At 40.2% G+C, this 72,089-nt stretch overlaps 1 protein-coding gene, 1 long non-coding RNA gene and 2 other non-coding genes across 4 annotated transcripts; 3 read left to right on the top strand and 1 right to left on the bottom strand.

Annotated features, from left to right (window-relative positions):
* Nucleotides 1–4,562: 4,562 nt before the first annotated feature.
* LOC112768730 (small nucleolar RNA R71) lies at nucleotides 4,563–4,666 on the bottom strand. Its single transcript, XR_003186125.1, has one exon. It is a non-coding gene; the product is annotated as a small nucleolar RNA R71 (small nucleolar RNA).
* Nucleotides 4,667–23,287: 18,621 nt separating this feature from the next.
* On the top strand, nucleotides 23,288–28,686 carry LOC112766713 (uncharacterized). Its single transcript, XR_003184521.3, has 3 exons — nucleotides 23,288–23,913; nucleotides 24,019–24,180; nucleotides 26,925–28,686. It is a non-coding gene; the product is annotated as an uncharacterized lncRNA (long non-coding RNA).
* Nucleotides 28,687–33,570: 4,884 nt separating this feature from the next.
* Nucleotides 33,571–36,804, top strand: LOC140180975 (uncharacterized). The gene is made up of 2 exons (XM_072222988.1): nucleotides 33,571–34,507; nucleotides 36,148–36,804. Exon 1 carries the CDS (start codon nucleotides 33,873–33,875, stop codon nucleotides 34,470–34,472), a length of 600 nt encoding a protein of 199 aa, XP_072079089.1. The 5' UTR covers nucleotides 33,571–33,872; the 3' UTR covers nucleotides 34,473–34,507; nucleotides 36,148–36,804.
* Nucleotides 36,805–44,361: 7,557 nt separating this feature from the next.
* On the top strand, nucleotides 44,362–44,468 carry LOC112768119 (small nucleolar RNA R71). The gene has a single exon (XR_003185557.1). It is a non-coding gene; the product is annotated as a small nucleolar RNA R71 (small nucleolar RNA).
* The last annotated feature ends 27,621 nt before the right edge of the window (nucleotides 44,469–72,089 follow it).

Here is a 72,089-nt window from a genome sequence, read left to right on the forward strand (position 1 = left end):
AATTATAGAATATAGGCATACAAAAGTCATGAGGTCTTTAATTAAGGTTGTAATGGGCCAAGGTAAAGGTAAGGGTATATGTATAAGGCTAAGTGAGCTAATTGAGCGAATCCTTGATTAGTCTAAGATCTCACCTAACATACATACTTTGTAAAGTAAAGCTTCTTTACCTATTTTACCCATATTTTCCCACTTTTGATGTTACATGCTAATGCATTAGTTTTAATTTTGTCCCATGTGCATTGCTTTATTTTGCATTTGGGGAATTCTTTTGTATCCCCTTTATTCAAATACTGAATATATATATATATATATATATATATATATATATATATATTTTGATCCACATGGTAACTCAAAAAATTTTTATTTTGAATTATTTTGTTCTTTTCAACTTTCTACCCTTTGTTTTTATCATCCATGTTCCCAATAGGTTTTCCACACTTGAACAATTACACAATTTCTATCTTAAGCTAACCAAGGATTTAATGTGGGATTTTTATTTTATTTTTCTTCTTAAGGCTAGTAATGTGGTTTGTAGAATAAGAGGGGATTTAAAGGCTCAAGGGGGCTAACAAGGGTGATGTAAAAGGTAGGCTAATTTGGGATAAGTGAGCTAAAATCAACAATGGCCTCAATCACTCTCTTGGTATGTATTTCTATTCTATAATCGGACATATAGATTAAAACAAAGTAAAGAACACCAGAATAAATAAGAAGGGTGGAACACACAGGAATAAAAATTATGGTTTGAATGTAACCATACAATTAAGCGCAAAACTCACAGGCTATATGTTCTCTAACTCAGAAATCATATATCAGTTATATATGTCATGCAAGTAAAAATCAAGAGTTCCCATTATTCTCAATGTAAAATTTATTTTGAATGGCTTTAAAGTTTGTGTTTCTCCTTAATAAAATGTTGTTAACTAACTAACATGGAATGCTATATATACAAGGTGTGGGTTGTTTCTATTATGTTCAAGTCTCTAGTTTACTTCCTTTTTATATTTTCAAATTAAACTAAGTTATCTTATGCTAAAAAAAAAGGGTAAACTATACTAATCAATCCACAATTTCTATAACTAATAAGTTAGAATTGCAACTAACTAAATAGCTAAAATATAAACTAAGGTGCAACATAAAGAAATAAAGTCAAAATACATGAAAATAGCAATGTATAAGTACTGAGAAAATAAAAATAAAAATAAAAGAGAAAAATACAGAAAAAGTAACAAAATAAAGTAAAAAGAGTCTGTAGTGGTTCACCAAAAAAAATATGCCAAAGATGGCGACCTCCCCACACTTAAAATGAAGCATCATCCCTGATGCTCAATCAAGCAGGGTGTGAAGGCGTATCATCACTGGAAGGGTGGGTAGCTGGAGTCTCTGTGGTGGTGGTCTAAGGGTCTGCCTGCTGCAGAGGTGGTGCAGACTGAATGGGAACTGATGCCAGGGCATCTTGGCCAGTTTCACTGACCTTTTCTTTACTGTTTTTAGGTTAGTTTCATGCATTTCCTTAGGAAATAAGCTAGTTTTGGGTAGATATTCACTTACACCTTGACTCAAGCATACATTGTGCATTTTACATTATTTCATGAGAATTTTGCATAAGTTTAGTGACAAATTGTATGTTGCATTGCCCATGACTTGGACTAGAACTTTGATGCACTCTATTGCTTGATTTCAGGACCAAAGGAAGCAAGGAAAGGGAGTAAACTTGCAAGGTTAACGAGAAAAGTGATTGCCAATGACACTCTCATAGCCATCATTGCCCACGTTAAGAGTCACGTTAACTAAGTTAACGTGAACTCTAACGTGGAAAAGGGAAGTTGAGCCAACGTTAGTGACACTTAACATTGTCACTAACGTTGGCAAACACTCATGAGTGGCCATGTTAGAGCCCACATTAACCTAGTTAACGTGGCCTCTAACGTTAAAGGGGGAAGAAAAGCCAACGTTAGTGACATTCAACAGTGTCACTAACATTGGCCTAAGGATGCAACACACAACATTAACTCCCACGTTAACTTGGTTAACGTGGGAGCTAACGTAAGAAGTGAGAGTTGTCGCCAATGTTAGTGACACTCAACATTGTCACTAACGTTGGAAGCAACCACACAACCCCCAAGGAGTCACGTTAACTTCCACGTTAACTTAGTTAACGTGGAAGCTAACAATGAGGAATGAATGATGAGCCAACGTTAGTGACACTCAACATTGTCACTAACGTTGGGATGGCTAAGAATGGCCACGTTAGAAGCCACGTTAACCTAGTCAACGTGGACTCTAACGTGAGATCTAGGGGCACATTGGAACGTTAGTGACAATATTGAGTGTCACTAACGTTCTCGAAGGTTGGCAAGGCCATGTTAGAAGCCACGTTAACCTAGTTAACGTGGAGCTTTAACGTGAAGCAAAAAGGGGCACACTGGAACGTTAGTGACAATGTTGAGTGTCACTAATATTCTCGAAGGTTGGCAAGGCCACGTTAGAAGCCACGTTAACATAGTTAACGTGGGCTCTAACGTGAGGCAAAGGGGTACATTAGAACGTTAGTGAAAATGTTAAGTGTCACTAACATTCTCGAACTTATACTTTCACTAAATGCTAACACCCCTAACGCCCTAAGCTGAAGTCTCTGCCCACTTAGCACTTTCTCTCTGCAAGTAAAGCCAAGCCCAAATAAAGAAAAGAACTGCTTCAAACTCAAGATCCAAAGGCCCAAGACTTGAAGAGCAAACTAGAAGCTGAGAAGAGTAGTATATATAGGAGTATCTTTGAATTATAAAAGGAGTTCTGGAGGCTGGAAAAAGAGAACTACTCTCTGTATTTTACTTTCTCTGCATTTTCTAGTTTTATGATGTATTTTCCATCTTTGTTTTCATTTTCAAGAGCTATGAACAACTAAACCCCTTTCATTGGGTTAGGGAGCTCTGTTGTAATTTGATGGATCAATACTAATTTTCATTATTCTTCTTCTATCTTTTCTCTTGATTTTACTTGAAAGCTTTCCATCTTCATCCAATTGAGTAGTTATCTTGGAAGAGAAGCTATTCAAACTTGGATCTCTTTTGAACCTTGAAAGAGGAATGAAGAGATCAAGCTAGAAATACTTTCTCATGCTGGACCAAATTGGATTTGGATGGGTATGTGACTATAACCCTCTCAATACTTGATTTGGGAAATGCATGTGGTATAATCAGTGACCATACTTCATCTCTTCTCATGAGTAATTGACCAAGGAATTGGCTATTGATCAAGATTTGGGAGATTGAATTGCAAGAAATTGTAATTCAATCACTTAAGATTGCCAAGGAGATCAACGAGTGCATTGATTGAGGAAGAGATGAAAATGAACTTGATCCGGAGAATTGCAACATCTCCTAAGCCCAATGAACTCCCCATTTCTGATCTTACCCATTCTCTTTAATTTCTGCCATTTACTTTTATGAGCAAATCCCCCATTCCCATTTACAATTCTGCAATTTATTTTCAGTCATTTACTTCCAGTCCTTTAATTCTAGCATTTACTTTTCTGTTATTTACATTCCCGCCATTTTATTTTCTGCAACTCTCAACCTAAATTCTGGATTCGCTCAACTAGAACATTCTTCTAATTAAAGTTGCTTGATCAATCAATCCCTGTGGGATTCGACCTCACTCTATTGTGAGTTTTTACTTGACGACAAATTCGGTACACTTGCCGAAGGGAGATTTGTTGTGAGACAAGTTTTCCGTGCATCAAGTTTATGGCGCCGTTGCCGGGGATTGATTGTGCATCAACAATGATTAAATTGGAAGATCACTAGATTGAGCAATTTTATTTTGTGAATTTCATTTTCTGTTTGAGTGATTTACTTTTTGTTTTAGTTAAACTTCTTCCCTTCCCCGTCTACTCTTTTATTCTTCTTTGTTATTTTCAATTCTGTTTGCTAACCCACTAACTGTTTGATATATTGTATCACCCACAACTAACAGTAATTCTGACACAAATACTTTCTGCACCTATCTTTTCTTGCTTGCACTTGATGGTTGTATGACAGGGAGAAGAAGCGGGGCTTCAACTTCCTTCGATTCTGAACCTGAGAGGACCTTCCTTAGATTAAGAAGGGAGGCAAGAGGAAAGAAAGTGGTTGATGCTGAGGAAGAAGAGGAATTCTTTGAAACAAACATAGAAGACAACATGGAAAACCATCATGAAGAAGAAGATCACAACCATGGGGGAGGAGGTAGAGCAAATCATGCTGGGGAGGATAGAAGAGTTTTGGGCTCTTACATCAATCCAAACCCAGGCAATTGTGGAAGTAGCATCCAAAAGCCAACAATCCATGCCAACAACTTTGAACTTAAATCAACATTTAACCACCTTCCTAAGAATATGTGACACAGTGAAGTCTAATGGTGTTCATCCTGACGCCTATAGACTGCTCTTATTTCCGTTCTCACTCAGGGACAAGGCAGCCAAATGACTGGAATCTTTCCCAAGGGAAAGCTTGACAACTTGGGAAGACGTGGTGAACAAATTCTTAGCAAGATTTTACCCTCCTCAATGAATCAATAGGCTGAGAGCTGAGGTCCAAACTTTCAGGCAACAAGATGGTGAGACTCTATATGAAGCATGGAAGAGGTTCAAGGACTTAACAAGGAGGTGTCCACCTGACATGTTCAACGAATGGGTGCAGCTGCACATTTTCTATGAAGGGCTCTCTTATGAGTCAAAGAAGGCCGTAGACCATTCATCTGGAGGATCTTTGAACAAGAAGAAGACCATTGAGGAAGCCATAGATGTTATTGAAACAGTAACAGAGAACGACTACTTCTATGCTTCCGAAAGAGGGAACACAAGAGGAGTAATGGAGCTAAACAATGTAGATGCTCTGTTGGCCCAAACAAGCTCATTACCCAGCAGCTGGCTGACCTCACCAAGAAGATGGAGATGAACCAAGTAGCAGCAATCTCCACTTCATCAACAATCCAAGAAGGAGTGAATGAAGAAGCAGAGGGGAGTCAGGAGCAAGCCAACTACATTGGGAATTCACCAAGGAAAAACTATGATCCATACTCCAAAACCTACAACCCTGGATGGAGAAACCACCAAAACTTTGGGTGGGGAAGTGAGCAAGATCAAAACCAAGACCAGAGACGTAACAACTCCAACAACAATGTAGCTCACCAGCAATTCACACAGAGGACGTCTCAACACCCCCACAACAACACTTCTTCATATGCTTATCAAAACCAAAATAGCACATCTGCTCCGAATCACCCATCAATTGATGACAAGCTCTCTAAGATCGAAACCTTAATTGAAGGAGTATGCAGAGACATTCGAGACAGTAAAGCATTCAGAGAAGAAGTGTAGTCCAACATGCAGAATCAAAATGCTGCCATCACGAAACTGGAGACACAAATCAGCTATCTGTTTAAGCAGCTCCCTAACCACAACTTTTGCTTTGATGCCCATTCAAGCAAAAGGGAGGAGTGTCAAGCTATCACACTTAGGAGTGGGAAGAAACTGAAGGAACGTCCCCAAAAACCACAAGAAGAAGGCTCAAATGAAAAGGGAGAAGAGCAAGATAGAGTTCAACCTCCCACGCCAAGTCTGCAGAAAGAAAAAGGGATGCCCCAACTGAACATCTCAAGAGCTCCATATCCCCAGCTATTGAAGAAAAAGGAATATGACAACCAGTTCTTGAGATTTTTGGAAATCTTCAAGAAGCTACAAATCAACATACCCTTTGCTGAAGCCATAGAACAAATGCCACTCTATGCCAAGTTTTTGAAGGAGCTAATGACTAAGAAGAGAAGCTGGAAGAATAATGAGACGGTGATACTAACTGAAGAGTGCAGTGCTATCATTCAGCATAAACTACCTCAGAAACTGAAGGATCCTGGGAGTTTTCAGATCCCTTGTATTATAGGAGAAATCACAGTAGAGAAGGCTCTTTGTGACTTAGGGGCCAGCATCAATTTGATGTCAATAGCTATGATGAGAAAGATGAAAATTGAGGAGGCTAAACCAACAAAAATGGCCCTACAACTGGCAGACCGATCGTTCAAATTTCCTCACGGGATAGTAGAGGATTTGCTAGTAAAAGTGGGAGATTTTATATTTCCAGCATATTTTGTGGTGCTGGACATGCAGGAGGACGCCAAGACCTCCATCATCCTGGGAAGGCCATTCTTGGCCACTACTGGAGCTGTCATTGATGTTCAGAAGGGTGACCTCACACTGAGATTACACAATGAAAAGATGACATTCAATGTGTTCAAGGCCATGAGTTATCCACCAGAACAATTGGGGGAATGCATGAGGTTAGATGCACTTGAGGACGAAGTGCAGGAGAATTTTGAAGAAGAAGAACCTGAAGAGGACGAGAGATTGGTGGAGGAAGAATCTGAATCAAGTGAAGAGGTAGCCGCAGCAGAAATGCATATACCAGATGCACCAAAGGGAGGGAACGAAAAGTCAGAAGCACCCAAACTTGAACTCAAAGCACTGCCACCCACTCTCAAATATGCATATCTAGGAGAAAATGAAAACTACCCAGTGATCATAAATTCATCCCTCAGTCAAGATCAAGAGGACGAGCTACTCAAGGTGTTGTGGGAGCATAAGGATGCCATTGGATGGACCCTTGCTGACTTGAAGGGAATCAGTTCAGCCATATGCATGCATAAAATACTGTTGGAAGATGATGCCAAGCCATCCAATTCAATCCCAAAGAAGGCTGAACCCAATCATGAAGGAAGTAGTACAGAAAGAGGTTATGAAGCTTTGGCAAGGAGGGGTCATATACCCAATTTCGGACAGCCCTTGGGTTAGCCCCATACATGTTGTGCCCAAGAAGGGAGGAATCATTGTGGTCACCAATGAGAAAAACGAGCTCATACCCACAAGGACTGTCACAGGATGGCGGATGTGCATAGACTACAGAAAACTCAATGAGGCTACACGAAAAGACCACTTTCCCCTTCCATTCATGGATCAGATGTTGGAAAGACTTGCAGGGCACGCATATTATTATTTTCTTGACGGTTATCCAGGATATAACCAAATAGCAGTTGATCCGAGAGACCAAGAGAAAACCTCATTTACTTGTCCGTATGGAGTGTTTGCCTATAGGCGCATGCCATTTGGATTGTGTAATGCCCCTGCAACTTTCCAACGCTGCATGCTTTCTATCTTTTCAGATATGATAGAAAAATTCATTGAAGTTTTTATGGATGATTTCTCGGTATTCGGAGATTCTTTTCCTAGTTGCCTACATCACCTCGCCTTGGTATTGAAAAGATGCCAAGAGACCAATTTGGTATTGAACTGGGAAAAATTCCACTTCATGGTGACAGGAGGAATAGTCCTTGGTCACAAGGTCTCTCACCAAGGCATTGAGGTTGATAGAGCTAAAGTAGAACTTATTGAAAAACTACCCCCACCCAGTGATGTCAAGGCAATTAGGAGTTTTTTAGGGCATGCTGGTTTTTACAGAAGGTTCATTAAAGATTTTTCAAAGATAGCCAAGCCCTTAAGCGATCTCCTTGTATCTGATACACCATTTATCTTTGATGAAACATGCATGCTAGCATTTGCACATTTGAAAATGAGGTTATCCTCTGCTCCTATCATTTCCCCACCTGATTGGAACCTACCATTTGAATTGATGTGTGATGCATCTGATTTTGCAGTTGGGGCAGTGTTAGGACAAAGGAAAGATAACCTAGTTCGTGTGATATACTATGCTAGCAAAGTCCTTAATGAAACTCAAAGAAATTATACCACTACTGAAAAGGAGTTGCTAGCAATAGTTTTTGCATTTGACAAATTTAGATCATACCTCATTGGTGCTAAAGTGATTGTTTTTACAGATCAGACAGCACTTAAATATTTGTTTGCCAAGCAAGAATCAAAGCCAAGACTAATAAGGTGGATCTTACTGTTGTAGGAATTTGATATTGAAATCAGAGACAAGAAAGGAGTGGAGAACAAGGTGGCAGATCACCTATCCAGAATCCCTCATGATCAAGGTGGAGAAAATGATACAAATGTGAACGAGCTCTTCCCTAATGAGCAGTTGATGACAGTTCACAAAGTACCATGGTTCGCAGATATTGCAAATTTCAAGGCAACTGGGGCATTACCCCCAGGGATCAATAAACATCAAAAGAGGAAGCTCATGAATGATGCAAAATACTTTGTCTGGGACGAGCCATATCTCTTCAAGAAATGTTCAGATGGAATCCTTAGAAGATGTGTTTCGGAAGAGGAAGGGAGAGAAGTCCTGTGGAACTACCACGGTTCATGTTATGGCGGGCACTTTGGAGGGGACAGAACTGCAGCAAAGGTGTTACAAAGCGGATTCTTTTGGCCCACCCTTTTCAAGGATGCCAAGGAACTAGTAAAAAGCTGCAATGAATGCCAAAGATTTGGAAACCTGCCCAAAAGAAACGCCATGCCACAAAATTTCATCTTGGAACTGGAACTATTTGATGTGTGGGGAATAGATTTCATGGGACCATTCCCAACCTCATATGCAAACAAGTACATCCTGGTAGCAGTGGATTATGTTTCCAAGTGGATAGAGGCTATTGCAACCCCAACTAATGATAACAAGGTAGTCATGAACTTCCTCAGGAAGAATATCTTTAGCCGATTTGGAGTCCCAAGAGCCCTCATCAGTGATGGAGGGAGCCAGTTTTGTAACAAACCACTAGAAGCTCTCCTTCTACGATATGGGGTAAAACACAAAGTAGCCACACCTTACCACCCTTAAACAAGTGGGCAAACTGAGATATCCAACAGAGAACTGAAGAGGATCCTGGAAAAAACTGTGGGTGCATCTAGAAAGGATTGGTCGAAGAAGCTGGATGATGCTCTTTGGGCATACAGAACAGCATTCAAAACTCCACTTGGAATGTCTCCATATTAACTGGTCTATGGGAAGGCTTGTCACTTACCACTGGAGCTGGAACACAAAGCTCTCTGGGCTATCAAGATACTAAATTTTGACAGCATTGCTGCTGGTGCAAAAAGGATCTTGCAGCTACAAGAGATGGAGAAATTCAGGTCACAAGCCTATGAAAACACTAAGATGTATAAAGAGAAGGCAAAGAGAAAACATGACATGCATCTGGCGCCAAGAAGTTTTGAAAAGGGGCAGCGAGTACTCCTTTACAATTGTAAATTAAGGCTGTTCCCAGGAAAACTCAAGTCAAGGTGGTCCGGACCTTTCTTGGTTACGAAAGTATCACCATATGGCCACATTGAAATCACGGATGAAGGTTCAGAGAGGACTTTTACAGTGAATGGACAAAGACTCAAGCATTATTTGGGCAACATGGGGGAAAGCCCCAGAGTAAAGTACCATCTCAAGTAATTAAGGACTCGTCGAGCTAGCAACGATAAAATAGCGCTCTGTTGGGAGGCAACCCAACCTCAGGTAGTTTCACTTTCATCTTTATTTCAATAAAAATCACAAGTCGTTTCCCCTGTATTGTAAGGAGCTAAGTTTGGTGTTCCACACCAGAACAATCCAAGAGTGATGGTATAATTCTAAGTTTGGTGTTCCACCAAAGGACATTGGTTAGAATTACACTCCACTCCAGAAGAACATTGCTAGCTCCATCCAATCAAGAGAAACCACTTAGATGTAGTTAGACTATAGGTGATCATTGCTTTGTTGACAATAAGATATGGGGTTCTCTGAATATGTGCAATGTTTGCACTGGGCAAGGAACTAAGTTTGGTGTTCACACACCAAATTGAGTTCAAAAAGCACCAGCATACATGCAAGCTAACTATGTCTCAAGTGCTTTGGGAACAAGCAACTTCCAGTCACCTTGCAGGAATCTTATGAGGAAATGGTGCACCTCTACCCAAAGAAGCGAGGCAGCCAAAAACTAGGATGATGACAAAGAGAGAGAGCAACCAGAAATCATCACCCGAAGGTTGTATTGTTACTTAATTCCATTGTACGCAGAATGGTTGAAAGTTGGAAGTCCGAATGCACTTTTGATTTGTGGCTACTTGTAGTTGAATTTTTTTTCTGTCTTTTAAGTTCTGAGTAGGTCTGTGTGCTAGTCTTTATGTCACTGCATCCTTACTTAACTTACTTGTATGCTTGTTCCTTTTGAATTAATGAAGAGAGAATGATTGTTTTTAAAAGACCAGAGTAGAGTTCATAATGTGGAAGTGCATTCATGAATCTTTGGGGTAGTCATAAGTAGCTAAATTGGTTCAACCACAAGGTTAGGAGGACAACTATTTATCCTGAATACTTGACTTTGGATATACCCATGAGACTAAGTAGATGACAAGATCCTAATAAGAGAAAAGGAAAAGAATAATGGAAGTGAAAAACAAAAGAAAAAGAGTAAGCAATAAGGCTAGGCACCAATGGTTTGGACCTTGAGACAAGTGTCTGTGGTGCTCCTGTGTGAGGGATCTACTTGGATGAATAAGCTCTCAGGGGTGCTTTATCACTTGGTAACTTGGGTTAACTAACCCGGGATTATCAGCTGAAAATCCACTATCAAGAGTAACCCTCACTGCAGAGCATTTAGTAACCCAAAGAGGTGCTGGACACCAAGGTCACAAGAAAAGAAAATAAACAAACTATATGCCTGTGGTGTGTATGTATGGGGGAGAGACTTGAGGGAGTAAGTCCTTAGGGGTGCTTCAACACCTAGCACCTTGAACCAACTGGTTCGGGAGTGTTGGCTGAAAACTTATCTTAAAGAGTTGCCCCCTTACAGAGCACTTAGCCTAAATAACACAAATAACCCTTGAGATAACAATAAAAGGATCAATGAATAAAAGTCTCATGGGATATAAACAAAGTAAGTGGTTAGGGACATGATAAAGGTCTGAAAGCCAGTAATGGAATGAACCTAAGTTGCTATGCATGAAACCACCATAAAATCAGTAACATGACTTCCACAAGAATGACTCATTCCTCTGGATATTCCATTCATCATTCTCTTGTTCCAGTACTTGCTTAGGGACAAGCAAACTTTAAGTTTGGTGTTGTGATGCCAGGGCATCTTGGCCAGTTTCACTGACCTTTTCTTTACTGTTTTTAGGTTAGTTTCATGAATTTCCTTAGGAAATAAGCTAGTTTTGGGTAGATATTCACTTACACCTTGACTCAAGCATACATTGTGCATTTTACATTATTTCATGAGGATTTTGCATAAGTTTAGTGACAAATTGTACGTTGCATTGCCCATGACCTGGACTAGAACTTTGATGCACTCTATTGCTTGATTTCAGGACCAAAGGAAGCAAGGAAAGGGAGTAAACTTGCAAGGTTAATGAGAAAAGTGATTGCCAATGACACTCTCATAGCCATCATTGCCCACGTTAAGAGTCACGTTAACTAAGTTAACGTGAACTCTAACATGGAAAAGGGAAGTTGAGCCAACGTTAGTGACACTTAACATTGTCACTAACGTTGGCAAACACTCATGAGTGGCCACGTTAGAGCCCATGTTAACCTAGTTAACGTGGCCTCTAAGTTAAAGGGGGAAGAGAAGCCAACGTTAGTGACATTCAACATTGTCACTAACGTTGGCCTAAGGATGCAACACACCACGTTAACTCCCACGTTAACTTGGTTAATGTGGGAGCTAACGTAAGAAGTGAGAGTTGTCGACAACGTTAGTGACACTCAACATTGTCACTAACATTGGAAGCAACCACACAACCCCCCAAGGAGCCACGTTAACTTCCACGTTAACTTAGTTAACGTGGAAGCTAACGATGAGGAATGAACGATGAGCCAACGTTAGTGACACTCAACATTGTCACTAATGTTGGGATGGCTAAGAATGGCCAAGTTAGAAGCCACGTTAACCTAGTTAACGTGGACTCTAACGTGAGGTCTAGGGGCACATTGGAACGTTAGTGACAATGTTGAGTGTCACTAACGTTCTCAAAGTTTGGCAAGGCCACGTTAGAAGCCACGTTAACCTAGTTAACGTGGAGCTTTAACGTGAAGCAAAAAGGGGCCCATTGGAACGTTAGTGACAATGTTGAGTGTCACTAACGTTCTCGAAGGTTGGCAAGGCCACGTTAACATAGTTAACGTGGGCTCTAACGTGAGGCAAAGGGGTACATTAGAACGTTAGTGAAAATGTTAAGTGTCACTAACGTTCTTGAACTTATACTTTCACTAAATGCTAACACCCCTAACGCCCTAAGCTGAAGTCTCTGCCCACTTAGCACTTTCTCTCTGCAAGTAAAGCCAAGCCCAAATGAAGAAAAGAACTGCTTCAAACTCAAGATCCAAAGGCCCAAGACTTGAAGAGCAAACTAAAAGCTGAGAAGAGTAGTATATATAGGAGTAGCTTTGAATTGTAAAAGGAGTTTTGGAGGCTGGAAAAAGAGAACTACTCTCTGTATTTTACTTTCTCTGCATTTTCTAGTTTTATGATGTATTCTCTATCTTTGCTTTTATTTTCAAGAGCTATGAACAACTAAACCCCTTTCATTGGGTTAGGGAGCTCTGTTGTAATTTGATGGATCAATACTAATTTTCATTATTCTTCTTCTATCTTTTCTCTTGATTTTACTTGAAAGCTTTCGATCTTCATCCAATTGAGTAGTTATCTTGGAAGAGAAGCTATTCAAACTTGGATCTCTTTTGAACCTTGAAAGAGGAATGAAGAGATCAAGCTAGAAATGCTTTCTCATGCTAGACCAAATTGGGTTTGGATGGGTATGTGACTATAACCCTCTCAATTCTTGATTTGGGAAATGCATGTGGTATAATCAGTGACCATACTTCATCTCTTCTCATGAGCAATTGACCAAGGAATTGGCTATTGATCAATATTTGAGAGATTGAATTGCAAGAAATTGTAATTCAATCACTTAAGATTGCCAAGGAGATCAATGAGTGCATTGATTGAGGAAGAGATGAAAATGAACTTGATCCGGAGAATTGCAACATCTTCTAAGCCCAATGAACTCCCCATCTTTGATCTTACCCATTCTCTTTAATTTATGCCATTTACTTTTATGAGCAAATCCCCCATTCCCATTTACAATTCTGCAATTTATTTTCAGTCATTTACTTCCAGTCCTTTAATTCTAGCATTTACTTTTCTGTTATTTACATTCCTGCCATTTTATTTTCTACAACTCTCAACCCAAATTCTGGATTCGCTCAACTAGAACATTCTTCTAATTAAAGTTGCTTGATCAATCAATCCCTATGGGATTCGACCTCACTCTATTGTGAGTTTTTACTTGACGACAAATTCGGTATACTTGCCGAAGGAAGATTTGTTGTGAGACAAGTTTTCTTTCCATCACACACCATAGGAGGGTGATCATAGTGGCAGGTAGCTCCGTCCCGTGAGTACTCAGCATAATAAAGTTGCTTAGGATCTAATGCCATAGCCGAGCCTCATCGTTCAAGTATGCCCGCTTGATTCCCTTAGGCATGGTGGAGTTTTGACCCATGACCCATGGGACAGTCGGGTCAAGGGCTATCCTAGCCTTGACTACATCCCAGTCAAAGATCAAGAAGCGCATGTCCTCCTCAGCCTTTTGATATCCATCTGGCTGATTGGATTTAGGCAGAAGCTTCAGAACATCCTCTATAGCCTCTTCAGTAACCAGAATCTGCTTCCCTCTTAGGTTCACTGCATCTAGGGAAGTTTTGAAGTAATTGCAGTAGAATTCCCTAACCCAAGATGCATTAACCTCAGTCAGGTTTCTCTCCAGGAAGAACCAGCCTCTTTGTTTGATCTGATCAGAGGTGTATTGCTGGAGTTCTTCCGGGATCTTCAGAGTCCTTTCCAGGTACAGGTTCCTGGAGTTTGCAAACACCGAATACTTCAACTCGCAGTATCGGTTGGCAAATTTAATGGGATCAGTAGCAGGGAGTAGTTGGTCAGCCTTCTCCTGCGGGGTAAAGTGTTTCTCCCGCCAGGAGTCATCATGCATGAGGTCCAGTATGGACATGAAGGCTTCTCTTCTTTTTCGTTTGCCAGTTGTTGCCTTTCCTTTTCGTTTTCTTTGGGTGTCAGACATCCTGAAAAATAGAAAACCAAGATATAATAAAAATAGGAAAGCAGGTAGGCAAATAATCGAAAGAAGCATATAATGGCAAAGGAGCATTAGAATAATGAAAAGGAGTTAAGTAAATATGCATTAAGGATTGGATAGGAGTTAAAAGTCCGAAAAAAAAATTCACAATTCAAAATGTAAAAGGATTCATGTTAAGTAGGAAAAACGTCTGTCATGCCTTGGTTAGAATGTTAGAGAGAATAGTGAAAAACCAGAAGAGATGTTTTGAAAGGTAAGTGGGTTAGGAATGAAAAAGAGGTTAGGGAGTTAAAATTAGTGAATTAGTAAAAAGTAGCTTAGAGTAAGTGGCATGAAGAGCATTTCCTAAATAACGAGAATTCACAAATTAAAGCAACAGATAACTCAAATTCAAACAAGGAAGTTAAGGATGAATCAAATGAATATAGCAAAGAGTGGAATTGAATCATCCAAGATGCAATTTATAAACCAGAAAATGAAAAAGAATAAGGAAGCTTGCCCTGTCATTCATGAAATGGTTTGGTAAAAACAGAGTAAAGTAAAGTCCAAGTTTGCCAAAACCAAAATAGGAATGAAAATCAAAACAATTTACAGAAATTTATGGAGCATCCCGGCTAAAATTGGATGTTCCCAGAAAATAAATAGCAATCAGAATAGCTCATATGAATTAAAATATAGCTGCAATTACATAAAGGGAATAAGAACATGGAAAAGCAGTGTAAAAAGCAGCATGAAACAAGAAATTACAGCATATGAATAATACTAATATCACAGCAATAGCAGAATTACGAAAATTAGAAAACAAGAAACATGAACAGCGCAATTAAACAGGCCTAAATCCACTAACCACATCCTAGGCTACCTAACAACCTAGAATCCACTACAACATGCATAACTAACTAGCCTAAATACGAACATAAATAGAAAATTAGAAAATTAACGATGAATGGGAGGAAGGGTGGCGTTCAGCGGAACCTGGAAGGCGTAGGAATGAAAGTGGGGCAGAGAGGAGGCTGGGGGTGGTGGCTGTGGCGGCTGATGCGGCGGTTGAGGGTGGTACGGCGGCGGTGAGGGCTTGCGGAGGCAGGGAAGGTTTGGGGTAGGGTAATGTGGGTAGGGGGAAGGGAAGGAAGGGGGTGTGGGTGGTGGTGGGTGGTGCAGTTGTGACGGCGGCGCGGTGAGGGGGTGACGGCGGCGCGGTGAGGGAGAAGAGGAAAGAAGAAGAAGAAAGAGGGGGAAGGAGGAAGGGGGTGGCGTGGCGGTGGCTTCTGGGTGGTCGTCGGGGGTTGCGGTGGGCGGTGGTGGTAGCTGGAAGTTGTGGGTGGTGGTTGTGGGGAGAAGAGAGGAAGGAGAGGGGGCTGGGGGAGGGGCGCGAATGGGTAGGGTTTCGCGTGGTTGGGGGTTATTAAATTTGAATCCACACGATCGGGTAGGGCATGCGGTCGCGTGGCCGGGGTGAAATGGGAGTCGACGCGATCACGTGGGTGGCGCGATCGCGTGGAATGGGTAAATTATGTATGACGCGGTCGCGTGAGGCATGCGACCGCGTCGCTGGAAATTGTGCTAAATGCACAATTCCAGCGTCGTTTCAGCGCAACTCTCTATCTCCTCTGGGGTGGTGGTGCAATCCATGCGACGCGATCGCATCGCTCACGCTATCGCGTGGGATTGGTGTTGTGCAAGTGACGTGATCGCGTCAGGGACGCGACCGCGTCGGTCGTTTTGTGCGAAACGCACAATGGCCGCACGGTTCCAACCTAACTCTCTAGACGTTGGGGATTTACGCTGATCTCCAGATCACGCGGCCACGTGAATGACGCGGACATGTGGGTAGTGTTTTTCGCAAGTGACACGATCGCATGAGTGGTGTGGTCGCGTCGCGCACCCTTTTTTTTTGGGCAGGTATGCAAGTATGCAGTATGCAATGCGAATGAATAATATTCAGTTTCAATTGAAAAAGGAAATAAAAATAAAAATAAATAACACGAAATAAAGCTGAAAAAGAAACGACCATACCATGGTAGGTTGTCTCCCACCTAGCACTTTTAGTTAAAGTCCTTAAGTTGGACATTGGATGAGCTTCCTGTTATGGTGGCTTGCGCTTAAATTCATCCAGAAATCTCCACCAATGTTTGGAATGCCAATAGCCTCCGGGGTCCCAAACTAGGCATGTGAAGCGTCTGAGCAGCTTCAAACATATTCTCAGGCTCCCGGGGTGACGAATGTCAGAATAGATTCCAGGATCCCAAACCTTGCTTTTAAATCCGCCTTCGTCTTGATTTATATTTTTCCATCCGGGTGGTTTAGAAAGTAGATTTTCACCAAGGTGACCAAACCTTTTCCGAGATCCATTCAATAGATCATGATGCCAATCCGCACACTTCAAGTTGAAGCGTTGAACCTTATTGAACCTTGTGCACCAGCTCTAAGTACGAGCCATTTCCCTCTTACTCTTAAAGCCGCAGAGAGCTCTAAGCTGGCCATCTGTTTCAAGCAAACCATATTCAAGTGGGAAAATAAAGCTAAGGGTTAAGGATTGTACCCACTTGAAGCTTGTATTGGGTGGCAATGGCCTTGGGATAGGTGTTTCTAGTGGTTCTGTAAGTTTTACTTCCTTGTGCTCTTCTGTGAATTTCTTCACATCCTTGCAGACTTCTTCAATGGCATCCAAGTCCTGATCAAAGCCTTCTATGTCTTCCTCGTCACTTAAGTCATAAACGGGAGGTTGAGAGAAATCTACCTCCGCATCGTCTTCGCATTCACTTGGGGAAGATTCCTCGATCTCAGAGAATTCACTTGCTGATGCAAGTTCATTACTAGGAGAACTTGACTCGAGATTATCATCATCAAGGAAACTTGCTTCTTGGAGTGTTCCGTCTAGTTCCTCATAAAAGACTTGCCTTGGGGCTGTGTACTATCCTCCTTAGCATTAATTGTAACATCCTTGATAGAATTCTCCACAACTCTGGATTCCCATGGAGGCTCAGCGTCTCCTAGGTCTTCAACCAACTCTTCTTCTTGGGTAATGACAGCTTCTGCTACTTGTTCCAGTACGAAGTCATGCTCTGTTCTGTCCACTGGAGTTTCTAGTATCTCCTTCATGCTACGCTCATCATTAGATTGTCCACACGGAGTTGTGGGAGGTCCTTGAATGTTCGAACGTCTAGAAGATAATTGACTTATTGCTTGCTCCAGTTGATAAAGGGTTGTTTGAAGTTGATCTACTGTTTCCTTGAGGCGAACCTCCGATTCTCGGGGTGCTAGATTTGGATGTGGTACGTTGGGAAGTGGTGGTGTTTGGGAGTAATTGGATTGGAATCGGGGTAAATGAGGATCGTATGGTGGCGAATGGTGAAAAGAAGCTTGTGAGTGTGGTAGTTCAAAGTTATGTTGAGAGGATGGCCTATAAGCACAGGGTGGGACTTGTTGGTAACTACAAGGTTATCCAGCATGTCTATTTGCTTGGTATGCATTGTAGAATGGTCTTTGTCCATGATATCTTGGAGGGTGTTGTTGCCTAAAGGGTTGATCAGATCCTCTTGGCTCCATCCATCTTTGATTGCTCTGACCTTGATGCATGTTCCTGTTATAACTTTCACTCCTTTCAACAATATTAGAACCAAACTCGAAGCGAGAGGGGTGAGAATTCATAGTAGCTAATGGAAATAAAAAGGGAAAATAAAGACAAATAAACAAGTAAAAGAAAAATATTTACAATAACCAATAATAAGGCACACAATTGCAGTTCCCCGGCAACGGCGCCATTTTGAAAGAACTGGAGATTGATGGTTTAGAAGTTATAGTAAACTCTCGTTGCAAGTATAGTTACTAAACCAAGCAATCAAACTTTCTTACAAACGTTTTGGTTGTCACAAGTAACAAACCCCTAAATAAATTGATAACCGAAGTATTTAAACCTCAGGTCGTCTTCTCAAGGAACTGCAGGGAAGTATGTTTTTATTATCGGTTATGGAGATTGTAAATCGGGGTTTTGAAGATGAGGAGCAAGTAATTTAAATTGCAATGGAAATAAGTAAAAGACTGTAAAGTAAATAAATAACTGTAAAATAAACTTTTGGCAAGGTATGAGAAATTAGAAGTCCTATCCTAGTTATCCTTATCAATGATGATGAAGATTGAATCTTAATTCCACTCAGTTAGTCTTTACTAAAAGTAAAGAAAAGTCAAGTGACTAATTAGTTAGATTCTCAAATCCTAGTTAATCCCTAAGGAAAGATTGGGATTATTGAAGTTCAATTCAATTAGCAAAGATAACAATTATCAATCATGTTTGAGTTTGATAACTCCTGAGTTACTGATTTCTTAACCAAGACCAAAAAGGGAAAAAGTAAATCTACCGAAATAAAAATGTCTTCAGATTGGAAGCAACAGTAATATAAATAAAGGAGAGCAATAATAAACTGAAGTACCTCAAGTAACATTAATTCAAAAGAGTAATCTGTAACATAGAAGAATTCATAAATTAAATTGAAAAGATAAATAAAAAGGAATGCTGAACCTGATAGAAAGAGATAATCCTGAAAGCGATTAAAATCCTAAATCTAAATCCTAAAAGAGAGAGAGAGAGAGAGAACCTCTCCCTCAAAACTACATCTAAATCATGAATAGTAACTAATTGGAGACTCTCCTCTGAATGGATGCATTCCCCCACTTCATAACCTCTGATCTGTGCTTTCTGGACTTGGATTTGGGCCAAAAAGGGCTTCAGAAATCGTTGGAAGCGTTTTCTGTAATTTCTGGTGCGTGGCCTCTGTCACGCTGCCGCGTGGGTCACGCGGTCGCATCAATTGGAGTTTTCCTTGTCATGCGATCGCATCAGGCATGCGTCCGCGTCATATACGTTTCGCTTAAGGCGCGCGATCGCGTCAAGCACGCGGTCGCGTCGCTGTTAATTCGCGCTGGCATGCGGCCGCGTCGTCCATGCGATCGCGTCGCTGCCTGTTTCTTCAAAAACTCCGTTTTATGCTTTCCTTTCAATTTTCTATGTTTCCTTTCCATCCTTTAAGTCATTCCTGCCTTAGAAGATTTGAAATTACTCAACACACGAATCACGGCATCGAATGGTAATAAAGGGAAATTAAAATTATTACTTTTAAAGCATAGGAAACATGTTTTTCACATACATCACATAATAAGGGAGGGAAAGTAAAACCATGCAATTAATATGAATAAGTGAGTGAAGGATTAAATAAATCACTTAAATTAGGCACAGAATATATCATAAAATATGGGTTTATCAGACCACCTATGAGTCGCTGAAGATGATGAGTTTTTGAGCTCCAACCTCTTTAGCCAGCTTCAAACCAGCTAGTAATGCCTCATATTCAGCTTGGTTGTTTGAGGCAAGGAACCCAAATTTGTGGGAAAGTTCGATTTGGGTTCCTTGGTTGCTTTCAATTATCACACCTGCGCCGCATCTATTCTTATTCGAGGAGCCGTCAACGTAGAGATTCCATTCTGTGGGGGTTTCTGGGGTGTCTGTAAATTCTGCAATGAAGTCGGCCAGGTATTGTGATTTGATGGCTGTCTGTGCTTCATATTGAAGGTCGAATTCAGATAACTCTACTGCCCATTGCAAGATTTTTCCCGCTAGGTTTGTTTTCTACAATATCCCTTTTATGGGTTGGTTGGTCCGAACCGTAATGGTGTGGGCTTGGAAATATGGGTGAAGTCGTCGAGATGTTAAGATGAGGGCGTAGGTGAATTTTTTTATTTTTTGGTAGTTCAGCTCAGATCCTTGTAATGCTTTACTGATGAAGTATACGGGTTGTTGCCCATTGTCGTCTTCTCGAACTAATGCTAAGGCTACTGCCCGACTTCCTACCGCGAGGTACGATATGAGTGGTTCTCCTTCTCGTGGCCGAGATAAGATAGGTGGCTATCCTAGGAATCTTTTGAAATCTTGGAAGGCCTGTTTGCACTCCGTTGTCCATTTGAACCTCTTTCCTTTCCTTAGAGTAGCATAGAAGGGGAGATATCTTATCGCTAATCCTGCTAGAAATCTGGACAAGGCTGCCAGTCTTCCATTGAGTTGTTGTACCTCTTTGATGCAAGTCAGGCTTTTCATATCGAGTATGGCCTGACATTTATCCGGATTTGCCTCGATTCCTCTTTGTGTGAGCATAAAACTCAAGAATTTGCCAGCTTCTACGGCGAAGGTGCATTTTGCAGGATTGAGTCGCATGCCATGCCTTCTTATAGTGTCGAATACTTGGGTCAGGTCAAACAATAGCATTTCTTCACTTTGTGTCTTTATTAACATGTCATCCACATAGACTTCCATGATTTTTCCGATGTGATCCATAAAGATCTTATTCATTAATCTCTGATAAGTAGCTCCTGCGTTTTTAAGACCAAAAAGCATGACGATGTAGCAGTAGTTTACTTTTGGGGTTAAGAATGAAGTTTTTTCTTGGTCGGGAGCATACATTGGGATTTGATTGTATCCCAAATATGCGTCCATAAACGAGAGGTATTTATATCCGGAGGAGGCATCTACCAGAGCGTCGATACTTGGGAGTGGATAAGGATCTTTTGGGCAGGCTTTGTTGAGATCAGTGTAGTCGGTGCATATTCGCCACTTCCCATTTGATTTTTTCACCAAGACGACGTTAGCTAGCCATAGTGGGTACTTGACTTCTCTTATGAATCCTGCCTCCAGTAGAGCTTGTACCTGCTCTTCCACAGCTTGGGATCATTCTGGTCTAAGCTTTCTTCGTTTCTGTTGTACTGGTCGAGATCCTGGGTAGACCGCCAGCTTGTGGCACATTAACTTGGGGTCTATTCCTGGCATGTCTGCAGCCTTCCATCCAAAGAGGTTGACATTATCTCGTAAGAACTGTACGAGGGAATCTTTTATATCTCCTTTTAGGATTGTACCGATATTGGTTGTTTTGTCCAGGATGTTTCCGATCTGGACTTTCTCTACTTCACCTTCGGGTTGTGGGCGGAATTCTTCACGCCTCCGAACTCCACCAAGTTCGATTGTGTGGAATTCTTCTCCTCTACCTTTGAGGTTTAGACTATCATTGTAATAGTGGTGCGCCGTCCTCTGGTCTGCTTTTATTGTAGCTATCCCTTCTGCAGTTGGGAACTTCATGCATAGATGTGGAGTCGAGAATACTGCGCCAAGCTGATTTAATGTTGTGCGACCTATTAAGGCATTGTAGGCTGAACTCAAGTCGACCACGATGTAGTCTATCTTGAGTGTTCTTGATTGGTTTCCCTTTCCGAAGGTTTTGTGTAGTGAGATATATCCGAGTGGTTGAACTGGGGTGTCTCCCAGTCTGAACAGGCTGTTCGGATATGCTCTGACTTCTTTTTCTTCCAGGCCGAGCTTGTTGAAGGCAGTTTTGAACAAGATGTCGGCGGAGCTCCTTTGGTCTATCAGTGTGCGGTGGAGATTTGCGTTTGCCAGTATAATAGTGATGACCATGGGATCGTCGTGTCCTGAGATGATACCGGCTGCGTCCTCTTTGGTGAAAGTAATTGCGGGGATGTCGGGTGCTTCCTCCTTCCCCTCGACATGATATACTTCTTTAAGATATCTTTTGCGAGATGATTTGGAGATTCCTCCTCCCGCAAATCCGCCGTGTATCATGTGGACATGTCTTTCGGGTGTACGAGGTGATCGCTCAGTTCGTCCGACATCTTCGTCTCTTCTTCTTTTTCTTTGCTCATCGTCTCGGGTGGCCAGGTACCGATCTAATTTCCCTTCTCATACTAGTTTTTCTATGACATTCTTTAAGTCAAAACATTCGTTGGTAGAATGCCCACAGATTCGATGGTATTCACAATATTCGGTCCGATTTCCTCCTCCTTTTTTGTCTTTGAGTGGTCGAGCTGGGGGTATTTTTTCGGTGTGGCAGACTTCTCTGTAGACATCCACAAGGGACACCCGGAGATGGGTATAATTATGGTATTTTTTGACTTTTTTCCCATGTTGTTCTTCCTTCTTTTTGGACTCTTTATCCTTATCCTAGGAGGGGTAGGTGAATCCAGATTTTGAGGTCTCTCCTAAACGAGAGTTTTCCTCCATGTTGATGTACTTCTCTGCTCGCTCTTGCACTTTGTTTAGAGATGTGGGGTGTTTTTTTTATATAGATTGGCTAAAAGGTCCCTCTTGCAAGCCATTGATGAGGCCCATAATAGCGGCCTCCGTTGGTAGGCTTTGTATATCCAGGCATGTTTTGTTGAATCTTTCCATGTAGTTGCGAAGACTTCCTGATCTCCTTGCTTGATTCCTAATAGACTTGGTGTAACATCCCGCATTTTTGAAAAATCTAAATATAAATAAATTGTGATTTTACCTTATTGAGTTTAAACTTTATAATTTTAGAAATTATTTTATTAGAAATAATTAAATAGATTCGGAGATAATTTCGTTTTAAATCAAGAAAAAGATTCTTAAGTAATTTTATTATAATTAAATATTTTGTAAAATGTTAGTAATTGAAAAATAAGAAAGAATTGTATAATTTAATTCAAGTAATTTTTATTCTAAAAAAAAGTTACGATTTATTTTATTAATTTGATATCTTATTTTATAAATCAATTAAGAATAATTTAATTAGTTTTATTAATATTTTGAGTTAAGTTAATTAATATTTTTGTGTAAATTTTTATAATTGGTTATTTTATATAATTTCAAATTAGAATTCAGTCATGGAAGTGTTATATAATTTAATTTAAGAAAATTGTATTATGATTAAATTATGGTTTATTTTATTAATTTGAGCTCTTAGAGATTAATTTAATAGAAAATGATTAAATTGATTTTTATAAATACTTTGGGTTTAAGTTAATTAAGATTTATGTACAATTTTTACTATAATTAGTTATTTTATATAAATTGGAATTAATGTTTTGGTAATAGGAAAGTAATGAAAAATTATATCGTATAATCTAAATAATGGATATTTTTGGGATTTAAACCGTATTTTATAAAATGTGATTAGTATGCTTATTTTATAATTTAAATTACAAATAATTATTTGAACTCGTTAATAGATAGATAGATAAAATCTTATGCGTTTTAAAATTAATCTTTATAGCATTATATTTAAATTCTAAATTTTTTTCTAACATAAATATTTTGTAAAATTGTTAGATTACTCGTATATATATTTTTCCTAGTCTTATGTTTTTTATTTTATACGTACTGTTAGTATCTAATACATAAACTCCTTGACCAATTACACTAACAAACTTACACTACCACCCATCCTTTCTCCAGAGATCCACGTATTGCTTTATTATGAGCCATTCATCCATAGCTAATGTAAACCACAAATTTCTAAATGAAAATCAGAATTTGATTCAAAAAATTAGAGAAAGAAAGATCGAGAGAGAGCGAGACACAGAGGGAGAAAGGGGGAAAACAAAAACAGAAAGGGTCAAAGGGAGGAATGAAGATCAGAGCTCACGGAAGGAAGAAGGCTTCGATCTCACTATCCTCGTGCACCCGTCGCTGCTACTATTATCAATCGAAGCTATTGCGCGTAGAGAGAAGAAAAGAGCGACGAATAGGGAGACGCGTAGCTGCTGTTGACATTTACTGGAGTTGTCGCGCGTAGAAGAGAGGCTACCGCCGATTCCGTCCAGGATCATCGTCGCCGCCGCTACCATTAACGAAGTCGGCGCCATCGAAGGGGCCACGGGTGGGAGGAACCCTAACTGTCATCGTTACCATCGAACAGGGCAGATAGGGTAGGAGTGACGTGATGAGAGAAGAGAGTCGTTCTGCCACTGATGCACTTGCTAGTGCTGTTGAGGGAGTCCGCCGTCCGAGAAGCATCATCCGCGTTGTTGCTGTGAACTATTTCAGTCCTGCCCTGGTATTGCTCGGTTACCACAGCCTCCTTCATCCTTGTATCTGAATCTGTATTATTCACAACCTATTTTGATTATTGTTATCTCTGCTTGCCGCTTCATTGTTATAGGAAAAATGCCCAAAAATGTTTTTGTTTCGGTCTTGCCACCATTATCGCGATTATTGATGACATCGTTGCTGCAGAGGGTCTTCGATATCACTGTTGCAGTTGCTACCACGAATTAGGAATAAAGGGAATTGCTGTGTTAAATCCTGCGATTACGACATCGAGGTAGGGGGTTTAAAACGATTTCAATTTAAGAATGCCTACAAGGTTTATTGAATAACTGCAAATAGATTTAATAGCTGTGAGTAATTGATTGATTATGTAATTATTGAATTGTGGCTGAAATTGTGATTGGAATGGTTGAGATTGTGATTTGGAATTGTTGCTTTGTGATATTGATTGATTATGTGGATTGGGAATTGCTTGATGACTGATTATTGAGAATTTCTGAATTTTAATGGGTTATGTTGGATTTGTTGCCGTTGAGTTGTTATTTGGTATATTGTAATGTTAATGAACTTGGTCGGTGATTGATTTGGAATTGGTTTTGAGGGGTTTTGAAGGGTTGGATTTTGAATACTAAATAGATTGCTGAAAAACTGATTTTTGAAATTAAAAGGTGACTTTGGAAGTGAATCAGTTATTCAACGATAATCGAAATGATATAAGAGCAAAGGCTGAGTAAAGTATAATAAAAGTTGTTGTTGGGACTCAATTTTGAGAAGTTTGAATTAATTATAGAACTAGTTATGATTTTTCAAAGTTAAAATGTAAAACTTGATTTTCTGCATTATTTTTAAAGGAAGCCGGAAACTTTGAAGAACGATAACTATTTCTGTGATTATCGGAATTGCGTGGGACCAAGTCCGGATTGAGCTTGGGGATATAGGGAACTGGATTGCTGAATTTGAGACTTTTTCACTAAGTTTATGATTTATGATGAATTTTTGAATCATGGATGTCAAAACTGGTTTTTCTGCAGAACGTTTAACGCAGCAGCAACTTGATTCCTCTATTGGAAATTCTGCAGTTTGAATTTTGAAATGGAACCAATTTTAAATAAAACTTTATTCCTATTATTTAAATGCCGTAAAATTTCAGAACAATTGTACTTGTAGTTTTAAAGATATGAATTTTTGAAAGATGATGCATTATGCAGAAAAAGCCAGATTCTGTTTTCTTAAATTAGTAACTTTGGGAGTTTATAACTTTTGATCCTGGATAGATATTGAGATGCAACTAATTGGAGGTGAAAATTAAGTATGTTTAGTATATGTGATTTAAATTTCAGGATTTTCCATGTTTTAATAAGTGAGTTATGGGACTTGGAAGAGGTTGTGTTCAATGATTTGTAAAACAGAATTCTGCAGAAAATTACCTAAGTTTCAAGCTACGTAACTCCTTCATTAAAAATGGTATGACTCTGGAACCAATTTATAAAGAAATTTCGATGAGTTATGTTTAACCACATTAATTTTGAAGGTGGTTGGATTTAATTTGGATTTTATATGAAATTTCAAATGTTGTATGGTGCTGCTGTCTTTTGGATTTAAAATACTGCAGAACAGTCACGGTTTTGCTTATATTCCCGAAGCTAGAGACAACGAAAAATTATGATTTTTGATTTAATAGAAAGTTTAATCCGAGATGGTCGCATGGATTTAAAGTTTGCGTAATTCCGAATTCATTTGATATTTTAAAAACAAAATGGAAATCAGGCTGCCAAGTTGTGTTGGTAATTATTTTGGATATGGAATTTAAGAAATAGATTTTCTATTATCAAATATTTTTGGGAATATATTGCTGTGGCAAATGCTGAAAGAGGCTGATGAATTGTTGAGAAAGAAGGAACCCGTAAAGGTGGATAAGTCCTATTTTTAAAGGAGATTATGTCCAAATTTTATAAAAAATATAAGGACTTGATCAAAATAAATATTTAAGGCTTATTTAATGATAATAACTTCAATGTTTCTTTTGAGAAAAGAATATTTGGTTTATGAGATTGTTGGTATGGGCGTGGGTCCAGTCCCGCTTGTTCAGTGCGTAAACCATTGTGCAGGGATGGTGGTTTTGTCCCGCCTGCAGTGAGGACGGTGGTTTTATCCCGCTCACGTATTGATAAATTGTTCAGCAAGGACGGTGGTGTGATCCCACTTGCATATTATTTTATGTACCCAGTAAGGATGGTGGTTTAATCCCGCTTACTGTGGAGGCAAGGACGGTGGTTTAATCCCGCTTGCGTGTTCCGGGCAAGGATGGTGGTTTAATTCCCGCTTGTCTATGGAACCTACGGATAAGGATGGTGGTCTAATCCCGCTTATCCGAGTCGGGTCTGGCAACATAACCGACGCGTGAGCTCATGGCCAGTAGGACAGGCATGCATTATATGCATCTATGTGACATTGTTTGGGTTTGTATATTGTAATTGGTTTGCCTATGTGAATAATTATGTTTAACTGCTAATTGCTATACTTGATGTAATTGCTCTTGATTGTGTTTGAATCTCTTTACTTGTGGTTGTATCTGATTGGCTGGGTTGTAGTGAATTGGGTGTTGATTGAATTGCTTGGGCCTAAGGCCATGATTGGTTTGTGTTTGAGGTTTAGTAAAGTATGAAAGATTGAGCTGGTTCAGCATAGACTTAATGAACCTATGCTTGGAACAAATTAGTCATTCATACAGTCTAGGAAAACTTTTAAGACGTATATAAAGTAAAATATGGGTTTAGGATTTTGGGTAATTAATTGATGCTTCTAAGAAGGTTTTAGATTTTTGAAAGTTGAGCCATTGGTTTTCAAAAGAAGTTTATATAAGGCGAGCGATGAATACTGCGAATGAAAATAGTTTTCTTTTCAATGTCTCTAAATGAAATTAACTATTTGCGCTTTATTCTTTACTTTCACGGCATTCTCGACCTCTACTGAGAACATGTGGTTTGGTTTTCATCCCCAAATTTTCCACCCTTTCAGCGACAGGTTTGAAGACGCAATTTGAAGCTGCGAGCGATCAGTAGGCTTTCTTTATGGTCTTAATTGCTTTCATAGAGTCCCCTCGCTATTGTCCCTTGAGAGTTTATTTTACATAGAGGGGTAGATTTAGTATATTGTATTTGAGTTTTATTTGGTCTCTTTTGTATAAGAATTATTATCAATAATATTTATGTGATTATTATTATTTGTGAATGTTTGAATTATGACTTTAATGAATAAAAGAACAAAATTTTCTAGAATTTTCTTAAAATTGAAACGCGAACTCGATACAAAGGCTCGATAATTAAGTAGTTAATACTAGAGAAGGTTACGTAATGTTCTTTCTAGTGGAAATACCCTGACTTAAGCAAGGTATTTTACTGGACGGGACGTTACACTTGGGGCGTGCTTAGCCTTATCTTTTTGGATGGAGAACCTGGCCAAAAACTTCTTGGCTAAGTCGTCGAAGCTTGAGATGGACCTAGGAGGTAGGTTGTCGAACCATCTAATTGCTGTCTTTGTTAGAGTAGTCGGAAAGGCTTTGCAGCGAACTACATCTGAGGCATCGGTGAGGTACATTCTACTTCTAAAATTGCTGAGATGATGGCCAGCATCTGTAGTGCCATCATACAGAGTCATGTCGGGAAGTTTAAAGTCTTTTGGGATTTTAGCCTTCATAATCTCTTTGGTGAATGGATCTTGGTCCTTACGGGAGTCGTTTTCGTGACCGGATCGAGTAGTCTTGGTTTTGAGATCGGCTTCGAGTTTTAGGAGCTTGTCCTCTAACTCATGGCATCGTCTAACTTCCCTTCGTAGGTCTCTCTCAGCTTGTCGTTGATGCTCTACCTCCTTTTCGAGTTGCTTCAAGCGATCTTGAAGTGCTTCCATGACTGCTGATAAACCACTATTTTATGGTTTATAATGTGTTTAATTGTGTGACTTTATCATGATCTTTACCCGCTTATTCATATAATTAGCATGCATTTATATTTCCTTACTAAAATTATTACATGATTGAAAACTTGCTTCCTAGACACTTTTAATTATGTATTTTAATTCTCCTTTATTCTATTCGATGCCGTGATCTGTGTGTTAAGTGTTTCAAGCTTTATAGGGCATGAATGAGTTGGAGATTGGAAAGGAAGCTTGCAAAAATGGAAGGAACATAAGAAATTGAGGAGATGACCAACGAGAAGTGATGCGGCCGCATGGCTCACGCGACCGCGCGGAAGAGAGGAAATCGCAGTGACGCGGCCGCACGGCTCACGCAACCGCGCGGATTGGAATAGCACAGGTGACGCGGAGGCGTGGACGACGCGCTCGCATGGCAGGGCAAAACGCCAAATGATGCGTCCGCATGAATGACGCGATCGCGTGACGTGCGCGATCTGCATAATCTGCAGAATTCGCTGGGGGCGATTTTGGGCCCTGTTTTGACCCAATTTTCGGCCCAGAAAAGCAGACTAGAGCCAGAGAACATGCAGAAACCAACAATAACATTCATTCTACACAATTTTAGTTTTTTTAGATCTAGTTTTACTCCTCCTCTAGGTTTTCTCTCTACACATTCATAGTTCTTAGGATTTAAACTTCCATTGCTCTTTGCATTGGGATATTGAGAAGAGTTATTACCTCATCAAGACTTTGTCATTCTAGTTCGTTTTCTTTACTTGGCTTTACTCTTCCATGTCCTTTAATTTACTCAATTTTACTATTGGATTATTTTAGAATTTATTAATACAAGAGTTACTTTTATTTTTAATTGATTTCCTTGAGTTTTATTTATCATGTCTTTCTTTAATTCCCTTTCCTATGTTATGAGTTCTACATTCACAATGAGCGAGTAGTTTCCTAACTTGATGGAGAGTTGATTGAAAGGAACCCTTGAGTTGGAATGCTCAAAAGAGAAATTGTAATTGGGTTTATTGTTGGATTGCTCTCTAGTCACTAACGCCAGTCCTTCCAAGTAAGCGGATTGGGACTTGTGAATAGAAACATCATTCCAACTTGTTTGAGTTTCCCTTACCTAGTAAGGGATAACTAAATAGAACAACCTTCAATTATCAATTAATCTTGAGAGTACTGCAACAAGAATATGGCTTCCAACTAATCTACTCCCAGTCAAGGCTTTCATCTAAATTACTTAATTTCTCCAATTTAATTTCCTGTTTATTCAACTCAAACTCTTTTTGAAAACATCTGATTAATAAAATAGCACACCTTTCTGCAACTCGTTCGGAGACGATCTGGGATTCATACTCCCAGTATTTTAATTTTAATTTTTGTGACAACCCTTCTAAATTGATAAGCGGAATTCTGGTTGGTTAAGAACTATACTTGCAACGCATATTTTATAACTATCCTTACGAGTGGCTTGGTTGAGATGCCTGTCAGGTAAATCACATTATTGCTTTTTAGATGGTTAAACATGATATTTCTAGATTCATATAGCTCCTGAGGATCAGGAAAAGACTACTTTTACATGTCCTTTTGGGACTTATGCTTACAAGAGAATGCCCTTTGGCCTGTGCAATGCACCAGCTACCTTCCAAAGGTGCATGATGAGTCTTTTCTCTGATCTTATTGAGGACTGTATGGAAGTTTTTATGGATGACTTTAGCGTTTATGGTGATTCTTTTAGCCTTTGCTTAGATGGATTATGTAGAGTATTAGATAGATATGTCAATACAAACCTTGTATTAAATTTTAAAAAATATCACTTTATGGTTAAACAAGGGATTGTACTAGGACATGTTGTATCTAATACTGGCATTTCTGTAGATCCAGCAAAGGTGGATGTTATTTCTAGTTTACCTTACCCCTCCTCTGTAAGGGAAGTCCGTTCGTTCCTAGGCCATGCAGGTTTTTATAGGAGATTCATTAAGGACTTCAGTAAGGTAGCACTTCCCTTATCTAGACTACTGCAGAAGGATATTGAGTTCGAGTTCAGTGAGGATTGCATACAAGCATTTGATAAGCTGAAGACCGCCCTGACTCAAGCTCCAATTGTGAGAGGACCAGACTGGAGCCAACCATTTGAAATAATGTGCGACGCTTCCAACCATGCAGTAGGAGCAGCACTGGCTTAGCGTGAAGGTAAGGACCCCTTTGTTATTGCTTATGCGTTTAAAACTTTAGATGCCGCTCAGTCCAATTACACTACTACTGAGAAAGAGCTTCTTGCTATTGTTTTTGCTCTGGATAAATTCCGAGCCTATTTACTTGGTACGACGGTAGTAGTGTACTCAGACCACGCAGCTCTAAAATATCTATTAGCTAAAAAGGAGTCCAAACCAAGGCTTATACGTTGGATACTGCTATTACAAGAATTTGATTTAGAAATTAAGGATAGGAGTGGTAACCAAAATTTAGTGGCAGACCATTTAAGTCGCCTTGAGCACATTACAGATGATCCCACTCCTATAGCTGATAATTTCCCATTTGATAACCTGCAAGCAGTATCTGAGGTAGTCCCTTGGTATGCACCTGTAGCTAATTATCTAGTTAGCCGCACCTTTCCTCCAAACTTTTCTAAGCATCAAAGAGACAAGCTGAAAAGTGAGTCTAAATATTATATGTGGGATGACCCATATTTATGGAGATGTGGCGCTGACCAGGTAATTAGACGGTGTGTGCCTCAATCAGAATTCCAGTCCATCTTAGAGGCCTGTCACTCATCTGAGAGTGGAGGACATTTTGGCCCTCAAAGAACAGCTAGAAAAATCTTAGACTGTGGATTCTGGTGGCCTACTCTTTTTAGAGACACTGCTGAATTTTGTAAATCTTGTTTCCCATGCCAAAAATTTAGTAATATATCCAAGAGGGATGAGATGCCTCAACAAATTATGCTTTTCTGTGAAATTTTTGATGTTTGGGGCATTGACTTCATGGGTGCATTTCCAAATTCTAATGGTTATTTTTATATATTGTTAGCTGTGGATTACGTTTCCAAATGGGTGGAAGCAATTTCCACCCACACTAATGATGCTAACACTGTTGTTTCCTTTGTGAGAAACCACATTATTTGTCGCTTTGGATCACCACGAGCAATCGTGAGCGATCAAGGCACCCATTTTTGTAACAGGAGACTAACAGGATTAATGAAGAAGCATGGAATAATTCATAAGGTTGCAACAGCCTACCATCCTCAGACTAATGGGCAAGCCGAGGTGTCAAACAGAGAGATAAAGCGTATCTTGTAGAAGATAGTCAAACCTCATAGAAGAGATTGGAGCACCAGGCTACAAGATGCACTCTGGGTATATAGAACAGCATACAAAACACCCATTGGGATGAGTTCTTTCCGCTTAGTTTATGGAAAAGCTTGTCATCTCCCTGTTGAAGTAGAGCACAAAGCCTTTTGGGCAGTAAAGGAGTGCAACATGGGAATTAAGAATGCCGGAGCTGAAAGGAAATTACAACCGCAAGAACTGGAAAGCCTTTGCGTAGAAGCTTATGAGAACTCAAGACTATACAAGGAGAAGATGAAGGCTGTACATGATCAGCACATCAAGAGAAAAGAGTTCCAACCTGGGGACTTAGTCCTCCTTTACAAATCTCGACTGAGGCTCATGCCAGGCAAGTTGAGATCAAGATGGGAAGGTCCATACAGAGTAGAGAAGGTCGAACCGTACGGAGTTTATCACCTAAGCCATCCTTCAAGCTTTGAACTTATCAAAGTCAATGGACATCGTTTAAAGCTTTACCATGGCGAGCAGATGAAGAAAAACAAGGAGCTCGAGATCTTCCTCTTGGAAGATCCCCACATAGCCAAAGCCTGAGCTAGTGGAGCGTCCAACTTACAGATGTTAAAGCAAAGTGTTAGGTGGGAGACAACCCACCATGGTATGATCGTTCTTTTCTTTATTTTTAGTTTTCCTATTCAATAACTCTTCTCCTTATTAGTGCATTTCATGCATCTGCATTTCCATACTTTTATATATAAAAAAAAATTTTTACGGGACGCGACTGCATCATTGACGCGTCCGCGTCGCAGGTGGATCAGAAGTATAAGAAAGTGAACAGAGAGTCACGCAGGAGTGTGGCTGGAGGCGTGCCAGTGGCACAAATCGTCCCACGCGACCGCGTCGCCGACGCGTTCGCGTCCCATGGGAACATTGGCCTCTCACGCGACCGCGTGACCCATGCGACCGCGTGCCCTGGATTTCGACGTAAAAAGGGTGCACGACCGAAAGTTGTGCTAGAGTGGTGCTGGATTGGTGCTGAACGCACAATTCTTCCCACGCGGTCGCGTGACCGACGCGACCGCGTCATATCCCTCTAATGGCCACTCACGCGATCGCATGCCCCACGCGATCGCGTCACCCCAGATTTGGCGAAAATAAAATTTTGAACAGAGAGTTGTGCGAGAGCGAGGCTGCCCTCGCACTAGTGGCATAAAACGGGTCACGCGATCGCGTGACCGACGCGACCGCGTCAATCAGTATAAGCGCCAGTTGCACGACTGCGTGCCCCACGCGACCGCGTCGATTGTGCCGCACAGCTTCCCTGATTTGCCACTTATCTTATCTTTTTCCCCCCCGAATCCTATTTTCTCTTTCCCCTCCTTATTTCTTCCTCCTCCCTTCTTCCTTCTTTCTTCTTTCTCACTTTTTACACTCTCACTCTCTCTCTCACCCCCATTAACAAGGTTTTTCTTTTTTCTTCTTCCCTCTTTAGTTTTCTACTTTTCTTCTTATTTTTATATGTTATCTTCTTTTCTTTTCTTTTTACTTTCACTATTCCTATTTTCTTTTTCTTTCTTTTTCCTTTTTACTTGGTGTTGGAAATTTATTTGAGTCATTATTTCTCATTATATGCTTGTGGATTGTTGTTAAATTGTTTGACAATTATATATATATATTTTAAAAGGATTGCTTGCATGTTCACTTTCATACTTTCCATACCCTATTTACCATGCATGCTATGTATTTGTGAAAAAGCCCATATGGCATTATGCATTTTTCTATATTATCCTACTATTCAATGCTTGCTTTTCACAAATTCCCTTTACTATTGTATTAATTAAAATTAATTGTCAATACAAACGTGATGGTTTGTTACGAGTGATGCTTTATCTATGCTACTCATGCCTTTGCCAACATGCCAATAAACATCTTGCATTCACTTGTCATCATATGCACTAACTATTTTCCGTTGATGACTTTTCACATGTAGTCATGACCATGTGTTAACATCATTTACCTTTTAATGTGCATTCATAACCACCCTTTTCCGTTCTCTTCCTTGCTCTATCTCTTTGAATTTTATTTACTTTCTCTTCTCTTTTTCAGAATGGCCACCAAGAAGGGCAAAGAGAAAGCTACTCCCAAATCTACAGCAAGGAGAGGAACAAAGAGAGCACTAGTGGCAGAGCCCTCTTCAACTGCGGTTATACCCTCAACAAAAAGAACTAAGAGGATTATAAAGGTTGATGATAAAGAAAAAGCCTTCCCAGCAAAGGACACTGCGCGATTTCCCAATCGCTAATGTGAGCAGATGTTCCCCATCCTGGCAGAAAGGAGTTACAACAACGAATACCTTCTTCTCTTTCCAAACCATATTGCTACCTTTGTTGAGCCGCAAATTACACAAAGACAATGGGGTTTCCTACAGAGACAGCCGAGGCAGGTCAATCTTTCTTAGGTAGTCGAGTTCTACTCCAACTTCTACCTGCCAACCCTGCAGTCTGTCTTTGTCCATCAGAAGCAAGTCCCCATTACAGAAGAGGCCATTCAAAGAGCTCTAGGTCTTCCCCCTATTCCAGAAGGATTGGACGCCTTTCAAGAAGCCGCACTCAAGCGCCAGATATACCAATTTGACTGGGACGCTGTTCTCAGAGTTATCGCATTACCTGGCAGCAGATGGATCTACAGATACCATCATACCCGCCCTAAGGGAATTTCGGCTTCAGCACTTACCTTGGAGGCTCACGTATGGGCACAGATCATGTCCCATTACGTCTTTCCGAGCACTCACGAGTCCTCCTTCACTGCAGACATGGCCGTCCTACTATGGTGCATCCTTACAGACCAACCTCTGAACCTACCAAGACACATCCGGAATGCCATGGGACATGTACAAATTGCGGACAACTTACCTTTTCCCGCCTTGGTCTCATATCTTGTCTCAGTAGCCGGAGTCTCCTTCAGAGCAGGGGACACCAAAGCCATGCTCCCACGGGATGATCAGTATGTCCCTAACGGGAAATACATCAGACCTCCACCAGCCACCACAAGCCATCCTACTAAACTGGTTGCAGATATTTCTTCTTCAACACCACAAGCACCTACAACAGACCAACTGCTCCATCAGATACTCAAAAGGTTGGATCGGCAAGAACACAAAGCTAAGATGAGAGAGCGCCGTAACAAGCACCGATTTACATACCTCAAGGAGCTGATTTTGGGAAAATTCAAGGACTCAGACACCCCGGACTCCACGTCCTTTACCAGCACAGGAAGCCATGATGGCCCCGACTATGGAGATACTGCTACCAGCCCACCTTTGTTTCTGACAGATGGCACCGAGGACGGTGCAAAGCCTTAAGTGTGGGGAGGTCGATCAGTACCTGACTTTCGGAGGTAATTTCTCTTCCCTAAACACCAATAAATTAGGATATTTAGTTAGTTTTTCTTTTATAGAATAGGATAAATTGCATAGTAATAGATTAGTTGCATGCATGTTCTACTTGATTGAAAAGACAATAAGTTTCTTCTAAGACTCTATTTTTGGAACAAAATTTCACTAATTTTAATTAAAATTTTTATGTTAAATTTGCTTGAAGTTGTATTTGGAACATGATTTTTGAGCTAAAGAACACACAACCTGTGAGATTTGAGCCTTTATGCATGGTTACATTATTTAACCATAATTATTTTATTCTTGTGTGTTTGCTTCTCTATGATTGTAATCTATATTTTGTTTCATCCTATATGTCCAATGTTTATTATATTTATATGTTTGCATATGATTGAGGCCATTATTTGTTTAGCTCACTTATCCAAATTAAGCCTACCCTTTCAATTACCTTTGTTAGCCACTTTGAGTCTTTAAATCCCATTTGTTCTATATTTTACCATATTACTAGCCTTAAGCGGAAAAACAATTATATATCCCAAATTGAATCTTTGGTTAGCTTAAGATAGAATTGTGTGTGCTAATTAAGTATGGGAAATTGTGGGAACAAAAGATAATAAAGAAATGTGTCATGATAATATAATGGAAATTTGGATACCTACTCATGTGAAACTATAAGAATTAAAAATCTATGTGCATTGATAAGCTATGTTTATTTTTATGCTTATATTAAAAAAACCAAAAATATTCAATAAATAAATCAGGGGACAAAATTACCCCAATGTTAAGTTAAGAATTCAAACATCAATGCATGTATGATAAAATTAAAATAGAAAGTTGATACATGAGTATAGAATGTGAAAGGGAAATTCTGGGTAGCTAGGTATGAATTCTAAAGTTATATAGAATATATATATAGGTTATGTTAAGGCTTGGGTTAATTAAAGATTCAGTTTATAAGCTTACTTAGCCATATGTGTATCCTTACCATTACCTTGGCCCCATTACAACCTTGAAAAGACCTCATGATGTTTGCATTGGTATATTAAATGTTGTTGATTGATTAGGAGAAGAACAAAAATTAGAGAGCATGATTAGAGAAGGATAGAGTGATTGCCCTATACACTAGAGAGATTAGAGCGTACATACACCGTCAGTGAGGGTTCAATGCTTGAAATTCTATGTTCCCTGCTTTCATGAGCTGCCTTCTTGCATTTTTGTCTGTTCTTACTGTATGAGAATTGAATTAGTAGAATTTGATTTGTAATTGTTTTGAAGAGCTTATTTACTATTGATCAAGTGGACAAGAATCATATAGTTGCATTCACATATATAGGTTGCATTGCATTACATGAGTTTTACATGTTCCTGCTCATCTGTTTTATCTCCTTCAACTAAGCATGAGGACATGCTAATGTTTAAGTGTGGGGAGGTTGATAAACCACTATTTTATGGTTTATAATGTGTTTAATTGTGTGGTTTTATCATGATCTTTACCCATTTATTCATATAATTAGCATGCATTTATATTTTCTTCCTAAAATTATTACGTGACTGAAAACTTGCTTCCTAGAGACTTTTAATTATGTATTTTAATTCTCCTTTATTCCATTCAATGCCGTTATCTGTGTGTTAAGTGTTTCAGGCTTTATAGGGCATGAATGAGTTAGAGATTGGAAAGAAAGCTTGCAAAAATGGAAGGAACATAAGAAATTGAGGAGATGACCAGCGAGAAGTGACGCGGCCGCATGGCTCACGCGACCGCGCGGAAGAGAGGAAATCGCAGTGACGCGGCCGCACGGCTCATGCAACCACGCGGATTATAATAGCACAAGTGACGCGGAGGCGTGGATGACGCGCTCGCGTGGCAGGGCAAAACGCCGAATGACGCGTCCGCATGAATGACGCGATCGCGTGATGTGCGCGATCTGCATAATCTGCAGAATTCGCTGGGGGCAATTTTGGGCCCTGTTTTGACCCAGTTTTTGGCCCAGAAAAGCAGACTAGAGCCAGAGAACATGTAGAAACCAACAACAACATTCATTCTACACAATTTTAGTTTTTTTAGATCTAGTTTTACTCCTCCTCTCGGTTTTCTCTCTACACATTCATAGTTCATAGAATTTTAATTTCTATTGCTCTTTGCATTGGGATATTGAGAAGAGTTATTACCTCATCAAGACTTCGTCATTCTAGTTCATTTTCTTTACTTGGCTTTACTCTTCCATGTCCTTTAATTTACTCAATTTTACTATTGGATTATTTTAGAATTTATTAATACAAGAGTTACTTTTACTTTTAATTGATTCCCTTGAGTTTTATTTATCATGTCTTTCTTTAATTCCCTTTCCTATGTTATGAGTTCTACATTCACAATGAGCGAGTAGTTTCCTAACTTGATGGGGAGTTGATTGAAAGGAACCCTTTAGTTGGAATGCTCAAAAGAGAAATTGTAATTGGGTTTATTGTTGGATTGCTCTCTAGTCACTAACGCCAGTCTTTCCAAGTAAGCGGATTGTGACTTGTGAATAGAAACAGCATTCCAACTTGTTTGACTTTCCCTTACCTAGTAAGGGATAACTAAACAGAACAACCTTCAATTATCAATTAATCTTGAGAGTACTGCAACAAGAATAGGGCTTCCAACTAATCTACTCCCAGTCAAGGCTTTTATTTAAATTACTTAATTTCTCCAATATAATTTTCTGTTTATTCAACTCAAACTCTTTTTGAAAATATCTGATTAATAAATAGCATACCTTTCTGCAACTCGTTGGGAGACGACCTGGGATTCATACTCCCAGTATTTTAATTTTAATTTTCGTGACAACCCTTCTAAATTGATAAGCGGAATTCTGGTTGGTTAAGAACTATACTTGCAACGCATATCTTATAACAATTCTTGACTCGCCAATTTCCGCCACTTCAGCTCCCGTATTTGGTGAATCATTGTTTTTGTTAATGTGAGAAGTATTTTTTGGTGTAGTGTCCGCGTTCTTGTGCGGCGTTCTATCTTCTAGATCTGAATCGTGGTTGTTGTCATGGTCGTCCGCCATGGTGGTGGGATGACTTCCAGGTTCCCCGGCAACAGCGCCAATGTTCTGAGGGTTACCTGAAACTATAGGTCGATCTCGGACGAGATCTCTGGTACTGGTCGGAGCTGTTGTGTCCGACTTGTTGGGCTTAGTGGCAGTGTTGATCCTTCGTCACCGGAGGATGGTGGTACCTGGGTGCTCCAGTGTATTTATAGTAGTGTGAAGTGACCTTTTTAGATAAGATAAGTTAGTTATATTATCTTATATTTATCTTTGAGTGAGGTCATCTTATCTTCAAGGGAACCGCCCTTATCTCTATAGGCTTGGGCTGCCTTTGGATTTGGGTCGTGTTCCTCTATTTGGGCCCTTTATTGGGCTTTCCTGGCAATTTGGCCGAGCTCTTTGAGAAGAGGTCAGATAGTCTAACCTGAAGAGGTCGGTCGCTTTGTCGCTAAACATCCCAGGTCGGATAACTCGACCCAGGGTATGAACAGGTGGCTTGTGCTTAAAGCTATCCTTGAACATCAACCAATGCTTGAGTCTCCAATAAGCTCCATTCTTCAATCTTAATATCTTCAAGCTTTGATGGAGTTCTTCACAAACCATTAATGCACGAAAACTTATCTCTCAATAAATTTCCCTTGGCAAGTATACCGTATTATCGTCAAGTAAAAACTCACAATAGAGTGAGGTCGAATCCCACAGAGATTGATTGGTCAAGCAACTTTAATTGGAGGAATGTTCTAGTTGAGTTAAGCAGAATTTGATTGGAGAATTGCAGGAAATTAAATGGCGGAAAGTAAATGGCAGGAAATGTAATTACTGGAAATAAAGGACTGAATGTAAATGATGGAAAGTAAATTGCAGAATCTTAAATGGGAAATGGGGAAGATGAACATAAAAGTAAATGGCAGAAAGTAAAGAGAATGGGTAAGATCAGAAATGGGGAGTTCATTGGGCTCAGGAGATGTTGTATTCTCCGGATCAAGTTCATTTTCATCTCTTCCTCAATCAATGCATTCATTTATCTCCTTGGCAATCTTAAGTGATTGAATTCCAATTCCTTGGTAATTCAATCTCTCAAATCTTGATCAATAGCCAATTCCTTGGTCTAGTTGCTCATGAGAAGAGATAAAGTGTGGTCACTGATTATACCACATGTATTCCAAAATCAAAATGTTGGTAGGATTATATGTCACTATATCCATCCAAACCCCAATTTGGTCCAACATGAGAAAGCATTTCTAGCATGATCTCTTCATTCCTCTTCCAAGGTTCCGAAGAGATCCAAGTATGAATAGCTTCTTTTCTAAGACAACTACCCAATTGGATGGAGATTGAAAGCTTTCTAGTAAAATAAAGAGAAAAGAAAGAAGAAGAATAATGAAAACTATTATTGATCCATCAAATTACAACAGAGCTCCCTAACCCAATGAAAGGGGTTTAGTTGTTCATAGCTCTAGGAATGGAAAGCAAAGATGGAAAATACATTTTCAAAGTAAAACTAAAAGTTGCAGAGAAAGTAAAATTATACAGAGAGTAGTTCTCCCAATGGCCAAAAGCTCTCCCTCTCTAGTTCAAAACTACTCCTATATATACTACTCTTCTCATCTTCTAGTTGGCTCTTCAAGTCTTTGGATATGGGCCTTTGGATCTTGAGTTGAAGCAGTTTAAAATCTTCAGTGGGCTCAGCTTTACTTGCAGAGAAAGTGTGAAGTAGGCATGGACTTTAGCTAGGACGTTAGTGGCGTTAACGTTTAGTGAAAATGTGGGTTCGAGAACGTTAGTGACAATCACCTTTTTCACTAACGTTCCTAGCCCAACATGGTTCATGTTAACTTCAACGTTAGTGGCACTAACGTGACCACTAACGTTGCCTCTTGGTCCATCGCAAGCGTTATTGGCGTTTACCTTTGCCAATAACATTGCTCTTAGCCCCCCTTTTCTCACGTTAGAGTCCATCTTAGTATAACTAACGTGGCTCTTAACGTGGGCATGCCTCAGCCTCGAGAGCGTTGGTGACACTTACCTTTGTCACTAATGCTCCAAACGCCCCTTCTCACGTTAGTGCCTCACGTTAATTGTCTTAACGTGGCCACTAACGTGGTGGTGATTGCCATCTCCAACGTTAGTGACAAAGGTGAGTGTCACTAACGTTGCCTCATCAATTCTTTCCTCCACATTAGCTTCCACGTTAATACAATTAACGTGGCAACTAATGTGGCTCATAGTGGCTTGGTCCAACATTAGTGACAAAGGTGAGTGTCACTAACGTTGGCGATTCCTTACTCCTCCCACGTTAGAGTTCACGTTAATGTAGTTAACGTGACTCTTAACGTGGCCAATTGGGCTTAGTCCAACGTTAGTGACAAAGGTGAGTGTCACTAACGTTGGCATTGTCTTTCCTTTCCACGTTAGAGTTCACGTTAACTGAGTTAACGTGACTCTTAACGTGGCCAATTGCCAATTTGGAGCATTAGTGGTATTCACTTTTACCACTAACGCTGGAGCTCCCTTTCTCTCCACGTTAACTACCACGTTAATGTAGTTAACGTGGCAATTAACGTGGGCCATGATGGTTTTGAAGGCGTTATTGGCAATAACTTTTTTCATTAACATTGCAAGTTTATTCTCATTCCACGTTAGTGGTCACGTTAATTAGATTAACGTGGCTGCTAATGTGGCTCTTCCTTGCTTCCTTTGTCCTGAAACCAAGCAAATAAAGTGCATCAAAGCTCTAATCCAAGTTATGAGACATGCATTATCCAATTTGTCATTCAATTCATGCATGATTCTCATAAAATCACATGAAATTCACAATGTTTGCTTGAATCAAGATGTAAGTGATTATCTACCCAAAACTTGCTTATTAACTAAGAAAATGCATGAAACTACCATAAAACAGTGAAGAAAAGGTCAGTGAAACTGGCCAAAATGCCCTGGCATCACAACACCAAACTTAAAGCTTGCTTGTCCCTAAGCAAGTACTGAAACATGAGAATGATGAATGAAATGACAAGAGAAATGAGTCATTATTGTGGAAGTCATGTCCTTGGTTTTATGGGGTTTCATGCATAGCAACTTAGGTTCATTCCTTCATTGGCTTTCAGAACTTTACCATGCCCTGGAATACTCACTTGATTACAACCTATGAGACTTTTGTCTTGTCAGGGTTTGATTGTGTTCTTTAGACTAGGTGCTTTGTAAGGGGACGACTCTTTAAGATAAGCTTTCAGCCAGCACTCCCGAACCATTTGGTTCAAGGTGCTAGGTGTTAAGACACCCCTAAGGACTTACTCTCTCAAGTCTCTTTCCCCCATACATTCACACCCCAGGCACATGGTTTGTTATTTTTCTTCTTGAGACCTTGGTGTCCAGCACCTCTTTGGGTTACTAAGTGCTATGTAGCAAGGGTTACTCTTGATAGTGGACTTTCAGCTGATAATCCCGGGTTAGTTAACCCAAGTTACCAAGTGATAAGGCACCCCTGAGAGCTTATTCATCCAAGTATATCCTTTCCACAGGAGCACCATAGACACATGCCTTAAGATTCAACCCTTGGTGCCTAGCCTTATTTCTTACTCTTTTTCTTTATTTCTCAACTTTCATTTTCTTTCCCTTTTTCTTATTAGGATCTTGTTATTTAGCTAGTCTCATGGGGTGTGTTTCAAGCATATGATTTAGGATAGATAGTTGGCTTCCTACCTTGTTGGTGAACCAACTTAGCTAAGTAATTACTACACCACAAGCTTAAGAACTTACTCCACAAATTGAACATCACTCTGGTCTTTCATAACATCTCTTTTTATTTGACTTAAAGGACAAGCATACAAGTAAGCAAGGTGAAAATGCAATAGTGACATTAGACTAGCAAGCATAGACCTAAGCAATGAAAACTTAAAGGCAGAATTTAAAATCCTAAACTTCCATGGAAACATGTTCTATTTCATACATGATTTTCCTTATTTAAAACTTGAAAAAGATGGAACAAAGAGGGAACTCCACAACCTTTTACTCACGGGGGTGCCCATGCTCTCTCTCTTGTTTGTCCTCTTCGTGTCTTTCTTGAGTGCTTGAATCCCCACTTCCCTTGCTTTTTCCAATCAACTTTTTCTAGAAGCCAGCATCTTCCATCTTCTTTTTCAATGTTTCCTTCTGCTGTTTCACTTTCCTTTCCTCTTGTTCTGTTAGATCTTTTTGGATCCCGATGCATTCCTCTTGAGGACACGTGTATAGTCCTCTGCTTTTGTGGTGGCCGAACCCTCCTCCTTCAATTGTCCCATCAATTCTCCTACAAAACAAAAGGGATGTGATTAATGGAATTGTGGAAAATGGCGGCAAAATTTAAAAAATTTTTGGGATAACTACTTTTTAAAGTTTTTATTTCTAACTAACTAAGTGCTATTCATGAATGCAAACCAACTGACTTTTTAATTGTTTATGTATGCAACATTGGTGACACCAAACTTAGTTTGTGTCCATGTGGTGTACAAAGTTTTGTTCAAGGCTCTAAGAGTAACATGAAATGAATTGCATTTATGCTCTTCTTAGTATGCCTTGAACACCAAACTTGTTCTTCACTATGTGCTGCATAAAAGGATTCATTCAAGTATATGTCAAAGTTGATTTGGACTTCATGAACCTTGCATTATTAACTACTTTAAAGCATATAAAACATGGGTTGCCTCCCATGAAGCGCTTCTTTAGCGTCACTAGCTTGACGTTCTGACTTTGTCAGGGTGGTTGGTAATGCTTCAAATCTCCCCCTCGCAGTAAATCTATCTCCATTGGCTTCATCAAGGATCTCCACATGTTCTAAGGAGAGAATCCTGTTGATGGTGAAAACTTTAGGTAGCTGAGATGGGATGGTGGGGAGATGAGGTGGATATCTGAGAAATAAGCTGAGATCACTTTATCCCCTGGAGAAAAATCCTCTGTAGGGATCTTCTTGTTCCACCATCTCCTTGGTTCCTTCTTCTTTGTTCCTTTTGATGTTGCCCTGCTCTTTGTGATCTCTTTTTCCAAGGAAGTTTTGTTGCTGGTCTCATATGGCTCTGGTGGTTTAGGTTCCTCTTGGTTTTCCATTTGCTGTGACAACTGCCGACTGTCTTGTTCATCAACCAAAGGGATTCCCAAGTGCAAAGCTTGTGCTTCAATGCTTGTTTCTTCCACCAGTGCTTTGTCGTGCTCTCCCCTTGGTTCCTTGCTTTCCTGATCTGCTTCTTGTGAGGGTTTGAAGACATTGAATGCAAGTTGTTCGTCATGTATCCTCAGTATTATCTCTCCTCGCTCCACATCTATGAGCGCTTTGGCTGTAGCTAGGAATGGTCTTCCCAATATGATTGGGTGAAGGTGACTCTCTTCCATTTCCAATATGACAAAGTCTGTGGAAAGGAAGTAGTTCCCAACCTTTACCAACACGTTTTCAACCACTCCTACTGCTTGTTTTTGAGTTTTGTCAGCCAGTCTAATGACTACGTCTGTGGGCATTATCTCATTGATCTGCAGCTTCTTCATAAGGGATAAAGGCATTAAGTTGATGCTTGCTCCTAGGTCACAGATTCCTTTGTCAAACATTGTTTCTCCTATGGTACAGAGGATGTGAAAACTCCCTAGGTCTTTCCTTTTTGTAGGCAACTCTGGTTGAATGAGAGCACTGCACTCCTTATTCAGCATTATTGTTTGCCCTCTTTTGAATGAGCTTTTCCTGGTCAGCAGCTCTTTCATACACTTAATGTACGAGGGCATTTGTTGGAGAGCCTTGATGAATGGTATGTTTACATGGAGAGATGCAAACATATCAAGGAACTTTGAGTATATTCTCATTTCCACACCACCCTTGAGTCTTTGGGGAAAAGGTGCATAGAGTTTCAGCATCTCCTTTTGTGTAATTTTGGTTTCTTGGTCACCCTCTTCCTGCTTCTCCACTGAAGTATCTCCAGAGTGTTCGAAGGGTTTGTTCAGCTCTTCCTCAGTCCCCTTATCACTTATAGTGACCATCTTGCATTCTTTCCATCTTACTTTCTTTGCTTCACCTCTCGGGTTTTTCTCTGTGTCACTTGGAAAGCTGTCAGTAGGTTTGGGAATCTTCTCAGAGAGGTATCCCAATTGAAATTCTAGCTTCTTAATGGTATCTCCCTGGTTTTTGATATTGGCTCGCACCTCCTCCTTGAACACCTTGTTCTCTTGGAGTTCCTTACATATGCCTTCAAGTAGGGTCTCAATCCTTGAGAGTCTATCTTCAGATGATGGTGAGTTGGAGTTGGAGGGATGAGAATGGCCATTTTGGTTTTGATATGGATGTTGAGAGGTGTTGGTGAGCCGCATTGTTGTTGGGGTTGTGTCGTCTCTGATCTTGGCCTTGATCTTGTTGATTCCCCCACCCAAAGTTCGGGTGGTTTCTCCAACCAGGATTGTAAGTTTTGGAGTATGGATCATGGTTCTGCCTCGGTGAATTTCCAATGTAGTTGGCTTATTCCTGCTCACCCTCTACTTCTGCATTCACTCCTTCTTGGGTTGCTGATGAGGTGGTGATTGCTGCTACTTGGTTCCTCTCTATTTACTTGGTAAGGTCAGCCAACTACTTGGTAATCAGCTTGTTCTGGGCCAGCAATGCATCCACGTTGTTTAGCTCCATCACTCCTCTAGTGTTGCCTCTTTCAGAAGTATAGAAGTACTCATTCTCAGCTACAGTCTCAATGACATCTATGGCTTCTTCAATGATCTTCTTCTTGTTTAGAGATCCCCCAGATGAGTGGTTCATTGCCTTCTTTGATTCGTAAGAAAGACCTTCATAGAAAATATGTAACTGCACCCATTCATTGAACATATCTGGCGGGCACCTTCTTGTCAAGTCCTTAAACCTCTCCCATGCTTCATAAAGAGTCTCACCATCTTGTTGCCTGAAGGTTTGTACCTCAGCTCTCAACCTGTTGATTCTTTGAGGAGGGTTGCCAAGAATTTATTTATCACATCTTCCCAGGTTGTTAAACTCTCCTTCGGGAAGGACTCTAGCCATTTGGATGCTTTGTCCTTGAGTGAGAAGGGAAACAGAAGCAGTCTATAGGTGTTAGGATGAACACCATTAGACTTCACAGTATCGCATATCCTCAGGAATGCAGTGAGATGTTGATTGGGGTCTTCTTGGATGCTTCCTCTGAATGAGCAGTTGTTCTGAACAAGGGTGATGAGCTGTGGCTTTAGTTCAAAGTTATTGGCATGTATGGTTGGCTTTTGGATGCTACTTCCACAGTTTCCTGGGTTTAGATTTATGTAGGATCCCAGAACTCTTCTCTCTTGCCCAGCATGATGCACTGGATCTTCTCTGCCATGGTTGTGAGCCTCTTCTTCATGATGGTTCTCCATATTCTCATCCATGTCTGGTTCAAAGTACTCTTCCTCTTCCTCAGCACCAACAACTCTCTTTCTTCTTGCTTCCCTCCTTAATCTAAGGAAGGTCCTCTCAGGTTCAGAATCAACAGAAGTTGAAGCCCCGCTTCTTCTACCTGTCATACAACCAACAAGGACAAAACAAAAGGGAGATAGAGAGTATTCTTGTAAAAAATGCTGTTAGTGTGAGTGATACAATATATCAAACAGTTAGTGGGTTAGTGAACTAAATTATAACAAATAAGAGAACACCACAAATGGGTAGGGGTAACGGGAAGAAAATAACTAAAACTGAAAGTAAATTACTCAAACAGAATTTAAATCAAACAAAAGAAAAATGCTCAATCTCTTTATCCACCAATTTAATCATTGTTGATACAAAATTAATCCCCGGCAACGGTGCCATAAACTTGATGCACGGAAACTTGTCTCTTAACAATTTTCCCTCGGCAAGTTTACCGAATTGTCGTCAAGTAAAAACTCACAATAGAGTGAGGTCGAATCCCACAGGGATTGATTGGTCAAGCAACTTTAATTGGAGGAATGTTCTAGTTGAGCTAAGCAGAATTTGATTGGAGAATTGAGGGAAATTAAACGGTGGAAAGTAAATGGAAGGAAATGTAATTACTGGAAATAAAGGACTGAATGTAAATGACGGAAAGTAAATTGCAGAATCTTAAATGGGGAATGGGGAAGATGAACATAAAAGTAAATGGCAGAAAGTAAAGAGAATGGGTAAGATCAGAAATGGAGAGTTCATTGGGCTCAGGAGATGTTGTATTCTCCGGATCAAGTTCATTTTTATCTCTTCCTCAATCAATGTATTCATTGATCTCCTTGGCAATCTTAAGTGATTGAATTCCAATTCCTTGGTAATTCAATCTCTCAAATCTTGATCAATAGCCAATTCCTTGGTCTAGTTGCTCATGAGAAGAGATAAAGTGTGGTCACTAATTATACCACATGTATTTCCAAATCAAAATGTTGGTAAGATTATATGTTACTATATCCATCCAAAACCCCAATTTGGTCCAACATGAGAAAGCATTTCTAGCATGATCTCTTCATTCCTCTTCCAAGGTTCCGAAGGGATCCAAGTATGAATAGCTTCTTTTCCAAGACAGCTACCCAATTGGATGAAGATTGAAAGCTTTCTAATAAAATCAAGAGAAAAGAAAGAAGAAGAATAATGAAAACTATTATTGATCCATCAAATTACAACAGAGCTCCCTAACCCAATGAAAGGGGTTTAGTTGTTCATAGCTCTGGGAATGGAAAGCAAAGATGGAAAATACATTTTCAAAGTAAAACTAAAAGTTGCAGAGAAAGTAAAATTATACAGAGAGTAGTTCTCCCAATGGCCAAAAGCTCTCCCTCTCTAGTTCAAAACTACTACTATATATACTACTCTTCTCATCTTCTAGTTGGCTCTTCAAGTCTTTGGATATGGGCCTTTGGCTCAGCTTTACTTGCAGAGAAAGTGTGAAGTAGGCATGGACTTTAGCTAGGATGTTAGTGGCGTTAACGTTTAGTGAAAATGTGGGTTCGAGAACGTTACTGACAATCACCTTTTTCACTAACGTTCCTAGCCCAAGATGGTTCACGTTAACTTCAACGTTAGTGGCACTAACGTGACCACTAATGTTGCCTCTTGGTCCATCGCAAGTGTTATTGGCGTTTGCCTTTGCCAATAACATTGCTCTTAGCCCCCCTTTTCTCACGTTAGAGTCCATGTTAGTATAACTAACGTGGCTCTTAACGTGGGCATGCCTCAGCCTCGAGAGCGTTAGTGACACTTACCTTTGTCACTAACACTCCAAACGCCCCTTCTCACGTTAGTGCCTCACGTTAATTGTCTTAACGTGGCCACTAACGTGGTAGTGATTGCCATCTCCAACGTTAGTGACAAAGGTGAGTGTCACTAATGTTGGCTCATCAATTCTTTCCTCCACGTTAGCTTCCACGTTAATGCAATTAACGTGGCAACTAACGTGGCTCATAGTGGCTTGGTCCAACGTTAGTGACAAAGGTGAGTGTCACTAACGTTGGCGATTCCTTGCTCCTCCCACGTTAGAGTTCACGTTAGTGTAGTTAACGTGACCCTTAACGTGGCCAATTGGGCTTAGTCCAACGTTAGTGACAAAGGTGAGTGTCACTAACATTGGCATTATCTTCCCTTTCCATGTTAGAGTTCACGTTAACTGAGTTAACGTGACTCTTAACGTGGCCAATTGCCAATTTGAAGCGTTAGTGGTATTCACTTTTACCACTAACGCTGGAGCTCCCTTTCTTTCCACGTTAACTACCACGTTAATGTAGTTAACGTGGCAATTAACGTGGGCCATGATGGTTTTGAAGGCGTTATTGGCAATAACCTTTTTCATTAACGTTGCAAGTTTATTCCCATTCCACGTTAGTGGTCACGTTAATTAGATTAACGTGGCTGCTAATGTGGCTCTTCCTTGCTTCCTTTGTCCTGAAACCAAGCAAATAAAGTGCATCAAAGCTCTAATCCAAGTTATGAGACATGCATTATCCAATTTGTCATTCAATTCATGCATAATTCTCATTATCCAATTTGTCATTCAATGTTTGCTTGAATCAAGATGTAAGTGATTATCTACCCAAAACTTGCTTATTAACTAAGAAAATGCATGAAACTTCTGTAAAACAGTAAAGAAAAGGTCAGTGAAACTGGCCAAAATGCCCTGGCATCACAACACCAAACTTAAAGCTTGCTTGTCCCTAAGCAAGTACTGAAACATGAGAATGACGAATGAAATGACAAGAGAAATGAGTCATTATTGTGGAAGTCATGTCCTTGGTTTTATGGGGTTTCATGTATAGCAACTTAGGTTCATTCCTTCATTGGCTTTCAGACCTTTACCATGCCCTGGAATACTCACTTGATTACACCCTATGAGACTTTTATTCATTGATCCCTTTGTCTTGTCAGGGTTTGATTGTGTTCTTTAGACTAGGTGCTTTGTAAGGGGGCGACTCTTTAAGATAAGCTTTCAGCCAGCACTCCCGAACCAGTTGGTTCAAGGTGCTAGGTGTTAAGACACCCCTAAGGACTTACTCTCTCAAGTCTCTTTCCCCCATACATTCACACCACAAGCACATGGTTTGTTATTTTTCTTCTTGAGACCTTGGTGTCCAGCACCTCTTTGGGTTACTAAGTGCTATGTAGCAAGGGTTACTCTTGATAGTGGACTTTCAGCTGATAATCCCGGGTTAGTTAACCCAAGTTATCAAGTGATAAGGCACCCCTGAGAGCTTATTCATCCAAGTATATCCTTTGCACAGGAGCACCACAGACACATGCCTTAAGATTCAACCCTTGGTGCCTAGCCTTATTTCTTACTCTTTTTCTTTATTTCTCAACTTTCATTTTCTTTCCCTTTTTCTTATTAGGATCTTGTTATTTAGCTAGTCTCATGGGGTGTGTTTCAAGCATATGATTTAGGACAGATAGTTGCCTTCCTACCTTGTTGGTGAACCAACTTAGCTAAGTAATTACTACACCACAAGCTTAAGAACTTACTCCACAAATTGAACATCACTCTGGTCTTTCATAACATCTCTTTTTATTTGACTTAAAGGACAAGCATACAAGTAAGCAAGGTGAAAATGCAATAGTGACATTAGACTAGCAAGCATAGACCTAAGCAATGAAAACTTAAAGGCAGAATTTAAAATCCTAAACTACCATGGAAACATGTTCTATTTCATACATGATTTTCCTTATTTAAAACTTGAAAAAGATGGAACAAAGAGGGAACTCCACAACCTTTTACTCACGGGGGTGCCCATGCTCTCTCTTGTTTGTCCTCTTCGTGTCTTTCTTGAGTGCTTGAACCCCCACTTCCCTTGCTTTTTCCAATCAACTTTTTCCAGAAGGCATCATCTTCTATCTTCTTTTTCAACGTTTCCTTCTGCTGTTTCACTTTCCTTTTCTCTTGTTCTGTTAGATCTTTTTGGATCCCGATGCATTCCTCTTGAGGACACGTGTATAGTCCTCTGCTTTTGTGGTGGCCGAACCCTCCTCCTTCAATTGTCCCATCAATTCTCCTACAAAACAAAAGGGATGTGATTAATGAAATTGTGGAAAGTGGCGGCAAAATTTAAAAAAATTTTGGGATAACTACTTTTTAAAGTTTTTGTTTCTAACTAACTAAGTGCTATTCATGAATGCAAACCAACTGACTTTTTAATTGTTCATGTATGCAACATTGGTGACACCAAACTTAGTTTGTGTCCATGTGGTGTACAAAGTTTTGTTCAAGGCTCTAAGAGTAACATGAAATGAATTGCATTTATGCTCTTCTTAGTATGCCTTGAACACCAAACTTGTTCTTCACTATGTGATGCATAAAAGGATTCATTCAAGTATATGTCAAAGTTGATTTGGACTTCATGAACCTAGCATTATTAACTACTTTAAAGCATATAAAACATGGGTTGCCTCCCATGAAGCGCTTCTTTAGCGTCACTAGCTTGATGTTCTGACTTTGTCAGGGTGGTTGGTAATGCTTCAAATCTCCCCCCTCACAGTAAATCTATCTCCATTGGCTTCATCAAGGATCTCCAAATGTTCTAAGGAGAGAATCCTGTTGATGGTGAAAACTTTAGGTAGCTGAGATGGGATGGTGGGGAGATGAGGTGGATATCTGGGAAATAAGCTGAGATCACTTTATCCCCTGGAGAGAAATCTTCTGTAGGGATCTTCTTGTTCCTCCATCTCCTTGGTGCCTTCTTCTTTGTTCCTTTCGATGTTGCCCTGCTCTTTGTGATCTCTTTTTCCAAGGAAGTTTTGTTCCTGGTCTCATATGGCTCTGGTGGTTTAGGTTCCTCCTGGTTTTCCTTTTGCTGTGAGAACTGCTGACTGTCTTGTTCATCAACCAAAGAGATTCCCAAGTGTACAGCTTGTGCTTCAATGCTTGTTTCTTCCACCAGTGCTTTGTCGTGCTCTCCCCTTGGTTCCTTGCTTTCCTGATCTGCTTCTTGTGAGGGTTTGAAGACATTGAATGCAAGTTGTTCGTCATGTATCCTCAGTATTAGCTCTCCTCGCTCCACATCTATGAGCGCTCTGGCTGTAGCTAGGAATGGTCTTCCCAATATGATTGGGTGAAGGTGACTCTCTTCCATTTCCAATATGACAAAGTCTGTGGGAAGGAAGTAATTCCCAACCTTTATCAACACGTTTTCAACCACTCCTACTGCTTGTTTTTGAGTTTTGTCAGCCAGCATAATGACTACATCTGTGGGCATTAGCTCATTGATCTGCAGCTTCTTCATAAGGGATAAAGGCATTAAGTTGATGCTTGCTCCCAGGTCACAGAGTCCTTTGTCAAACTTTGTTTCTCCTATGGTTCAGAGGATGTGAAAACTCCCTGGGTCCTTCCTTTTTGTAGGCAACTCTGGTTGAATGAGAGCACTGCATTCCTTATTCATCACTATTGTTTGCCCTTCTTTGAGTGAGCTTTTCCTGGTCAGCAGCTCTTTCATATACTTAATGTACGAGGGCATTTGTTGGAGAGCCTTGATGAATGGTATGTTTACATGGAGAGATGCAAACATATCAAGGAACTTTGAGTATATTCTCTTTTCCACACCACCCTTGAGTCTTTGGGGAAAAGGTGCATAGAGTTTCAGCATCTCCTTCTGTGTAATTTTGGTTTCTTGGTGACCCTCTTCCTGCTTCTCTGCTGAAGTATCTCCAGAGTGTTCGAAGAGTTTATTCAACTCTTTCTCAGTCCCCTTATCACTTATAGTGACCATCTTGCATTCTTCCCATCTTACTTTCTTTGCTTCATGATGAGCGGATATTTTATACGCTTTTTGGGGATAATTTCATATAGTTTAGAGTGTGTTTTAGTTAGTTTTTAGTCTATTCCTAGTAGTTTTTAGGAAAAATTCATATTTCTGGACTTTACTATGAGTTGTGTGTTTTTCTGTAATTTCAGGTATTTTTCTGGCTGAAGTTGAAGGAGCTGAGCAAAAATCTGATTCAGGCTGAAAAAGGACTGCTGATGCTGTTGGATTCTGACCTCCCTGCACTCAAAGTGGATTTTCTGGAGCTACAGAACTCGAAATGGCATGCTTTCAATTGCGTTGGAAAGTAGACATCCAGGGCTTTCCAGCAATATATAATAGTCCATACTTTGCACAAGGATAGACGACGTAAACGGGCGTTCAACGCCAGTTCTCTGCCCAATTCTGGCGTCCAGCGCCAGAAAAGGATAAAAAACTGGAGTTGAACGCCCAAACTGGCATAAAAACTGGCGTTCAACTCCACAAATGGCCTCTGCACGAAATCTCAGCCCCAGCACACACCAAGTGGGCCCCGGCACACCAAGTGGGCCCCAGAAGTGGATATCTGCATCATCCATCATAGTCCACTCATATTTTGTAACCCTAGGCTACTAGTTTAGTATTTAAACAACTTTTAGAGACTTATTTTGTATCTCATGACATTTCAGATCTAAACTTTGTATTCTCTGACGGCATGAGTCTCTAAACCCCATTGTTGGGGGTGAGGAGCTCTGCTGTGTCTCAATGAATTAATGCAAGTATTTCTGTTTTCCATTCAAACACGCTTGTTCCTATCTAAGATGTTCATTCGCGCTTAACTGTGATGAAGGCGACGATCTGTGACATTCATCACCTTCCTCAAACCATGAACGTGTGCCTGACAACCACCTCCGTTCTATATCCGATTGAATGAGTATCTCTTAGATTCTTTAATCAGAATCTACGTGGTATAAGCTAGAACTGATGGCAGCATTCATGAGAATCCGGAAAGTCTAAACCTTGTCTGTGGTATTCCGAGTAGGATTCAAGGATTGAATGACTGTGACGAGCTTCAAACTCCTGAAGGCTGGGCGTTAGTGACAGATGCAAAAGGATAGTAAATCCTATTCCAACCGGATCGAGAACCAACCGGTGATTAGTCGTGCTGTGACAGAGCGCGTGAGCGTAGTTTTCACTGGAAGGATGGAAGGTAGCCATTGACAACGGTGATCCACCAACACACAGCTTGCCATAGGAGGATGTGCGTGCATGAATCAGAAGACAGAGGAAAGCAGAGATTCAGAAGACAAAGCATCTCCAAAACTCCAACATATTCTCCATTACTACACAACAAGTAACTTTTAATTTATGCTTTACTGGTTATTCATAATTCAACTGATAAACATAATTGATTTCCTGACTAAGATTTACAAGATAACCATAGATTGCTTCAAACCAACAATCTCTGTGGGATTCGACCCTTACTCACGTAAGGTATTACTTGGACGACCCAGTGCACTTGCTGGTCAGTGGCACGCGTTGTGAAAAGTGTGATTCGTGATTTGTGCTACCAAGTTTTTGGCGCCGTTGCCGGGGATTGTTCGTGTTTGAACAACTGACGGATTATTTTGTTGCTTAGATTAGGAAAAATCTTTCTTTTTTTGTTGTTTAGAGTCTTTTATTAATTACCCCTTGTTAAAATACTTTAAATTTATAGCTCAGTTATTTAGAACGTGGTGTTTATGTTCATGATAATTGGCTATCATATTTAAAAAAAAAAAAACCTTTCTCAAAAATAATTTTTCTATTAAATCCTGTGCCAAACTTTAAGTTTGGTGTTTTCAAAAATAATCTTTCTTAAAATTTTTGAAGGTCCCATAACTCATTTGGCTACAACATTAATTTGATTGGGTTAGAATCTTTTATGCTCCTTTCAAAACCTTCTTTTTCAAAAATATTTTTTTATTAAATCTTGTGCCAAACTTTAAGTTTGGTGTTTTCTTGTTGATTCCCCTTTGATTTTCGAAAATTTTGGTTTGGTTTTCTAAAAATTTTAAGTTTGGTGTTCTTCCTTCATGTTCTTGTGTTCTTGTGAGTCTTCAAAGTGTTCTTGAGTTTCCTTGTGTCTTGATCTTAGAATTTTTAAGTTTGGTGTTCCTTGGTGTTTTCCCTCCAAATTTTTCAAAAACAAGGAGCATTAGATCTAAAAATTTTAAATCTTGTACTATCTTATTGTTTTTCTCTTTCCTCACTAAATTCAAAAATATCTTTTCAAAATATCTTTTCTAACTTCCTATCTTTTCAAAATTTGTTTCAACTAACTAACCAACTTTTTGTTTGTTTCTTAACTTTTTCAAAACTACCTAACTAACTCTCTCTCTCAAATTTTCGAAAATATCTCCCCTCTTTTTCAAAAATTTCGTTTTTTTTAACTAATTATTTTTAATTTTTTTTTTACGAAAAAAAAAATTTTAAATTAAAAAAAAAAATTATCTCAAAATTCAAATTCTTTTTAGTTATTTTATTTTATTTAAGTATTTACTTCTTATAAAATAAAATAAATAAAAAGGTAAATCAGTCCAAGTTATATCCATAGATCCATCATGGACATAAGTGGAGATGGACAGTCCAGGAGGACTTTGGGGTCATATTCTAACCCCTCTACTGCTTCATATGGGAGTAGCATCTGCATACCCTCCATTGGAGTTAGTAGCTTTGAGTTGAATCCTCAGCTCATTATCATGGTGCAGCAAAGTTGCCAGTATTCCGGTCTTCCACAGGAAGAACCTACAGAGTTTCTGGCACAATTTTTACAAATTGCTGACACAGTACATGATAAGGAAATAGATCAGGATGTCTACAGACTATTACTGTTTCCATTTGCTGTAAAAGATCAAGCTAAGAGGTGGTTAAATAACCAACCCAAGGCCATCATAAGGACATGGAAACAGCTGACAGAAAAATTCCTGAATCAATATTTCCCTCCAAAAAGGATGACACAGCTGAGACTGGACATCCAAGGCTTTAAACAAGGAGATAATGAATCTCTTTATGATGCCTGGGAGAGATACAGAGAGATGCTACGAAAATGCCCCTCTGAAATGTTTTCAGAGTGGGTTCAGTTAGACATCTTCTACTATGGGCTTGCAGAAGGAGCTCAGATGTCTTTAGATTACTCAGCTGGTGGATCTATCCATATGAGAAAGACAATCGAAGAGGCTCAAGAGCTCATTGATACAGTTGCCAGGAATCAGCATCTGTATCTAAACAGCAACCCTTCCATGAATGAAGAGGTTAAAACAGTAACTGCTGAATTCAGTACTGTAAAATAAGCTGCTGAATTCAATCAGCAATTAGATTTTCTAACAAAGCAGCTAGCTGAATTCAAAGACAGGTTACAGGAGACAAGGATAGCTAATATACATATGGAAGAACAGTTTAAGCAAACAAAGCAGCAGCTATCAAAGCAAATAGCAGAAGAATGCCAAGCAGTTCAATTAAGAAGTGGGAAAACATTAAATACCCCACCTCAAGGCATCAAAAATTCAAGAAATAAGCAACCCACCAAAGATTCCTCTGAGGACAGTAAGAGCCCAGGGAAAAATAATTCTGGCACTAAAACGCTAGAAAATGGGTGGAAGGCTGGCGCTGAACGCCCAGACCATGCCCAAAACTGGTGTTCAGCGCCAGAAACAAGGCAGGATTGGCGTTCAACGCCAGAAATGGGCAAGAATCTGGCGTTGAACGCCCAACAGGGGCACATTTCTGGCGTTCAGGCGCCAGGAATAGACAGTGAGTTGGCGTCTAACGTCACTCCAGCGTCTAACTCTGGTACGCAATTGCCAGTGAGGGATCAGACACACATAAGTGCTGATAACAACCCCTCTAAAAAGGCTTCTTTAACCACTAAGGTTGAGGAATATAAAGCCAAGATACCTTATCCTCAAAAACTCCGGAAAGAGGAGTAGGATAAGCAATTTGCTCGCTTTGCAGATTATCTAAGGACTCTTGAAATAAAGATTCCATTTGCAGAGGCACTTGAGCAAATACCTTCTTATGCCAAGTTCATGAAAGAGATCTTGAGTCATAAAAAGGAGTGGAGAGAAACAGAAAGAGTTCTCCTCACTGAAGAATGCAGTGCAGTCATTCTGAAAAGCTTTCCTGAAAAGCTTAAAGACCCTGGGAGTTTTCTGATACCATGCATATTAGAAGGTGATTGCACCAAGACAGCTTTATGCGATCTTGGGGCAAGCATCAACCTGATACCTGCATCCACTATTAGAAAGCTTGGCTTAACTGATGAAGTTAAACCAACCCGGATATGTCTCCAACTTGCTGATGGTTCCACTAAATACCCATCAGGCGTGATTGAAGACATGATTGTCAGAGTTGGGCCATTCGCCTTTCCCACTGACTTTGTTGTGCTGGAAATGGAAGAGCACAAGAGTGCTATTCTCATTCTAGGAAGACCCTTCCTAGCAACTGGACGATCCCTCATTGACGTCCAGCAAGGGGAAATAACCCTGAGAGTCAACGATGACGAGTTCAAGTTGAACGCTGTCAAAGCCATGCAGCATCCAGACACATCAACAGACTGCATGAAAGTTGACCTTATTGACTCTTTGGTAGAAGAGATCAACATGGCTGAGAGTCTCGAATCAGAGTTGGAAAACATCTTTAAAGATGTTCAGCCTGATTTGGAGGATTCAGGGGACATGAAAGAGCCTCTGAACTTTCTTCTGAAAGAGGAAAAACCTCCTAAACCAGAGCTCAAGCCACTGCCACCATCCTTGAAATATGCATTTCTAGGAGAAAGTGACACTTTTCCAGTGATCATAAGCTCTGCCTTAAATTCACAGGAAGAGGAAGCACTTATTCAAGTGCTAAGGACACACAAGACAGCTCTTGGGTGGTCCATAGGTGACCTTAAGGGCATAAGCCCAGCTAGATGCATGCACAAAATCCTATTGGAGGATAATGCCAAACCAGTGGTTCAACCACAGAGGCGGCTAAATCCAGCCATGAAGGAAGTGGTGCAGAAAGAGGTCACCAAATTACTAGAGGCTGGGATTATTTATCCCATTTCTGATAGCCCCTGGGTGAGCCCTGTTCAAGTCGTCCCAAAAAAGGGAGGCATGACAGTGATTCATAATGAAAAAAATGAACTGGTTCCTACAAGAACAGTTACAGGGTGGCGCATGTGTATTGACTACAGAAGGCTCAATACAGCCACCAGAAAGGATCATTTTCCTTTACCATTCATAGACCAGATGCTAGAGAGACTAGCAGGTCATGATTATTACTGCTTTTTGGATGGCTACTCAGGCTATAACCAGATTGCAGTAGATCCCCAGGATCAAGAGAAAACAGCATTCACATGTCCATCCGGAGTGTTTGCTTATAGAAGGATGCCCTTTGGGCTATGCAATGCACCTGCAACCTTCCAGAGATGCATGCTCTCTATTTTCTCTGATATGGTGGAAAAATTTCTGGAAGTCTTCATGGATGACTTCTCAGTATATGGAGACTCATTCAGCTCCTGTCTTGATCACCTGAAACTTGTTCTGAAAAGATGCCAAGAAACCAACCTAGTTTTAAACTGGGAAAAGTGTCACTTCATGGTGACTGAAGGAATTGTTCTTGGGCATAAAATCTCAAACAAGGGAATAGAGGTGGATCAAGCAAAAATAGAGGTAATTGAAAAATTACCACCACCTGCCAATGTTAAGGCAATCAGAAGCTTTCTGGGGCATGCAGGATTCTATAGGAGGTTTATAAAGGATTTTTCAAAAATCGCAAAACCTCTAAGCAATCTGCTAGCTGCTGACACGCCATTTGTGTTTGACACAGCATGCCTGCAGGCGTTTGAAACGCTGAAAGCTAAGCTGGTCACAGCACCAGTCATTTCTGCACCAGACTGGACATTGCCATTTGAGTTAATGTGTGATGCCAGTGATCATGCCATTGGTGCAGTATTGGGACAGAGGCATGACAAGCTTCTGCATGTCATTTATTATACCAGTCGCGTTCTAAATGATGCCCAGAAAAATTACACAACCACAGAAAAAGAACTACTTGCAGTGGTTTACGCCATTGACAAGTTCAGATCATACTTAGTAGGATCAAAAGTGATTGTGTATACTGACCATGCTGCTCTTAAATATCTACTCACAAAGCAGGATTCAAAACCCAGGCTCATCAGATGGGTATTGCTTCTGCAAGAGTTTGATATAGAAATAAGAGACAGAAAAGGGACAGAGAACCAAGTGGCTGATCATCTGTCCCGGATAGAGCCAGTGGAAGGGACGTCCCTCCCCTTCCTTGAGATCTCTGAGACGTTCCCTGATGAGCATCTATTTGCCATTCAGGAAGCACCATGGTTTGCCGATATTGCAAACTATAAAGCTGCAAGGTTCATACCCAAGGAGTACAATAGAATACAAAAAAAGAAACTAATTACTGATGCAAAGTACTACTTGTGGGATGAGCCCTATCTCTTTAAGAGATGTGCAGACGGAATTATCCGTAGGTGTGTCCCCAGAGAGGAAGCACAGAGAATCCTATGGCATTGCCATGGATCTCAATATGGAGGCCACTTCGGAGGTGAGCGAACAGCCACCAAGGTCCTCCAATGTGGCTTCTATTGGCCCACACTCTATAAAGATTCCCGAGAGTTTGTACGTAATTGTGACAGTTGCCAAAGAGCTGGTAATCTGCCTCATGGTTACGCCATGCCTCAACAAGGAATCTTGGAAATAGAGTTGTTTGATGTATGGGGAATTGACTTCATGGGACCTTTCCCACCATCATACTCAAACACTTATATTCTGGTGGTAGTTGACTATGTATCAAAATGGGTTGAGGCTATCGCCACTCCCTCCAATGATACTAAAACAGTGCTGAAATTCCTCTAGAAACATATCTTTAGCAGGTTTGGTGTCCCTAGAGTGTTAATCAGCGATGGGGGCACTCACTTCTGCAATAAACAGCTTTACTCTGCCATGGTTCGGTATGGAATTCGCCACAAAGTGGCCACTCCATATCATCCACAAACCAACGGGCAAGCTGAAGTCTCTAACAGAGAATTAAAGAGAATCCTGGAATGGACAGTAAATACCCGTAGAAAGGATTGGGCAAGGAGCTTGGATGATGCTCTGTGGGCTTACAGAACAGCATTCAAGACCCCTATAGGGACCTTTCCATACCAACTCGTGTATGGTAAGGCATGCCACTTGCCCGTGGAACTGGAACATAAGGCCTATTGGGCAACCAGATTCCTAAACTTAGATGCCAAATTAGCAGGAGAAAAACGATTGCTCCAGCTAAATGAGCTAGAGGAATTCAGATTCACAGCTTTCGAAAATGCCAAGCTTTATAAAGAAAAATAAAAAAAATGGCATGACAGAAAGCTGTCATCTAGAATCTTTGAACCAGGACAGAAGGTCCTGTTGTTTAACTCTAGACTCAGGCTATTTCCCGGGAAACTGAAATCCCGGTGGAGGGGACCATACGTGATTACAAGTGTGTCACCATATGGTTATCTGGAGCTTCAAGATATTGATTCTGATAAGAAGTTCATTGTCAATGGACAGAGAATCAAGCATTATCTTGAAGGCAACACTGAGCAAGAATGCTCAAGGCTGAAGCTAGATTAAAAGCTCAGCAAGGTCCAGCTAAAGACAATAAAGAAGCGCTTGCTGGGAGGCAACCCAGCCATGGGGCAACAATCCTCAAAGTATTTTGCCCTATTTCTATCTTTATATTTTATATATAGTTCATTGACAACAAGGTAAATAATCATTTACAGAAGACCTCGGCACACAAAACAGAGTAAAAGAGCTCAATGGCAAGAAAACGCCAGTAAAGGGGCATTTTGGGCGTTCAGCGCCCAAAATGGGCATCCACTGGGCGCTGAACGCCAGTAATGGCAGCATTTGGGCGTTCAGCACCAGGAATGGCCACCCACTGGGCGTTGAACGCCAGTAATGGCAGCAACTGGGCGCTGAACGCCCAGGAGATCAGCATTTGGGCGCTGAACGCCCAAAACAGGCAGTGTTTGGGCGCTCAAACGCCAGGAGGACAGGGAGGAGCCATTTCCAGTGATTCCACACGAATTTCCAATTTAATTTTAAAATTTGAATGCTTCAATGCATGATTTTTACATGAATATATCAAGAACCCTGATTTCTAAAATCCTTAATTTTTAAAAAAAAATCCAATTTTCCAAATTCAATCTAACTCTTTTCAAAATCTTTTCTGAAAAATCTATCTTTTTCAAAATCTATCTTTTTCACTCAAAAATCTTTTCAACTAATCCATATCTTTTTCAATATCTTTTTCATATTATCTTTTTCAAAATCCAGAATTATCTTTTTCAAAAAAAAAAAAAAAAAAAAAACTATCCTATCTTTTCAAAATTAAACTATATCTTCTATTTTATCTTTTTCAACTCAATCTTTTTATCTTATCTCCTCCAATTTTTCGAAAATCCACCCCTCCCCCCTTTTTAAATTGAGTTCGGCCTCCCCCCTCCTTCATCAACAAGTGCTACTCAATCTCCTTCTATCCCTCTCCTTTCTCTTCTTTTGCTTGAGGACAAGCAAACCTCTAAGTTTGGTGTGTTTTTCCGAAATCACTAAGATCATGGCTCCCAAAGGGAAACAATACACTCCTAGAGACAAGAAAGAGAGCGTTCCAAAACCACTTTGGAATCAAGGGAAGTTCTTATCTAAAGAACATTCAGACCATTATCTTAAAGTAATGGGTCTGAGATCAGTGATCCCGGAAGTTAGATTCGATCTGAAAGAAGATGAATATCCGGAGATCCAGGAGCAAATTCGAATCAGGAACTGGGAAGTCCTAGCTAATCCTGAAACAAAAGTAGGAAGGAACATGGTCCAGGAGTTCTATGCTAATATGTGGCAGACTGACAAGCAAAGACTATCTGGAACAGCCTGCTACGAATTTCGGACTATGGTCAGGAGAAAGATTGTTCATACCACCCCTGACAAGATCAGAGAGATACTAAAGCTACCTCAGCTAAAGGATGATCCAGGCTCCTTCAACAGGAGGATGATGAGAGCAGACATTGGCCTGAATAAAATTGGGGAGGACATCTGTATTCCTGGAGCCAGGTGGACCACCAACACAAAGGGCGTCCCAAATCAACTCAAGAGGGAGGATCTCAAACCAGTTGCCAGAGGATGGCTGGACTTCATTGCGCGTTCTCTGTTGCCCACCAGCAACCGTTCTGAAGTCACAGTTAAAAGAGAAGTAATGATTCATTGCATCATGATGGGAAAGGAAGTGGAGGTTCATCAGCTGATTTCAACAGAGCTCTATAAGATTGCTAACAAAAATTCAAGAGAGGCCAGGTTGGCTTATCCAAGCGTGATTTCTCTGCTCTGCAAGGACGCTGGAGTCAAGATGGGAATAACTGAATATATCCTAATTGAAAGGCCAATCACCAAAGCATCAATGGAGAGACAACAAGCACAGGAGGATCCTATAAAGAAAAGAGCACAGGAATTCCTTCCAGAGATTCCTCAAGCAGAATATTGGGAACATCTTGAGACGTCTGTCACCAAGATACAGGAAGCTATGGAGCAAATAATAAAACACCAGAAGGAACACAGTCAAATGCTAACCCATATGCTTAAAGAACAAGAGGAGCAGGGACGTGACTTAAGGGAACTGAAGCGCCAAAAATCTTCTGTGATACCAAGCCTCCCAAGGATCAGAGGAACCCCCATACCCCCAGATAAAGGTTGTTAATTTCCAATTTCTGCCTTAACTCTGTGACAGTGTCCTTATAAAAAGTTTACCTTAGACGTCATATAGTAGTAATTAGTATCTATTTTGATTTTATCTCCAATTAAGCTATAGTTTATTTTTCTCATCATCAGCAAACATGAATAAAATAGTAGATCTTTTGAATAAGAAGCAATAAAATTTCGAGTTTAAATAAAATAAATTCTAATTAGTTAAATGTGGTGGCAATGCTTTCTGTCTTCTGAATGAATGCTTGAACAGTGCATATGTCTTTTGAATTTATTGTTTAAGACTGTTAAATATGTTGGCTCTTGAAAGAATGATGAACATGAGACATGTTATTGATAATCTGAAAAATCATAAAAATGATTCTTGAAGCAAGAAAAAGCAGCAAAGAACAAAGCTTGCAAAAAAAAAAAAAAAAAAAGCAAGCAGAAAAAGCCAATAACCCTTAAAACCAAAAGGCAAGGGCAATTAAAAAGGATCCCAAGGCTTTGAGCATCAGTGGATAGGAGGGCCTAAAGGACTGAAATCCTGGTCTAAGCGGCTAAACCAAGCTGTCCCTAACCATGTGCTTGTGGCGTGAAGGTGTCAAGTGAAAACTTGAGACTGAGCGGTTAAAGTCAAGGTCCAAAGCAAAAAGAAGAGTGTGCTTAAGAACTCTGGACACCTCTAATTGGGGACTTTAGCAAAGCTGAGTCACAATCTGAAAAGGTTCACCCAATTATGTGTCTGTGGCATTTATGTATCCGGTAGTAATACTGGAAAACAAAGTGCTTAGGGCCAAGGCCAAGACTCATAAAGAAGCTGTGTTCAAGAATCATCACACTGAACTAAGAGAATCAATAACACTATCTGAATTCTGAGTTCCTATAGATGCCAATCACTCTGAGCTTCAATGGATAAAGTGAGATGCCAAAACTGTTCAGAAGCAAAAAGCTACTAGTCCCGCTCATCTAATTAGAATCTGAGCTTCAATCAAAAACTCTGAGATATTATTGCTTCTCAACCCATTAGTCTTCTATTTTATTTGTCTAGTTGCTTGAGGACAAGCAACAGTTTAAGTTTGGTGTTGTGATGAGCGGATATTTTATACGCTTTTTGGGGATAATTTCATATAGTTTAGAGTGTGTTTTAGTTAGTTTTTAGTCTATTCCTAGTAGTTTTTAGGAAAAATTCATATTTCTGGACTTTACTATGAGTTGTGTGTTTTTCTGTAATTTCAGGTATTTTTCTGGCTGAAATTGAAGGAGCTGAGCAAAAATCTGATTCAGGCTGAAAAAGGACTGCTGATGCTGTTGGATTCTGACCTCCCTGCACTCAAAGTGGATTTTCTGGAGCTACAGAACTCGAAATGGCATGCTTTCAATTGCGTTGGAAAGTAGACATCCAGGGCTTTCCAGCAATATATAATAGTCCATACTTTGCACAAGGATAGACGACGTAAACGGGCGTTCAACGCCAGTTCTCTGCCCAATTCTGGCGTCCAGCGCCAGAAAAGGATCAAAAACTGGAGTTGAACGCCCAAACTGGCATAAAAACTGGCGTTCAACTCCACAAATGGCCTCTGCACGAAATCTCAGCCCCAGCACACACCAAGTGGGCCCCGGCACACCAAGTGGGCCCCAGAAGTGGATATCTGCATCATCCATCATAGTCCACTCATATTTTGTAACCCTAGGCTACTAGTTTAGTATTTAAACAACTTTTAGAGACTTATTTTGTATCTCATGACATTTCAGATCTAAACTTTGTATTCTCTGACGGCATGAGTCTCTAAACCCCATTGTTGGGGGTGAGGAGCTCTGCTGTGTCTCAATGAATTAATGCAAGTATTTCTGTTTTCCATTCAAACACGCTTGTTCCTATCTAAGATGTTCATTCGCGCTTAACTGTGATGAAGGTGACGATCTGTGACATTCATCACCTTCCTCAAACCATGAACGTGTGCCTGACAACCACCTCCGTTCTATATCCGATTGAATGAGTATCTCTTAGATTCTTTAATCAGAATCTCCGTGGTATAAGCTAGAACTGATGGCAGCATTCATGAGAATCCGGAAAGTCTAAACCTTGTCTGTGGTATTCCGAGTAGGATTCAAGGATTGAATGACTGTGACGAGCTTCAAACTCCTGAAGGCTGGGCGTTAGTGACAGATGCAAAAGGATAGTAAATCCTATTCCAACCGGATCGAGAACCAACCGGTGATTAGCCGTGCTGTGACAGAGCGCGTGAGCGTAGTTTTCACTGGAAGGATGGAAGGTAGCCATTGACAACGGTGATCCACCAACACACAGCTTGCCATAGGAGGACGTGCGTGCGTGAATCAGAAGACAGAGGAAAGCAGAGATTCAGAAGACAAAGCATCTCCAACACTCCAACATATTCTCCATTACTACACAACAAGTAACTTTTAATTTATGCTCTACTGGTTATTCATAATTCAACTGATAAACATAATTGATTTCCTGACTAAGATTTACAAGATAACCATAGATTGCTTCAAACCAACAATCTCTGTGGGATTCGACCCTTACTCACGTAAGGTATTACTTGGACGACCCAGTGCACTTGCTGGTCAGTGGCACGCGTTGTGAAAAGTGTGATTCGTGATTTGTGCTACCACTTCACCTCTCGGGTTTTTCTCTGTGTCACTTGGGAAGCTGTCAGTAGGTTTGGGAATCTTCTCAGAGAGGTATCCCACTTGAAATTCTAGCCTCTTAATGGTATCTCCGTAGTTTTTGATATTAGCTCGCACCTCCTCCTTGAACACGTTGTTCTCTTGGAGTTCCTTACATATGCCTTCAAGTAGGGTCTCAATCCTTGAGAGTCTATCTTCGGATGATGGTGAGTTGGAGTTGGAGGGATGAAAATAGCCATTTTGGTTTTGATATGGATGTTGAGAGGTGTGGTTAGGTGGGTGCTGATATGATCTCTGTGTGGAATGTTGGTGAGCCGCATTGTTGTTGGGGTTGTGTCGTCTCTGATCTTGGCCTTGATCTTGTTGATTCCCCCACCCAAAGTTTGGGTGGTTTCTCCAACCAGGATTTTAAGTTTTAGAGTATGGATCATGGTTCTGCCTCGGTGAATTTCCAATGTAGTTGGCTTGTTCCTGCTCACCCTCTGCTTCTGCATTCACTCCTTCTTGGGTTGTTGATGAGGTGGTGATTGCTGCTACTTGGTTCTTCTCCATTTACTTGGTAGGGTCAGCCAACTGCTTGGTAATCAGCTTGTTCTGGGCCAGCAATGCATCCGCATTGTTTAGCTCCATCACTCCTCTAGTGTTGCACTCTTTCAGAAGCATAGAAGTAGTCATTCTCAGCTACGGTCTCAATGACATATATGGCTTCTTCAATGGTCTTCTTCTTGTTCAGAGATCCCCAGATGAGTGGTCCACTGCCTTCTTTGATTCGTAAGAAAGACCCTCATAGAAAATATGTAACTGCACCCATTCATTGAGCATATCTGGCGGGCACCTTCTTGTCAAGTCCTTAAACCTCTCCCATGCTTCATATAGAGTCTCGCCATCTTGTTGCCTGAAGGTTTGCACCTCAGCTCTCAACTTGTTGATTCTTTGAGGAGGGTAGAATCTTGCCAAGAATTTATTTACCACATCTTTCCAAGTTGTTAAACTCTCCTTCGGGAAGGACTCTAGCCATTTGGATGCTTTGTCCTTGAGTGAGAAGGGAAACAGAAGCAGTCTATAGGTGTCAGAATGAACACCATTAGACTTCACAGTATCACATATCCTCAGGAATGCAATGAGATGTTTATTGGGGTCTTCTTGGATGCTTCCTCTGAATGAACAGTTGATCTGAACAAGGGTGATGAGCTGTGGCTTTAGTTCAAAATTATTGGCATGTATGGTTGGCTTTTGGATGCTACTTCCACATTTTCCTGGGTTTGGATTTATGTAGGATCCCAAAACTCTTCTCTCTTGCCCAGCATGATGCATTGGACCTTCTCTGCCATGGTTGTGAGCCTCTTCTTCATGATGGTTCTCCATATTCTCATCCATGTTTGGTTCAAAGTACTCTTCCTCTTCCTCAGCAGCAACAACTCTCTTTTTTCTTGCTTCCCTCCTTAATCTAAGGAAGGTCCTCTCAGGTTCAGAATCAACAGAAGTTGAAGCCCCGCTTCTTCCACCTGTCACACAACCAAAAAGGCCAAAACAAAAGGGAAATAGAGAGTATTCTTATAAAAAATGCTGTTAGTGTGAGTGATGCAATATATCAAACAGTTAGTGGGTTAGTGAACTAAATTGTAACAAATAAGAGAACACCACAAATGGGTAGGGGTAACGGGAAGAAAATAAGTAAAACTGAAAGTAAATTACTCAAACAGAATATAAATCAAACAAAAGAAAAATGCTCAATCTAGTTATCCACCAACTTAATCATTGTTGATACAAAATTAATCCCCGGCAACGGTGCCATAAACTTGATGCACGAAAACTTGTCTCTTAACAATTTTTCATCGGCAAGTTTACCAAATTGTTGTCAAGTAAAAACTCACAATAGGGTGAGGTCGAATCCCACAGGGATTGATTGGTCAAGCAACTTTAATTGGAGGAATGTTCTAGTTGAGCTAAGCAGAATTTGATTGGAGAATTGTAGGAAATTAAACGGCGGAAAGTAAATGGAAGGAAATGTAATTACTGGAAATAAAGGACTGAATGTAAATGACGGAAAGTAAATTGCAGAATCTTAAATGGGGAATGGGGAAGATGAACATAAAAGTAAATGCCAGAAAGTAAAGAGAATGGGTAAGATCAGAAATGGGGAGTTCATTGGGCTCAGGAGATGTTGTATTCTCCGGATCAAGTTCATTTTCATCTCTTCCTCAATCAATGCATTCATTTATCTCCTTGGCAATCTTAAGTGATTGAATTCCAATTCCTTGGTAATTCAATCTCTCAAATCTTGATCAATAGCCAATTCCTTGGTCTAGTTGCTCATGAGAAGAGATAAAGTGTGGTCACTGATTATACCACATGTATTCCCAAATCAAAATGTTGGTAGGATTATATGTTACTATATCCATCCAAAACCCCAATTTGGTCTAACATGAGAAAGCATTTCTAGCATGATCTCTTCATTCCTCTTCCAAGGTTCCGAAGAGATCCAAGTATGAATAGCTTCTTTTCCAAGACAACTACCCAATTGGATGAAGATTGAAAGCTTTCTAGTAAAATCAAGAGAAAAGAAAGAAGAAGAATAATGAAAACTATTATTGATCCATCAAATTACAACAGAGCTCCCTAACCCAATGAAAGGGGTTTAGTTGTTCATAGCTCTGGGAATGGAAAGCAAAGATGGAAAATACATTTTCAAAGTAAAACTAAAAGTTGCAAAGAAAGTAAAATTATACAGAGAGTAGTTCTCCCAATGGCCAAAAGCTCTCCCTCTCTAGTTCAAAACTACTCCTATATATACTACTCTTCTCATCTTCTAGTTGGCTCTTCAAGTCTTTGGATATGGGCCTTTGGATCTTGAGTTGAAGCAATTTAAAATCTTCAGTGGGCTCAGCTTTACTTGCAGAGAAAGTGTGAAGTAGGCATCGACTTTAGCTAGGACGTTAGTGGCATTAACGTTTAGTGAAAATGTGGGTTCGAGAACGTTAGTGATAATCACCTTTTTCACTAACGTTCCTAGCCCAAGATGGTTCACATTAACTTCAACGTTAGTGGCACTAACGTGACCACTAACGTTGCCTCTTGGTCCATCGCAAGCGTTATTGGCGTTTACCTTTGCCAATAACATTGCTCTTAGCCCCCCTTTTCTCACGTTAGAGTCCATGTTAGTATAACTAACGTGGCTCTTAACTTGGGCATGCCTCAGCCTCGAGAGCGTTAGTGACACTTACCTTTGTCACTAACGCTCCAAACGCCCCTTCTTATGTTAGTGCCTCACGTTAATTGTCTTAACGTGTCCACTAACATGGTGGTGATTGCCATCTCCAACGTTAGTGACAAAGGTGAGTGTCACTAACGTTGGCTCATCAATTCTTTCCTCCACGTTAGCTTCCACGTTAATGCAATTAACGTGGCAACTAACGTGGCTCATAGTGGCTTGGTCCAACGTTAGTGACAAAGGTGAGTGTCACTAACGTTGGCGATTCCTTGCTCCTCCCACGTTAGAGTTCACGTTAATGTAGTTAACGTGACTCTTAACGTGGCCAATTGGGCTTAGTCCAATGTTAGTGACAAAGGTGAGTGTAACTAACGTTGGCATTGTCTTCCCTTTCCACATTAGAGTTCACGTTAACTGAGTTAACGTGACTCTTAACGTGGCCAATTGCCAATTTGGAGCGTTAGTGGTATTCACTTTTACCACTAACGCTGGAGCTCCCTTTCTCTCCACGTTAACTACCACGTTAATGTAGTTAACGTGGCAATTAACGTGGGCCATGATGGTTTTAATGGCGTTATTGGCAATAACTTTTCTCATTAACGTTGCAAGTTTATTCCCATTCCACGTTAGTGGTCACGTTAATTAGGTTAACGTGGCTGCTAATGTGGCTCTTCCTTGCTTCCTTTGTCCTGAAACCAAGCAAATAAAGTACATCAAAGCTCTAATTCAAGTTATGAGACATGCATTATCTAATTTGTCATTCAATTCATGCATAATTCTCATAAATCACATGAAATTCATAATGTTTGCTTGAATCAAGATGTTAGTGATTATCTACCCAAAACTTGCTTATTAACTAAGAAAATACATGAAACTACCCTAAAAAAGTAAAGAAAAGGTCAGTGAAACTGGCCAAAATGCCCTGGCATCAACCATGAGCTCCCAAATTGGATTTCCCTTGTGCGATCCGGGATCCCACACTTTGTTTTGACACTCGTTCTTAAGTTGGTCATCATTATTCCATCCGGGTGGCATGACCTGAGAATTCTCAAAGAAGCTTCCAAACAACTTTTTAGACCCATGCAATTTGATTCTCCACCAACCGTTACTATACAACTTTGAGCATGCAACCATCATGAGCTTAGAGTGATGTTTCCAACCACTACACAACTCTTTCCTACTCTTAATTCCACAAAGAGCTCTAAGTTGACCATCATTTTCAATTAAACCATATTCAAGTGAGAAAGTAAAGCTTAGGGATAAGAATTTTACCCACATAGATGTTGTGTTGGATGGTGAATTGGGGAGGGAGACCTCCCCACACTTAGACAATGCGAGGTCTACTTTTTTAGGCTCTTCTTTAGTTGTTTCCACCTCTTCGCAAGCTTTTTCGATTTCAAACTTTTTCCTTTGGTAGCTTTCTTCCAATTCACTCTCTTCTTCGTTGCTCACCAAGGATATGGGAGGTTGTGCCCATTCTTCTATAATTTCGACTTCATCTCCAATGGGAAAGGATTCAATTGTAGATAGAAATTCATCCATGATTGAATCCATCTCTTGATAAACCTCTTCCAAGTCTTCAACTATGATATGCCTTGGAGGTTGTGCACCCTCCTCAACATCAATATCAAGCTTCTTGGAAGAGTGTTCCATGATGCTACATTCCCACGGACCTTCAACATCTCCTAAATCTTCAACCACTTCTTTCTTTTCTTCGATAATTATAGGCTCCTCCAATTGCTCTAATACAAAATAACATCCCTCATTTCCCACCGGAGTTTCCAATCTCTCCTTCATGCTATGATTTTCAATTGATTCTTCACATGTGGTTATGAAAGCACCTTGAGTATTCAAGCATTGGTAGGCTAAAGTATGCACTACCTTGGTCAAGTTAGTCACAAACTCTAGGGTGTTTCTTTGCATATCCGCTTGTCCTTGAAGTAGCAAGGTGAGAGAATCATCTATTGGGCTTGGGATGGATAAGAGGGTTTACTATTTTGGAGAGAGGGTTCATAGTAGGAAGGTGGTTCTTCTTGGAAAGAGTATGGAGATGGTGTGCATTGAGGTGGTTCTTGGTAGTAGTCATGATATGATTGTGGTGGTTCTAGAGGTGCTTGCTCATAATGGTCATGAGAATATGGTATGGGTGATTGGTCATATGATGGATATGGGTCATGGGAGGGTGTTTGGTAATGAGAGGCTTGTGAGTATGGTTGAGGTTCATGTTGAGGATAAGAATCATAAGCATATGATGGTGGCACTTGATTATCACAAAAAGAGTCACCATAGCCATTGAATTGACATGCACTAGGATGTGAATTATACCTATAAGTATCTGGAGGTTGTTACCAATAGGAGTGATCAATTCCTTGAGGCTCCTCCCATCTTGACGTGTTCCATCCTTGGTACATGTTGCCATTAAAGTCCGCATTTCCTACAACATAGTGAGAATCAAACTCATAGCCAAAGTGAGAATTCATAGTGGAAGAACAAAATAAAACTAACAAAAACTAGTAAACAAGCAAAAGACAAGCTATTCATAATATTCACATATATACAATAACCAATAACATAACACCATTGCAATTCCCCGGTAACGACACCATTTTGATGAGAGGACTTTTGACGGTTTAGAGTTTCACAAGTGAAAGCTCGTTGCAATATAGTTTCTAAACCAATACTAATCCTTTCATACAAAAATTTTTTTGTCACAAGTAACAAACCCCTAAAATTATAAACCAAAGTATTAAACCTCGGGTCGTTCTCCCTAAGAATTGCAACAAAGTGTCTTGTTATTGGTTATGAGGTATGTTTTTGGGGTTTTGGATGAGAAAGATGAATAGTAAATGGCAAAGAAATAAACTAACAACTAAAAAGGTCTTGGCAAGGGTTGATGATCAAGGATCTCTATCTTAATCACTAACCACAACATGAGAATTGGCAAGGATCAACCCCATTAAGTCATCCCCTAACTAATAATAAAGGAAAGTGAAGTGAACCATGTCAATCCAAGTCCATAAGTCCTAGTTCTCCACCAAATTAATTAGTGAGATCTAGAGTTAATGGCTCCCAATCATCAATCACTTAGACATTAGTAACTCAAGAGTTCCTAAGTTACCTTCCCAAGCGAAGAGCATAAAATTCTATACTAAAATCCAACTAAGCATTTCATCAAACACTTAGAAGGCATAACTAAGTCATCCCCTAACTAATAGTAAAGGAAAGTCAAGTGAGCTATGTCAATCCAAGTCCATAAGTCCTAGTTCTCCACCAAATCAATTAGTGAGATCTAGAGTTAATGGCTCTCAATCATCAATCACTTGGACATTAGTAACTCAAGAGTTCCTAAGTTACCTTCCCACGCCAAGAGTATAAAATTCTATACTTAAATCCAACTAAGAATTTCATCAAACACTTAGAAGGCATAAAAGGTAAACATTATTAATTGCAACAATTAAAGGAATCTACAACTACAAAAGCAAGAGATTAACAATAGAAAGGCAAAACAATTACGAAACAACAAAGAACTTACCAATTGCATTGAAGGAGAAATGTAGATCTACAAAAGAAAGTTCATAAACTACAACTAACAATACAAAGGAATTACAAGAGAAGAAAAATTCTACAAATATAAGAGAACAATTAAGGAAAGAAAAGGAAAATTAGAAGAGAGAAGAAGTAGATCTAGATCTAAAACTTAATCCTAATTCTAGAGAGAAGTGAGAGCTTCTCTCTCTAGAAACTAACTCTAACTACTTCTCAAACTTAAACTATGACTAATGATCAAAGTATGTTAATTCCTCTTCAATCCTTGGCTTAAATAGCATCATAAATGAGTTGGATTGGGCCCACAAGGCTTCTAAAATCGCTGGCCACGATTTCACTTTAGTGAATCATGCTGATCCATCAGCACGTACGTATTCCGTGCGCGTGCGCGCCCGTATCTGCAAAGTAAATATAACAAATCTTATATCATTTCGTAGATCCAGATGTTATCTTTCCAACACAACTAGAACCGCATCATTTGGACCTCTGTAGCTCAAGTTATGGTCGATTAAGTGTGAAGAGGTCGGGTTGACAGCTTTTGCGATTCCTTCATTTCTTCATGAGTTCTCCATTTTTACATGCTTTTCCTTCATTCCCTTGATCCAATCTTTGCCTCCTAAATCTGAAATTACTTAACAAACATATCAAGGCATCTAATAAAATCAAGGTGAATTAAATTTAGCTATTTTAAGACCTAAAAAGCATGTTTTCACTCTTAAGCACAATTAAGGAGAAGTTATAAAACCATGCTATTTTATTGAATAAATGTGGGGAAAGGTTATCAAAATGCTCTAAATTCAACACTAGATAAACCCTCCAAATGGGGTTTATCAATGCTGCATCAAATGAAATACCTCAATCCAAGGGAGACAAGCAAAACCCAAACACAGAGATCTTAGATGCAATCCGTGAACAACAGAATCGCCTTAAACAACTCGAACAGGAAGCTGAACGGCAACGAGAGGCCGAGAGAGACCTCCGGAGAGAAACAAAATGGCGTCGAGAGCTAGAGGAAAAGCTATTAAAGCCCGAAGCCGACCTCAAAACAAAGACCATCTGACCCAGCCGCGAAGATAGCCCCCACAAGGACCATGACCCGTTCACAAAGGAGACCATGAAAGCTAAAGTTCCAAAGGTCTTCAAAGGCCCTGACATGACCTTGTACAATGGTACGTCTGATCCAAGCCATCTTCTTAGCAATTTCAGAAGTCGAATGTATCTTACGGATGCCTCAGATGCAATCCGTTGTAAAGCCTTCCCGACCACTTTAACCAAGACGGCAGTAAAGTGGTTCGACAGTTTGCCGCCAAGATCAATAGCAAGCTTCGATGTCCTCACCAAGAAATTCTTAGCTAGATTCTCCATCCAGAAAGACAAAGCCAAGCATGCTCCAAGCCTACTAGGGATTAAGCAAGGAGATCGGGAAAGCCTCCGCAACTACATGGAAAGATTCAACAAAGTATGCCTCGATATACAGAATCTCCCTACAGAAGCAACAATTATGGGACTTATCAATGGTCTATGAGAAGGACCCTTTAGCCACTCCATATCCAAAAAACACCCAACATCTCTGAATGAAGTACAAGAGTGGGTGGAAAAGTACATTAATATGGAGGAGAATTCTTGATTAGGATAAACCTCAAAATCTGGATTCTCCTACCTTACCTCGGGACAAGGATAAAGAGTCCAGGAAAAAAGAAGACCAACCTACTGAAAAACCTAGAAAATACCACAACTACACTCCCCTCAGGGTGTCCCTTGTGGATGTCTACAGAGAGATATACAACACTGAGAAGATCCCACCCCCTCGTTCGATTAAACATAAAAGGAGAGGAAGTCGGACAGAGTATTACGAATACCACCGAGTCTACGGGTACCCTACCAATGAGTGCTACGACCTGAAGAACGTCATAGAAAAGCTAGACCGGGAAGGAAGACTAAACAGGTTCCTGGCCAACAGAACAGACGAACCGAAAAAGCAAAGAAGGGATGACGAAAGAGGACGAGCTGAACGTCCCCCTCACACCCCTGAAAGGCACATTCACATGATCAACGAAGGATTCGCAGGAGGAGGGACCTCTAAGTCATCCCGAAAAAGACACCTTAAAGAGGTGTACCACGTCGGAGAAGGGGATAGGTCATCAGACCACCCTACTATCACTTTTACTCAAGAGGATGCCGCAGGCATCATCCCAAG

This window comes from Arachis hypogaea, chromosome 17, assembly GCF_003086295.3.
Source record: "Arachis hypogaea cultivar Tifrunner chromosome 17, arahy.Tifrunner.gnm2.J5K5, whole genome shotgun sequence".
NCBI lineage: Eukaryota > Viridiplantae > Streptophyta > Magnoliopsida > Fabales > Fabaceae > Arachis > Arachis hypogaea.

What these genes read in the sequence shown, in the direction of transcription:
- LOC140180975 (XM_072222988.1), top strand. Translation starts at nt 33,873, where the DNA reads ATGTCCCATTACGTCTTTCCGAGCACTCACGAGTCCTCCTTCACTGCA.